Below are 72,089 nucleotides of genomic sequence, written 5' to 3' on the forward strand. Positions count from 1 at the left end.
TGATCTCTGGTAATCTGGTAAATCAAGGTTCACTTTCCTATTGTCTGATTACAGAATCAGTTGTAGCATGAACATCTAATTATCTCCATGGAACAGAGCACCATACTTGACCTTGTATAAGAACTGATGTAGTAGTCAGCCAAATAGACTCTTACTACCAATCCCCATTCCCCAAGTCAATCCCATGAATCAAGGTTTGTGGATATTCATTTGTGCACAACTCTCACAAGGTCATCTCACTGCTTTTCAGTCATGTAGTCTTGACTTTGATGTAGCCAATGCAACTTCCTCTATTGTTTTCTTTTTTACCACTGTCCTATTGGATGATCTTGTTTTGGTCACTGTTGACCCTATAATACATGAGTGTGCAAAGAAGTCCATTTCTAACTCAATAATGGAAAGGTGGCCATGGACATTTTACTGTTCCAAACAAGCCATGTTCAGTTTTATTTAAACTGCACTGTCATGTACTTTTGACATACTAACTGAGGCCTGTCAGGATTTTTTAGCAGTTTCCCTGATGATTCTACAGTCCAACTATGGGGGATTTTTTTGGGATGTCCAAGGAAAATTGCTAAAACCTTCCAGCTAAGCAACAGATATATACTTCAACACGACGGCAGCATTGAATTGCCTTCAGGAAGATGTTTCCCCATGATGCCCCCCCCCCCCCCAAGCATGTGCCACTTCCATGGGAGGAGATTGTTTCTATGGCGACCTATTTTTTCAGGTTATTATAATAAACAAGGAATAAGATAATTGCTTGTTCATGTCCTACAGTGGGACTAATAAAAAAAATATTTTTTGAAATTAAATAATTAAGAAATAAAAAATGCCCTAAATCCCCTATACATGTAAAAGATACTGGGCAATAAAGAGAAAATCATCAAACAAACCCCACAAATATGGTAATGCCACGTCTATAACAAACTGTACCATAAAACAATATCATTATTAAACCTGCATGATGAGTGCTCTAAAAAACACCAAATATATATGATTTTTACCTATCTGGACCTACAAAACTTCAATAAAAAGTGATTAAAAACACATGCACTCCAGAAATGTCCTTAACTAGCTCCATAGACAAAAAATTTAAGTGTTATTACCTCTTAAAAAGATGGTGATGCATAAACCATACATTTTTCCTAACATTATGATTTATTCTGCAAAATTTTTAAAATTTAAGAAAAAATTTAGAAATAGTATCATTGTTATCACACAAAGAAGAAAGCTAACATGTAAACATAAAAAAAGAAAGTTAAAAATAAATTACAGATGTGATGTTTTTCCTACCTCCCAACATAAAGAGGTGTCATCAATTTTTCTTCAATAGGGCATAGCCACCAAAAATAGTAATGAATGCATCTCATTCCGCAAATGTCTTCACATGGCTTCATTCTCTTCTGTGTCCAGCTACGTGCCCATACAACAAGTAAAATCTCTCTTTCTCATTGCAGAATGATGGACTTTGAATTATCTAGAAATTGACTTATAGTATTATGAGTCAGTGGGATTTTCCATGTGTCATTTATCTGTGGTTGTATGTACCCATTTTAACCCCTTAGTGAAGCGGCCTGAAAAGGCTCTAGCAACCGGGCATTTTTAGTAAATATTTGTAAGCGGCAGTTTAAGGGCCATAACTTTTTTTGGTGCTGATCAGGCCGGTACTGTATCTAATTAGACCCAATAGGTCTAAGTAACCCCTTTAGACTAGGCTGCCGAGTCTATGGAGCCTGCTGCAGTGACGGCGTTGCTCCTCCATGAATCACGCTCCTTCAGTGCAATGCTATGAGCATTGGAGAAGGGAGAAGTGGTTACAAACTGCAACTCCCTTCTCCCCAGGGTCTCTGGGTGTCTCTGACACCTGGAGACTGGGTCCTGCTCCCACGGCTAGCGCAGGAGCAGTAGAAAACTACAGCAACATCTAAAGTCGCTGCCGACTCTGAACCCATCCACTGACGTCTAAAGTCAGTGGGCGTACTGAGAAGAGTTAAAGGAAAAGGTGTTTTTATGCACCTATAAATTCAACCGTGCAATACAAAGCTGATGAAATTCCCTACAGTCTCCTTTCACTTACGAAATGCTCAGCAGCTTTTCCCCACTAATGAAATGGCCAACTGCTTTCACCCACTAATGAAATGTTCAGCAGGTTTCCCCATTAATGAAATTCTCAGCAGCCTCCCCCACTAATGAAGTGCTCAGCAGCCTCCCAACACTTTGTACTGCAGCAGACTCCTACACAGGGCAAATTGTGTCATTATATCATGATACTTTCAAGAAAAGAAAAAAGCATCATCTCAAATCAAAATGTTTAGGGTGCAGTCTCATGGAGCATTTATATTGTGTTTAGAAATGTGATTGTGATTAAAGCTTTAGTTTATGAAGTTTATTATATGTATTGTAAAGGTTTTCATGGTAATGTTGATATAGAACATATGGTATGGGTGCCAGAGGTGGCACTCAGAACCCTCTCTGTTGGCAGTTAGGCCATCAGCCCAGCATAGAGTTTACTAAACAGTACTCAGGGTTTTCTCCTGTAGTCACAAGCAGCCCAGATCGTGCAAACTGCAATTTTAAAGATGCTGTGTCAGGCTAAGCCCTCAGAGATGTAGAAATACCATATATGGACAGGTGATGATATTTCCCAGATGATGTGGTTCGCTTTCTACCAGATATCTACTCAGAGAGGATTCTCTTACAGGAATTCAGGTACATCTGGGCTTTCTGGGCTTTTTCACCACAGAAATTGGGCTGAAAAACTTGATTATATATGGTATCTAGTTTTTATAATACTTTATATTAGTAGTTTTTCTTTAACCCCTTCACGATTACCATACGGTTATATATGTTCTTATTTGCACATGTGCCATGCTGAAAGGAAGTTTATAATATGTACCATCCCTAAAGTTGTTTTAAAGATTAAAACGTTTATGTTATGCTTTCAATTTTTGATTGTAACTTTATGAGTGGATATTTCCACTTTTGTGATGCACCCATACACAATCCTGGAGCTGTTGTATCTCTCCTACATACACACACACAGGCTGCAGGGGGTGTGGCCACCAGCAAGCACATGTAGCAGCCATCACAGCATTACAAAGGCTGTCAGTCAAGCACTGGGGGTATGTCTGTGCCTCCCACTCATGAATAAGCTGGACAGCTTGAATATGCTAATGTCTCATTGGACATTTCACAGGTCATTTGCATACAGCTTTAGGACGACATTGCTTAGGTTTACAGGCATGTAGAGAGACAATGAAGGGATAGAGGCAATGCTTTCTAATGGTAGTTTATGGAAATGTATTTAGATTAGAGGGGTTATTTTGCATGACGGGTTCTCTTTAACTTTCACTTTGCAGAAGTACATGCACCCTCTGCATCTGTAGCTGAACCTGGGAAAGGGTGCTGGTATAATGCTGTATATATTCATAACCTATTTTAGTAAAGTTGTAAATGTAAATTTTAATCAGAAAAATTTCAAAAAAGCTTATGTAATGTGTAATTAATAAAACTATCCTATTAAGTTAAAGTCTCACATGTCATTAAAAAAACTAAGTAAAAATGAACAGTCTAAACTGTTCCTATACATATGGTCATTTGAAGAAGCCCATAACAGAACTGCAAAAATTGACCTGCACATTCAGGCACCAACAACCATTGGTCACAAAGGACTTAACAGCAGCAAAGGAAATTTTTGATAACTATGCATATCATTTGTTTTTGTAAGAACTATTGATTGGTTCCTCATTGTTAGTAGTGTCATTAGCATAGCTATATTTCAAACTATTTGCCTTGGCTGGTTAACAGCTAATGCAATTTTTGTCAACCTCATCTACCTATCCAGGGTTTATGGGCAATTGATTACTCCTAGTAAAGAACATGGCAGTGTTTTACTACCCATACTAGGTACAAATGGAACCCTACAAACAATCAACCAATAAAACAATAGTACCAATCAAAGTAATAAAAGCTATTTATGCAATCCTTATTGAAAAAAAAAAAAATCTTACATAACAATTCTTCAAATACCATCAGTATATCTCCAACCACCAAAAATAAAAATAAAAAGAATGATTTCATGCTGTCACTACAATTTTTTTTATATTTTTACCATCTAGATATTTGTGACTAATAGAACCTCTTCTTCCATCTCTTCATCCATATTGCAAGCAAGGTTCACTTATTGCCTTGCTGTATAATTCCTTTCTACATATAAACAAATAGTAGGTTTATTTGACTTCATGACAACCCATTTTAGAATATACATAGTCACTATATTTACCGTATTAACCCCTTTGTGCACTTGGACGTAATAGTACATCCCTACGGGAAGATACATCCCACACCAGGAAGTTCTATTACATCCCTCTTCTGGCACCGGCTCATGAGCAGAGTTAGCACCAAAAGCAGCGACTGTCAGCTGTAATGTACAGCTCTAACATTTGCGATACCAAAACCCCACATATTTGGTATTGCCACGTCCATAACAATCTATAAGATAAAACAGAAAAAAATGATCCGAAAAAAAGACAATTTTTAATTAATACCCTTTAAAAAATGCGCTAAAAAGTTGTTTAAAAAATGTTACATGCTCCAAAATAAGACCAATAAAAAGAACAATGCTTCTCACAAAAAATAACCAGATTTGTCAGCCAAAAAATATAAAAGTTATGGATCTGAAAAGACAGTGATGCTAAAATTAACAACATTTTATACCCGGCCGTGCGCCCATACAGCAGGTTACCACCACATATGGGGTAACATATGGGGTATGGGGTATGGGGTACAGTCATGAGAAATTGGGTATCAAACATGGTGGAGTCTTTTTTTTATTTAATCCATTGCAAATGTTTAATTTTTCACACAAAATGAATGTACTGTCCAAAAATATTACAATTTGTAGACTGCACCTTAAAAAATACCTAAAGGGTTAACAAACTCCTGAAAAGTGCATTTTTATAAGTTACTGTGTGTAGCTTCCAAAATAAGGTATGTTACTAGTCTTGATATTATTTAGGCCTCTCACAGTCATTTGAAAGTTGAGAAGGTCCCTTAAAATACAGGTTTTGGTGATTTTCCAAATTTAGAGAATTTAAAACTAAATAAAAAATCTTTCACAATTTTTGCCAAATTTCGTTTTTCTACACACAAAAGATATCATCCAAATTTTTTAAATACTTTGAAGTACAATGTGTCACAAGACAACAATCTCAAACCCCTGGATATCTTTTAGCGTTCCAAAGCTATAACCACTTATAGTGACAGTTATAGGCAGGTTTGAAAAATGGGGCCACGTCCTAGAGGCCAATATAGGCTGAGACCCGAAGGGGTTAAACCATAATATCATTTGTTTAGCTAGAAACACTTTTCCCACTGGTGTAAAATAATTAGATTATGTGAACCCTGAGCATAATTCATATATTACAATTTAAAGCTCTAAATAGTTATTTCTAAAGAAAATTTGAACAGTACGTGTTTATCCAGTTTCATGTGATATATTTTAAGTATATTCATGATAAAGCAATTAAAATGTGAAACCCTCTAGTGTTACAGGTAACCATTTTTTCTAATCTGACCTTACAGAGTGATATCCCTGTGGATAAATAGAATGTCACACTGATACCACACCATTGATATACTCAGCATTGCTATGGGGAACAAGCAGGGCTCAGCTATGTCTGTAGCTTCAGATTATGCTGAATATGGATCATAGTAAAAATTGTGATTTCTGTTCCTATAGAATAAAAGTAATTCCTTTCTGTGGGATGTGTGGCTTTGGAGAACTAAAGTTTGTACAGCAGATTATAAACCCAAATGTAGTTTATGAGGTGAAGAATGTAAAATGCCGGAATAAGCTTCTCAATGTTTTGTCACTTTGTATGACATATGGTGGTTTTTTTTTTTTAACAAATTGTAAGTACTTTTAATGTATAAATATAATGTACTGTTTTTCAATCATATAATAAATGGATTTGGTTTGAAATGACAGAAACTAATGCAGTTTTGTATCACATAGAAATCGATATAAAGGAATTGTGTCATGTCAGGATATGTTTGTGTATCCCCATACTGTAAGAATGTATACTGTATAAACACACACACACTATATTTTTTACTAAGATCTTCTTAAAAAATAAATGTGTTTTCTTTTCCAATTGTCCTTTTATACACATTGATCTATTATCCCGTCCTATGGAGCTAAAGGATCAATGCAGGACATGAGAATTTCATTAGAACTCTGTATTCTTTTTCAGTACTAAGTACCGAGGTAAATCACCGCAACGTATTCATTCCCTGCATGATAGCACCAATTGATCACTGGACATACATAAACCATGCTTAAAGATTGTATCATTTTACAGCCTCTAATGTATTATGAATCCCTATCCAAACTAAGTAAATTTTGAATAATAGTCCATTTTCAAAGTCTCAAAAAATATCACGGCTTATATTTGCACATAATTCAAGAGAAACATTTTAGCAGCTTAGTATTATTATTATTATTATTATTATTATTATTATTATTATTCAATTTACAATTCTTTAGTATACAAGTAGGAAGAAAAGTTTTCACATTTGATAAAAATATGCTTAATTTTTTTGATTTTTTTAAAATTCTTGTTATTGTACTGTTAGACTATATCTACATCTTTCTCTATATATATACATGTCTATCTATATGTCTGTCTAAAAGAGAACATTAGTTGACTTCTATCTAATTTTTATATATCCTAATTTTTATATATCTAACTTCAGTATAATATTTGTTTGTCTATCTATTTTGAAACTTATATCTGCCTATTTTTCATCTATCTATCTATCTATCTATCTATCTATCTATCTATCTATCTATCTATCTATCTATCTATCTATCTATCTATCCATCTATCCATTTACACTCTATCTACCATTCTACTGTATTTGTCTGTTCTATCATCTGCTATCCCTTGTTCTTTTTCTTTTTCCATAGAGATTCAGTTGCAGAATGTCTGCCGTTAGTAGTAGTATAGAAACTGGGTAAATCTGATTTTTTTTCTCCCCCTTGATTGGGGACTGCAAGCTGAGTGAGCTGATAACATCAACCATTTTAGTGTACTTGCTGTGTAAGAATAAAGAGGCAGTAATAGAAAGGGTGCTACCCTGGAGCAGGTTCAAGCTTGATATAGAAAGGGAGTCAAAGGCTCTCCTGAGAGCTGCTGTTTAGAGTTCACACTGCTTGCTGTGAAAAAAGCATCTTAAAATCCCATTCTGACAAAACTATAAGGAAAGTTCAGGCGTCAGGGCACTCACGGTAGGAAACTGATCAAATGTGTAGCATAATGAAATTTTCAGCAGAAATATCCTCCTTCTTATTTGAAAAGACAAATTATTAGCATTTTTAAACAATTTCAATATGTTTAATGACTCAAGTTTAAGCTCAAACTGTTCCGCTTACTGAATAAAGTGCTAGGTCTGTAAACAGGAATCTTAAGTTACCCCAAGAGTACACTCATTTTAAATTTTACTTGAAAGCGGGATGTACGTTTATTACAATTTCAAACAAAATGCTAATGCCATTAAACAAATGAGGTTTAGGCAAATTAACTGCATTTTAATATTCTAAAAGCCTATGATATAGGACATTGTGTTACGAAACATTGGCTCGAAGTATCAGTTGCAAGTGGGATTTTCATTGCTCTGAATCTCAGGAGAATATTTGTAATTAGTATCATTTGCCTAATACTTCAGGTTAATTAGAATATTTAATTGAATAGCTGTAATCTTCAGAGATGACTATATTATGATCAAATTAGCACCATCACAGCACACGCTGATCGCTGCTGCAGCCTGGCTCACTTCTGCTAGCTATTCAGCCCTCTGGAGCGTTCAGCAACATAAGAAAAAATCTGTTTCTTACACTTTTGAATTTTAATGATCCATTTGAACTCTGCCATCAACATTTAATTATTCTAAAAAAAAAAATCCCAACCATGGCTCCCATATGGCATGTTGGCAAATACACTTGCCCACATTCAATTCTGCACCTCTCCATTTTGTGAAAAGATTTAACATAAGCTTTTTTTTTTCTCTCCATGCAGGACTTTTTTTTTATAGTGTTTGCAAATACAGACCATATGAAGCTTCATGGAGTAGTTCCTAGGATACTTCTGAAGAGCTTTTAGGAAAAGATGAATAGATTCTCAGAATGTTCTGCTGGATTTCATGGAATATACTGCAGTTGTGCTTTTCTTTAATAAAAGGGTGTCTAAGCCTTCTTATAGTATCTCCATTGAGGTCTCACTATCAATAAGACCTATGAAGGAACCAGAGAGCCAAGTGTAATGACTTTACAGGGGAGGGGGTGAAATCAAGAGCATGCGTCTTACTCAATGTATTTAAGCCTACTGGAAGGATTGAAACTGCTAAGCCACTGTTTTTGTGATTGTATAGACTGTAATGAGAAGAGCAGTGCACATGTCTGGAGTGCTAACTCATTTTTCTTACTATTAGGCCTATTCATATTGGCGTGGATGTTCAGCTTCAGTCTGAGTTTTGTCTCTGTTGTCTCTGTTTCTTCCATTTTGTCTTAGTGATGCACCAGCTTTGTCTCCCTGTCTGCAAAAAAACATGAAGGTTTAACATTGCTTTGAAACATGTGGACCCATAGACTTCTATTGTCTTCTGTGATCTGCATCGGTGAAAAAAGTAGGATGTGTTTCATAATTTTTTCCACAGACTACGGGTCAGTGAAATTGCGAGCCCTTACTGTACGAAGTTGTAGCACATTCCGTTCTGTTTGGTACAACAAAGGTCAAGGCATCTATTTGTCCTTGTAATTGAGGGTTCAATAGGATTTTTGAATTTTATAAACCTTTTTGAAACCTCCAATAGTAACAAACGCAATTGTTACTGGCACCATTTGTACGTGTCAACTGTTTAAATGGTGCAGGCAAAGATAGAAGCAGAATTTAAATTACAGCGGCTGTGCAAATCAAATTCAAAATCCCTGTGCTGATGGCATGCTAATGCTAGCAAGCGTGGCCTTAGCAATTTAAAGGAAACCTACCACTTGTAGTGGCAGGTTTCTGATGGAAATACCGGGCACCAGCTCAGGGTGAGCTGTGCCGGAGATTATTTCCGTTAGTTTTTTAAACCGCGGTATCGCGGTTTAAAACACTTTTTAAACTTTATAGCCGGCACAGGCAGGTACGCGCTCGGCGCTTACCATGCGCGCGGCTCTCATTCACTTCCTATGTAGCCGCGCGCACGGTAAGCGCCGAGCGCGTACCTGCCTACGCCGGCTATAACGTTTAAAAAGCGTTTTAAACAGCGATACCGTGGTTTAAAACACTAACGGAAATAAGCTCCGGCACCAGCTCACCCTGAGCTGGTGCCCGGTATTTCCATCAGAAACCTGCCACTACAAGTGGTAGGTTTCCTTTAAAGGAAATCTACCATTAGTTGGTTGTAAAATGAAACTACACATACTTACCCGTAGCCATCCTGTCCACGGGTTATAGAAAGGAGCTACAGATTTCCAGGCACAATGTCCGTTGTTCTGTGCTGTTAATTATTCTCACTTCCTATGCTATATAAGGGAGAGGGAGGTGACGTGATGCGAGAGGCAAGAATAATTAACAGGCTAGAGCACTGGACATCACACCCGGTGCTCAGTAGCTGCTTTATATAACTCTTACAACACTAAAGAAGACCAGCATTGAGATTGTGAAAAAGAAAAGATAGATTTCCTTTAAATAAAGTGGCATTTAAAGAGTTAATGCCTGTGGCAACTTGGTTAACCACAGGGAGTTGAGCCAAACCTAGACATTCTAACAAAAATCAAGGCTGTGCCTGGGGGACCGGATACCATAAAGTTCAGTACAAACCCAAACTTTGCAGGTTGGGTCCACTCAACACGATTATTCACACCTTCATTCAGCATTTCTGCTCGACACCTCCCTCCCCAGACAGAGAGTCAGTGACTTTAATTCCCACAAATGTGCATTCATCTCCCACATTGTGCAGCCAACTGCTTAATCAGGTGATGAAATCCTGGCTGATGTCATCAGCTCTCTGGTTGGGGGTAGAGAAAAATGCAAGAAATGCCAGATGGAGGCATGAGTAGTTAGCAGGAGTCAGAAGGTGCTCCTGTGATATAGACACAACCTTACGTGCCTTATTTGCATAATTTTAAAATATGTTGTTTTCCCAAAAACTAATCCATTAGAAGCAAAAAAAAAAAATAATTCTGATTTTGGAGACACATGTCATGTCATTCCTTTAAATGTATAACGGAAGCATGAAAGTGATTGCATCTAAAAGTTACTTTGTGTGAATAAGTTGATTAAAGTTGTGAAATGCATCCAGTACACAATGAGGTTATTAATTCTGTATGAAACTACTGGCTGCACACAACAGAAATATGTTAATAACTCTTACAGGCTATTATTGTATTTTACCAATGGGCATAAAAATAAAAGTAATAAATCATCAAAATGGTTTTTTTCTACCTTCACCCCAACAAAATGTTTAAAAATCAATTAAGGGAACTTGTCATAAGAAATTAGCCTAATAAACTATTACCAGTGTGATGTTAACAGCTTCAAGATCACTTTTCTTTCATTGCCCAGCTTGGTGGCATTATCCAGAAAATCAACTGGATAAAAATCAAGTGAGATGTAAATTGGTTGTATCAAGTTAGGGAGGCGGGGAATTTAACATTGAAGTCAAGCATTCCCTGCCTCTGTATACCTCCACCCCTGTGATTGACATAATGCGCTGGACCTCAGGAGATCTGGTTAATAAAGTCCCTGGACTCAGGACCTCCAATTACAGACAAGGAGGTGTTCTAAGGCAGGTAGAGCTTAACTTCAGTGTCAAATTCTCCGCCTCCTTGACTTCATAGAACCAATTTACATCTCACTTCAAAATTGATTTTCTGGATGATGCTATCAAACCAGGCCATGAAAGAAACATCATCTAGAAGCTACTTGGCTGCTTGACAACATACTGGTAGGGGTTTACTATGCCAATTTATGATGACAGGTTCCCTTTAAAAAGTCAGATTTTTCTTCCAAATGCTATCACTTAAATAACCATTTTATCCCACAAAAATTTAATACTTCTCAGGCACCAGATAAACAAATAATTTCCTTTAAATTGTGTTTTTAGAGGTAAAGTAGTAAAAGAAGTAATAAAAGAACGGCTATGCATATTTTGTGTCTCTGCAACCCTCATCTTCCCCCGCTTTCTCAGCACTTGTGTTGTGAGAAACTTTTGTTCAGGGGTGTGAGAAGCTGTATCAGGCTATAAAAGTCTGTGAATTCAGATCACAAAGGGGCTAGGGTAGCTTCTAAGACTCAGTAGTATAATTAAAAAAAATTGATTTTAGAAGATAGGCCATGGATGACAAATATAAGAATGAAACCACAGTCACAGTGCCTAGATCTATACAGACGTGTTCCTTGTTTATCAGGCTTGATTTTGATGAAATATTTCCTTTAAAGGGGTTGGCCACTTTACTTCATGTTTTGCTAAAAGTGTGCATAAGTGTGGAGGGTAGGATATTTGCTGCTCATTAACATATTTTTATAAAGACATTTTCTACCCTTAATCCAGAGATCCATGATGATAATAAAGAATTTACCACCCCTAGAATAAACAACGAGCAGGTAAGTTTGGACATTTACCATCAGTAAACCTGATGGTAGACCTCCTTTAAAGGAAACCTACCACCCCGGATCTACCTATAAAGGTAGATCGGATGGTAGGTGCATCTATTGGACATGATGATAGCCCTTTTAAGGGCTAATCCTCATGTCCCCACAATCTTTTTAAAACTTTTATTTCCCTAATATGCAGATTTTCTAAAGAGGCTACTGGGGTGTGGAGTAGCCAGAGCTGAGGCTACACGGTGCGGCTACTCCACGCCCTGATAGCCTCTTTGATCCTCCTACCAGAAATCTTTGGTGCGCAGTAGCTACGGCTTCAGAGCAGTGACTGCACAACCGCGGGCCTTCTGTTCTGCGCATGCCCAGATGGCAGGTTCCGCGGACGAGGGCACACAGCTCCTCATAGCTGCTTACCAGCTCTGGTAGGAGGATCATAGAGGCTACATAGAGGCTATTCTCATGTCCAACAGATGTACCAACCACCTGATCTACCTTCATAGGTATGAAGTCTTTGTGAAATTGGTGACATTTGACATTTTGACATTTGACATGTGACATTTTGGTTACATGAAATTTTTTCACATGACAGAAAAAAATGTGTCGTCAGTACAACAGGTAACCACTGATGCCTTTTAGTATTTGAGGTACATTAAGGCCAAAGAAGCCAATAGATGGAGCTCTTGCGGAAGTCTACACTGAATATTATGACGGAATGTACAACTATGCCTTTTGATTAGCAATACAGGAAAAAAGAAAGTTTTTGAGATGGAGACAGTAGGATCTAAACATTTTGATAATTATATCGGAGGACATGGCAGAACCTTGTGGAACAGTGGAAGACATGGAGCCTTTTAAAGCCAAGTGATTGAACTATGTGGTAGGGATATCATTATCAAAATACCATTTCACATGTTAAGTTGTAGGAAGTATATTTCCTTTTTTATTTTATGGATGGATTGGAGATAGCTGATGTATGATCCCCAGTTTCCCCAGACGTTTTACCAAATGACATGCTTATAACACTAAAAATGTTGTACCTACCTAAGGAGTTTGGAGTTTCTGATGAAAGACTAATATATTGTTCCTAAGTTTCAGTTGTTTGTAATATTCCCTAGAACAGTTCAATCTAAGCTCCCAGACTACACATGGAAGAGAGTATTGTGCTAATTCATCCCTATCAAAAGGATTACTTGGCTTGTTTGTAGGCAAAGGTGTTTAACAATCCTATAAAATTGTTTGTCCAGGTAACTCAATAGAAGTACATCAGTCCCTTGAGGCACTTAATGTTATACAGTTGGTTGGAATTGCACTGCCAGATACTGTATGTCTCACACTTTGTCTATTCTGAATGACATCTGTAGCACTATATGTGGTGTCATGTAATTTTTCTTTAATTTCTTATGCAAATCAATACGTTTGGCCTTGTCCTCCAACTTTTTATAGGCACATCAATATGCACAAAGTCATACATTTGTGTGTCTTAACATATAAATTGGTATATTTGTTCTGGCTATATCTGTTCTTCCAATATCTTTGAAGTGTGTTATTTTTATCTTTCCACTCAAGGTACATGCAGCAGGAGCCTGGCCATGTTGAACCCTGGCATTTCCAATAAGATCAAGAGGGCAATTATGTTTGGCAAGTAGGATAAACTGTCAGTAAATCTGGAAGGGAAGGCTCATCAACCAGGGCAATTCTGAATGGTTTTGGTTCTGGTTTTGATTTACTTCATCTTTGTTATGACACACTAGTACCCTTAATGTGATGTGCTTTGGCTAGTATTACAATGGGTTTCCTACCAATAAAAGCAGCACTACTCTTTCTAAAACTGAGCCCACATTTGGATCTTAAAGGATCAGAACCAATCAGCAGAAGTTGTTTCTTTTTATTTGATCGTCTCTTAGTTTTGCCTTATAAATTGCATGAAATACCATGAATGAGTGTGGCGACAGGGGCATCACTGTTGGGGGTATTGCAGGTGGGGCTGGAGCTGTATCCAGGAGTCTTGGGGGGGCCATTAGTTGTTTTTTCCTTTCAAACAAACATCAGTACTGTAAACAATACATTATGATTGGTCTGTCTGCTACAAATTTTACATTGTGGCCAGTAAGCTTTGTATTACTGCTTTGGTTCTTACCTTAAAGGGAATATGTCTCCAGAAAATGACATATCTTTAGCCAAGTTTTTTAAGCCTATTGTAATGAATTTTTAATAATGTTGATGATGTGTCAATGATGTCACTATCTATAGTTAATAAAAATAATAATGGCGTTACTAATAGAGCTGCAACTTTACTTGTAGGGGATTTCTGTGTAGCAGTGACCTCATACAAAAGAAGAATGTAATACAAGATAACATCTAAATAGGAAACTGTATCATTTACTCCTCTACTAACAGTAGATGAAGTCACAGCTTTACTACACCTTCTATTTGCACAGAGCATGCCTAGAAAACTCTCCTTAGACCTCAATGAGTTGGCTCCTGTCCATTGCTCCCTATGGGAATTCCCCTAAGGGAATTGTAAATAAGATCACAAAATGCTGTAAGTAGAGCTCAGGGAAGATGGCTGCCCTAATAATCAAGCACAGAAAATAGAAGAAAAAAATCTACTATCAGAAAGTAAAAACAAATGAGAAAACAGTGATATATTTTATTATCTGACTTAAATTTCTCAAAAAAAATTGGTTCCTTTAAATGGAACATTATATCTTTTTTTGGTGGCAAATCTTTTATTAAGTATGTTGACTGGATAACAGAAGATTAAGACATTGATTAACATCCTTTCTTTAAGAAAGTCATTTGATTGGATTTTATTTGGGTGAAGATTGCCAGAAAAGTTTTTAAAATATAACTACGTATTTGTACTGAGCAGTGTATATAATTGATGTTGGAGTAAAACTTATATAGACATATTGTGTAAAAGCAAATTGTGCCATTTAAAGGATATATGAGGCAACAATAATGAAAAAAATCACATCCTTTATCTGCAAGTACCAGTTGTTTAAAGCTACATTACAAATGAATGACTTTGCAGACAATTAGATTTAATGTTTTATGTTTGATTTGGCATTCTGTCATTGAGTCCTGTGTTAGTTTGTATCTTATGTTATGTTATGTACATATTAAATATCATAATTCTAAAATCTGAATGTTATGATACCAGGACAATATTGCATGCAATACTGGACACCTATAAACAGTTGTTTTCACTAGGTCCAATAAAGCTTAATTCCTTGTTGGTTCCTTTACCATCTGTGCCATACAGATGTCCCTAAGCATGCTCAAAAACCTGTTACCCTTGTTTGCACCATAAGCCTCATTACTTCAATTAATATCTGAATAGTTAAGATCTCCCATAATTAAAACATGACCAAGCTGAGCCACATTGTCTGTCTTATAGTGGTTTGCTTTCTTGTTCTTATCGGTTCCAAATAATTAGTTAGCATTTGTACGATATATTGTGCAATATTGTGAGAGCTCAAAATTCTATTGAACCCATTATTTAAAAGGAAACATATTGCAGCATATTACACCATAAGGATTTATACCTCTGCAGTATTATTTTTTATATTCCGATGTCGACTTTGCCAGCGTGATATTTGTTGGCACTATGGCTTTCAGTGCTTTGAATTACCTGGTGGCTTCTAAGTTGTAAAAACTTCTGAGAAGATTTATCAAAAGTGTCTGAGAGAAAAGCTGTTGTAGTTGCTCATGACAACCAGTCATAGTTCAGCTTTAATTTTCCTACGCCTGTTTATGAAACAAAAACTGAGCTGTCTTGCTCTCAGACACTTCTGATAAATCTACCCCCTAAAGTTTTACACAAAAGTTTGAAACATAAGTCATAATGAAATTATAACCCAAGTGTTACCAACTGCTGTTTATCAACACCACAATATCCAAAATTTTGCATGCATTAATAAGTGTTGCCATGCCATGTTTCTCTAGTCCGCAACATTGCTAACCAATAAGTGCCATAAGGTTCCATAAACAACACACTAATTAGGCTCCATACTGTATATTGGGTGGCCCTGTGTAGGATCAAGTAGCTCAGTATCTCCCTCTTGACACTAGAGAGTTTCACTATAGCATAGGGGAATAGATAAGTGAAAGAAAAAGGGGGCCTGAAACTAAACCCCTTTCCCATCTGCCGCTGACTGCAGTTCTAGGCAGTAAGAGACAACAGGTTGACTTACAAGAGACATGGACAAGGCAATACAGACAGAAATGAATAGTCACCTAATATGGGTCAGAACCAATAGGACAATGTAGTACAAAATGACTAGGCAAAAGGATAGTCAAATAATAAGGCAGAATGAACAACCCTAGCTGAGTACAAGAGCATAAAATAACAAACAAAGAGCTATAATTCACAAAACCTTTTATGAACTACCAGGGCCTTGGTCTATATTGGCAGAAATGGGGTCAGATTTTGCCAATCACAGAATATTAACTGTTAGACAGTTGGGTATTGTAGGAATCAATCAAGACTGTCAGGAAAGGAATACACCAATGTTAAGACTTGTAAAAGACAGAATTTAACACATTACACTTATCAGTGCATCCTCAGTTGTACTTTAGAAATGGGAATGATACAGGCATGGATGTTTCAATATGCTGTAATATGACAATATAGTAACAATGATCATAAATGACCTTTTTAGGCCTGGTTTTTTGACATTTGCTCAGGTTTGCTGTTAGGAAAAGTTGTCTTTTATCAAATAACCTAAATACACAAATTCTTGAAAGCTATATTTACAGCTCAACTGTAAGCTCTACTCATATCATCAGAGAGTTTCAGTTAGGTAAGTTCTGTATATGTAAATCACATTTTTCCTTTAATTTACCTGTCTGACTAGAAACGTTTAAAAAGTTGGAATATCCTTTATTAAATCTCTCGTTAAAAAGTAGCAACTAATCGCTAAAAGTCAACAACTTTACTCAGGCATTGGCCAGTAGAGTGGACTAGTGTAATGGTCCTGAGTCGGGATAGTCTGTGTTACTGTCACTGCTGTTGTGTACTGCTATGCTTACGAGTTTGGGATGATATCAAAGATAAATAAAAATATAAAATATATCATCATAGTTTTATTACAGGATGGATAATTTATATTTTGCTTTTATAATAAAAGGAAACAGTAAACAATAGTATCTATTATACTATAACATACTATACTTTCTATGCATAGGTTTAACTGGTAAACATGTTTCTATAGGAAACAATTAACTAGTGGAATGCAAAGCTTTTTAATGCAGCATCTCTACTTCTTTTAGTTTATTTTCTTTCCCCTAAGTACCTGTATAAAAAGATAGCATCTGCAAATTGAGACAATAACTAATTGTCATTCTAAAGCACGGTTTAATTTCAGATGTATTCACCACACATGCAAAATTCTTCTACTATCAAAATATCTTCTTTAGTAATTGTGAAACAAATTTTAAACTGCTCTCTTTCAGAACCCTTCTTTAAGTATTCTCCATCTATTAAACAGATGGCAGCTTAGATTGTAAACATATTTGCTTCATATTGAATAGGTTGTTTCTGGCATAATACTAATTAACAAATGAAATGACTGACTTTCTGAATCACATTAGCAACAAAAAACACACAAAGAACCTAAAAGTTTTTTGGGTAGTTATTTACTTTGACAATTGCATACAGAAAAAAGCTGTTTTGGGATCATTGTACAGAGGAAATACAAACTGTAAAACTTACCACAGCATAGTATAATTTTTTTCTATAACTTTTACTTTTAATCATTATGCAACAGTTCCACAATTAAGTGCTTATTCAGACAAGCATTTTTCATGTCCTTATGCTATGAGGGATTTGCAGTGATGGCATACTGACCCATTAATTTTGATAGGCTTATTTAGACATCTGCTTTTTCATGGAACACATATCAGTGAGAAAATAAAACTCTGCATGCACTATTTTTTCATCCATTTGCAGTCCATTTTTTTCTATGACGAGGATGCGTAAATAGCATGAAGCTGTGTCCTCTGTAATGTGAGGATAGGAAAATGAAAATAAATGCTGTATCCTTAAGGGCCCAACAAGCCAGATCATTAAGGGGTTAATTATTAGAAAGGATGACAATTGTTTTGTTTGGAAACGAAGTTCAATGCTTCCATATTGCTACACCTTCTTGATCCCTGTGTTGTAACTGTATGTTATGGTGTAATTACGGGTGTACAGAGATGGCACACGTGACAGGTGTCTACTGTATTATACAGCATATACCTGCTGTTACTGGCAGCAATCCCAGCACTAAACATGCTACATCATCAGGGCGTGCTGTTTACTTGCAATGACAGCCAGGAGCTCGGAGGCTCACAGGCCTGTTGCTAGGCAATATCTAGTCCATAAGGCTATGATGTAGTAGATAAGCAGTATTGACATCATACTGTTTCATTGCTGTATATTGCATGAACAATCTAAAACACAAGGGTTCAAATATCCGAGAGGGCCTGTAATTACAGCAAATACATTTTAAGTAAAAAAAATAAATTAATTAAAAAAACCACTTTCCATAGAAAGCATAAATAAATACATAAACAGATAAAATTTGAATAAAGTAACCGTATATACTCAAGTATAAGCTGACCTTATTTTACCCCCAAAAATGGGAAAAATAAGATGAGAAATGCATAGGTCACAGCTTCCCCTCACTAATAAAATACACAGCAGCCTCCCCTCTAATGTAATGCCCATCAATAGCCACTCGCTATAAAAAAAAATTTAAACTTAGTACTTTCCTCTGGCACTCCCCACTGTTCGTCTTCCCTTTCGGCTTCCTGCTTAACAGCACTGGTTGAGATTGGTTCCTGTGCTCTGACCACGCATGCACTGTGCATCACAGTGTGTGCAGGCAGAGTGCATGGGCCCGTCTCTATGCTGGTACACAGGAACGCCAGTGCACGCCAGGTAATATCATGTTCTTCCTTTTGTCGCATTAGCTTTTACTCAGTTTGTATTACTTACATTTGTTTATCACTGGCCGTGGTTCAGCTTTTGTGATATCTGCTACTATATCAGTGTATCTTTAAGCCACATAAGGGTTTTATACCATCACTACTTGACCTTAAACTCTGTTGAGAACTGCTTACTATACTCATGGGTCTCTATTACTGTATATTATGTGTTTACATCATGTGTCTTAGAACTTATTACCTGGCGTGCCTTTTTGTATCTTTTCTGGGATGCTTCTCAGTCTTTTTTATACATTTTTATTGTTGTCCACTAATAAAGATTTACATTTTTGTGTAATTGTAGTGAAGCCTTGTTCTTTCCTCGTGTTTTCTGTTTTTTGGTATTTTGGTACACAGGAAGCGAAGAGGATAGGGGAGCTGGGGGTACGGCGGAGGTAAGTACTAAGTTTACTAAGTACTAAATTTATTTTATATTCTATAGAGCAGAAGCTGCTTAGGGCTTTTTTTAGCACAAAAACCGTTATAAAGAACTCGGCTTATACTCGAGTATGCTGTATTACAGTAATATAGTAATCCCTGCAATCCAAAAATGCCTGGTCTATCAACATATTTTATTCAATTATCTCACACATCATTTGTTGTAATAGTACAGGATATGGCCATAATGTATTGTTCTTCCTTCCTCTCACAATTACATTAAGAATCAGAATAGGGACTGGTGCCAACCATAAACCAGACAGGCCTGCATATCAGGGGGGACACAACCACAAAAGTTACATCAAAAGAGTTTTATGTCAGGAAAATCAGATAAGTTTACATGTCCTAAGGAGTATGTGTTCATTTTAAACCCTAGCTTGCATGAAAGATATATGCTAATCAGTATGCGTGGGAGCCTTTCCTGTGGATTTCCCTCTGAAAAAATATTTAAACACAAATTAATCTAAATAAATTGGACATAACCCATAGTTATGAGCCCCTGCTGACATGATAGATTTAGGAGGAAGTGTTCTGAATTCCCTACAAATGTTAGGATTGTATCTTTCTGTGAACTCCACTAAATTACAAAACGACCCTGATTTTAGTCATAGCACCTCCAAGTTTGGCATGGGGTGATAGAGAATGGGGTACCCAGCTGATTTAAGATGCGTGTCATTGTAACATTCCTCTGTGAAGAGTTATGAGTCATAATAACAACTCACTTACAAAATGTACTTCACTGAGAATCGGTAAAGTTTTCATTAGCATAGGGAGATTCCTCTCTTGGTGACGTCACGAGACGAAGAGCAGGAGGAAAATCCTCATGGTCATGTCATTTTAAGCCTTCATTATCATCTGGGCTATCTGAAATTCCCTGCCAATTCTCACAGTGGAAGTTACTTTTGAATATTCACTAGTCAGACTAATTGTTTGTACTTTTTTTTTTTTTTGATTGTTTATTTATGTATTATATGTATGTTCTTGTAGCCATTTTTCTATCTTTTATCTGACAAATGCAGATGTGTATTGAATCTTTAACAGTCCAATTGTGAGAAGGACAGAAAAAGTTTTTTGTCTACAGTTGCAATTATAAAATATTCCAGTTCTGACTTGAAGACAATTATTGTGATTGTTACTGTTTGTTGCTTGTTGATTTACCTTTTACCTATTTTATTTAATTTAGCTTACCTATTTAATTTTTTTGTCATCACTTCAAAGTAATTTATTTAAATTTACTTTGAAGCTTTGACAAAAAAAAATTCCTGATTATTTCTTACTCTAGTAACTTTTGTCTTCATTTATGATCACTTTTCTGTAGTTATGATGTCAGATAAGTGTATTGTTTTAGCTAAAGAGATAGTGTTGATGTCAGTGTTTATCTTTGCTACTAGGTGTGTTATATTAAACCCATATGTCACTGGTCTTTTTGTTCAACAGTCTTTGTTTATCATGTATGTTCCATTGTGGAGAAGTTATAGTAATGCATGGATTTATCCTTAGGCTTTTAAATTCTGATGATGTCACCTTAACCGTTGTCTTTATTTAGAAGTGATGTTCAATTGTTCTGATGTCACTATTGTGTTTATCTTAATTTGTATACTGTCTCCCAAAATGTCACAATAGACTGTGTTCTCAATTATAAGCTGTATTTCGCTGAGGCTGTGTTCTGCTGTGGTAATATCACAAAAGAGTTTGTAATTATTCCTAATGATGGAGTCACAACAGAATCTCCCTTTTCTGTTATGGTGTTCTTGTGTGATAACATCACAATAATCTTGAGTTATTAGATGTATTAATGTTTTAATAACACACATTCATATGATCGCAATAGACCATATAGGTTTCCTATGTCGTTATAATGTTTTTTTGACCTAGGCTTTGATTATATTGATGATGTCCTAATGTTGTTTGTATTTAGTGTAGTGATGCAATATGTGTTCTGTTACAATGTCAATGGTGTTTATCTTTATATATTAAGTTTACTATATTTACAATGACACAGTAGTCTGGTGTTATTAATGTCAAATGACCTATCACCCCAGAGACAGGGTATGTTACAATTACTGTATATACTCAAGTATAAGCCAGCCCGAGTATAAGCCGAGACCCCTAATTTTACCACCAAAAACTGGGAAAACCTATTGACTCGAGTATAAGCCAAGGGTGGTTAATGCATTGGTCACAGACACTCCCAGTATATAGCCAGCCAGCCCCCTATAGTATACAGCCTGCCCCCAGTAGTATACAGCCAGCCCAGCTTGCCTCCAGTAGTATACAGCCAACCCAGCTTTCCCCCAGTAGTATACAGTCAGTCCAGCCTGCCCCCAGTAGTATACAGCCTGCCAAGCTTGCTGCCAGTAGTATACAGCCAGTCCAGCTTGCCGCCAGTAGTATACAGTCAGCCCAGCTTGCCCCCAGCAGTATACAGCCTGGCCCCAGTAGTATACAGCCTGCCCCCAGTAGTATACAGCCTGCCCCCAGTAGTATACAGCTTGCCCCCAGTAGTATACAACCAGTCCGCAGTAGTATACAGCCAGTCCCCAGTAGTATACAGCCAGTCCCCAGTAGTATACAGCTTGCCCCCAGTAGTATACAGCCAGTCCTCAGTAGTATACAGCTTGCCCCCAGTAGTATACAGCCAGTCCCCAGTAGTCTACAGTTTGCCCCCAGTAGTATACAACCTGCCTCCAGTAGTATACAGCACAGCCCCCAGTAGTATACAGCACAGCCCCCAGTAGTATACAGCACAGCCCCCATTAGAATACAGACCAGCCCAGCATTAAAAAAAAAATAAACTTATATACTCACCCTCCGGTAGCCCTGATGTGCAGCGCTGCTCCCCCGGTGTCCGCGCAGCTCATCTTCAGGCTTCCACGCCCGTCTTCTTTCTTCTGCGGGGCGACACCATTGTTATCCCCCGGCTGGCAGGCACATAGTATGACGTGCTGCTGCTGACGTCATACTAGTTGCCGCCTGGGTGGAAAACATGCCGGTGCCCAGCATGATGTCACAGAAGAACATACAATTTAGATATAATTATATCAAACTAGTATACAACCGGAACATACAACATATACCATTGTGTTATAATTTATTTACTAAAAATTAAGTCTAGCATAAATAAATGAATAACTTGTAGAAAATCTTTTAACAACTTGAGAGATTATTTTCCATAAGACTTTATCAGTCTCTTATGCAGTTGTGGAGGAATTTTGGCCTATTCCAATTAAGGTCCTGTAATAGCATTTCAAATGGACTGAGGCCACTTCTTTGTAGATTTAATTGTTGGGACATTGTCTAGCTTTGTCCAAGCTTTAGCTGTTAGATTCTAGAATATATGAAATACAGAGGAGTTTGTGGTTGATATTTTGATTGCAGTGTTGGCATATTATTTTATGCTGTGTTTTGATATGCTGTGCACTTTCCAATTGTTGCACTGTGATTTATTAACATCTCCACTTTGTTTTTTTCTGTCTGAAAAGCAAGTTCTGTGGCTCAAAAGCAATTTTGAAAACTTTGAAAAAAGAGGACCTGTAACCCATAATTTCGGCACTAGGAGCTGCTTACTAAAGTAAGCATCTCCTAGTGCTTAAACAAATGCTGCAGCGTTAGAAGGATAGCGGTACCGGAAACCTCCGGTAATGCTATCCAACACTGCGGCAAAGCACAATGCAATCGTCAGACCGCTCGCAAAGCGGTCCAATGTATTCATGAGGGGGTGGGGTTGGGGCGTGTTTAGGGGCGGTGACTGCCGCATGACGCGCGGCAGTCACCGCCGGCCTATGGAGCGAGCTGGTCGGTCCAGGGAAGAGGCAGCGCCTCAGACTGCCCCCTCATGAATGACATGTCCTCTTTAAGCTATGCAGTCTGGTCCCCCAAGGTCTTTAGGGTCTTTTTTTTTACTGTACCTATACTGTGTGTAAGCAATTCATGTGTTAGAGAGGAAGACTTTACTGTGCATATGTACCCTAGAACCCATGATACCTATCCAAAAGGCTTCTATGTTAAACGTCTTTGACCCCTTAAAGAGGTTTTTCCACGAACACAAGTTCTTGCTGACTAACTTGTGTTACTTGCTGATTGGTGGAAAATGAAGGCTGGTTCCTGTTGGACCCCTCGTCGCTCCGACAGAGTAATGGATCAGATGGCTGCGTATGACCATTCTGCTCCATTAATCTCTTTGGAGCTGACGGGGATTGCAGAGATTGGCGCTCTGCAATTGCTAAGCATCTGTTATAGAAGTATATACTTTGCATAGAGATAAGCTGCCATTATATTGGCATCCATTTTCCATAGAGTTGAACAGCTGTATCTACCTAAGCTATCATTAGATGATGTAGCTTAGATATAGCTGTATCTAAGCTACCATTAAATACACATCCACTTCAAATAGATTAGAGGTGCATTATCTAATCTGTCTAATCTGCAAATATGAAAAAATATAACTAATATTATGTTTAAATGTTGGATAGAGGTGACTTTGCATCTATATTTTTAAGACCCTTACTGAAAGGTTAAAAAGGCTGCCACAGTGTTGGAACAAACTGTGACAATTAACCGTTTAGGTGTCAACCAAAACACTTAAACAAGGGCATAGCAGTGGTTGAGTTGATTTGTTGCCATAACAACTATGACCCTCTCAGGGGCTCCAGGTCCTGCCCCTTGCTGTTACATACTGTACATGAGCCTGCCACAGTTGCATTAAATTAAATAGATAAACCCTATCAGGCTCACAAAAATAGTAAAAAATAAACATTATAAATTTGTAAAAATACAAACTTAAAATCTATCATTATATAACAACAATCCTCCCACATGGAAAATGCCAAATGGAAAAACAAGCAAGCGTCTTAATCGCCACATTTTGCTATCCATAAAATTAGTGTTGAAATGGTCATACTACACAGTATCCAAAATGATATCAATAACATATCAGCGGACCCTACTAAAAAGACACTTATTCACCTCCATATATTGAATTTAATAGTAAATATGCGAGATTTCCAGTACATTCTCCAAATATTTGAATGATGCCACTAAGAAATACATTTATACAACAAATAATAAGCCCTTATAAGGCTATGTAAGTAGAAAATTCAAAAATGGTCAGGACTGTGGATAGTGGAAAAAAGAAACACAAAAATGTAAAACGGACTGGTCCTTTAATGCTTTAAATTTGTGAATAATAGTGAAATGATAGAGGGGTCACACTTGATAAGAATGAATTAATTAATTAGCACAAGATTATCCTGGCTGCTGCTATTCTCTATCTCTTTCTATTCTTATAAAATTAGTAATGGTGTACTTAATCTTTCACACACTTCTTGTATAGGAATCATATGTTATAGTAAAATAAAAAAGTACATTACTCAAATAAAATATGTAAAAAATTATATATATATATATATATATATATAAATATATATATATATATATATATGTGTGTGTGTGCGTGTGTGTGTAAATTAAATGCAGCATGTGGAATAAAGCCTTCTTGTATAAGTTGTACAGTATTCAAAGAGATGCATATATTTTCCACACCTACAGTATGCCAGCAACATTATGCACTCCAATAAATATTATAGACATCAGCTCAGCATCAGAGCAAAAAAAAGGAGCTAGCACTAAAACCACTGTTTGCATGACATCATTCCATAACAGATTACACTGTAATGTTGAGAATGTAATCATTAGCATTTAAACATGCATAAAATTTAATTAACCTACTTACCAGTTTGCTTAGAACTTTTGAAGGGCTACCTAGAGTCCTCTCTAAGCATTTTATTGCAGAGTTTTGGAAAGCTCACAAAAGAGAGAAGTTCTCTGGGATTTTTCTCCCTAAAGCTGATGAGCCATGACAGATGAGCAGATGACCCGAGTTAATTATTATTGAATTCGTTATTACTGCTTTGTTGTCACTCAGCTCAGCCAGGGTAAAATGATGACAGTAGGTATCTCATTAAAACAGCTGTTTCAATTATGTAGCGGCAAATATTTAAAAAGCGGGCCTTCCAAGTTTAAAGCTGTTAGCAAAGTTTGTGCTCACAGTGCCAAGATTCTTTGACCTGAACGGCATATACAGTGTACATTTAACTAATTCATCTCTCAAGAGGTCAAGGTGACAATAGAATATTTGATAAATAAACAAAATCTAGAAGCACATAAAAAGGTTGTCAAATCGTCATGTTAAGAGATGCTTTATGTAAACATAAAAAGACTACAAAAACATAACTATTAACATAATGATAAATACATTTTTTGGCTCAATAAATTCTTAATAAACGGCCTCAACTTTTATTGTTTTTCATTGCATTCACCTGTATATTTTATGGTATTTGTTGTATTCTATAAATAACCTGTTAATATTGCATCAAGGTAATAATTAATAAGTAAAAAAAAATACTTATCCTTGCTTAGATATTTTTTAAAAAACTTTAAACAGGACCTTTTACTGATTATTTAAATCAATAAATATGTGTTTGAATCACCTCCAGATTTCGAGAACATTTTAATCTGTCATTATTGTGGGTATTAATGGAGTAACAAATGGACCCTGCTCATTTTATTAACTATGATGCTTGAGGCGATAGATGACTGGGATCAGCATTTATTGTAATCCCAACCTTTATCTTTACATGTAAGTTGTAAATAATTCACCTTTGAAAACGTACCATTAATGTTCCATACTGCCTAATTAGTTGCATGTCCGTAATTGTGCAATTTTGGGTGGGTGAAAAACTGCCTCATGGCTTCCTCCTCCCTCCCCTTCAACCACTAATTGTATAAAATAGAAGGAACTTGGGGATAGATTGTACATAGCTTCAAAATACTGCTTTCCAACTTTTGTGTGATAACATGTCATGTGAGTAAGCTGGCCAATATCGATAGAAGACCATAGAAGAGTGGTATGTTTATGTAGTATGTCATCCGTCTCGTCAAACAATTGTGGGTGTGATTAGAGATGTGGGAGCAAAGATGAAGTGAAGTTTTTCACAGAACAGTATCACATTGCCCTTAAAAAAAGTTGTTTTTTAAGTCACAGGAAGAAAAAAATGTGAACATTTGAATTTATTATTTCTACAAACTTACATAACCAATAGTTTTCATTGTATATGGAGGAAGCCAAGAATACATTGTCACTAAACCAGTAGGATTGACAGTTGCGGCCATCCTTAACTTGACTTTTTCCCATTCATTTTAATGCTAATTTTGTGTGATATTATAGTACATCTTGTTATATAAATAGGTAAATCTTTAAATAATGGATACATATTCCATTGATTGTGCTGTTTGGGTGTTTGAGCTTATGAGTACAAATGAGAAAGATAATGCATTTATAAAATCATAACAAAAAATTGCATCCTCCATCTGCTCTCTTCATAATGACTGCTATTGGCAAAGAGCTGCCTTGGTCATATAACGTTTTCGGCATGCAAACATTGTTCAACATGCACACAAATATGACATGGAAAGAAACTAAGGATTTTCTAGCAAAAATAATTTAATTGAATATTTGAAAAAAAAAAATATATATATATATTTGTATATATATATATATATATTTCTGTTTAAAACACTAATTGTTATGGTACATGATTAAAGAGAAGATTAAACAAGTAGGACTTCCAAGATTAAAAAATTATTTATTGTAAAAATAATATTAAAAACCCATTAAACTCCCATTACATGGGAGATCAGAATAACAGTGTTAAACTTCAAAGCTGCAGGTTTATATGATGTACCGTATATACTTGTGTATAAGCCGAGTTTTTCAGCAAAAAAAATGTGCTGAAAAACCTCATTTCGGCTTATACACGAGTCAATAATAATAAAAAAAAAATTAATAATACTCACCTTCCGGCTCTCGGAACCTCGGCACGGGCTCCCGGTCCTCGGCGGCGGCTCCTGGTCCGCGGCGGCAGCTCCCAAACCTCTGCGGCGGCCCCACTTCTATCTTCTATCTTCACTTGCCGGCAGTCGCGTCTATGCGATCTGCTGGCGGGCGCACATTATGATGCAGCGGTGCCGCCGCTGATGACGTCATCAGCAGCGACACTGCCGCATCGCACTGTGCGCCCGCCGGCAGGTCGCATGGACGCGACTGCCGGCTAGTGAAGAAAGAAAAGAGAAGCCGCCGCCGAGGACCAGGAGCCGTCGCCGCCGAGGACCAGGAGCCGTCGCCGCCGAGGACCGGGTGCCACCGCCGAGGACCGGGAGCCGCCGAGGACCGGGAGCCGCCACTAAGCATCAAAGGTGAGTATCATCGGAGGGTGAGTATTAAGTATATTTTTTTTATTATTTGCTAGGCATACTGAGGGCAGGCTGTATAATACATGGGGCAGGCTGTATACTTTTTGGGGCAGGCTGTATACTTTTTGGGGCAGGCTGTATAATACATGGGGGCAGGCTGTATAATACATGGGGCCGGCTCTATAATACATGAGGGCAGGCTGTATATTTCTTGGGGCAGGCTGTATACTTCTTGGGGCAGGCTGTATACTTCTTGGGGCAGGCTGTATAATACATGGAGGCAGGCTGTATAATACATGGGGGCAGGCTGTATACTTCATGGGGGCAGGCTGATTGTATGCTACTTGGGACAGGCTGTATACTACAGGGGCTGGCTGGTTGTATACTACAGGGGGCTAGCTGGCTGTATACTACACCCTCGGCTTATACTCGAGTCAATAGGTTTTCCCAGTTTTTGGTGGTAAAATTAGGGGTCTCGGCTTATACTCGGGTTGGCTTATACTCGAGTTTATATGGTAATTATATTGACATTGTATTATAAGAAAAGCATTGGCTTATACAAAGACATTAAGTTTATTTTACCTATGTCTATGATTATTATTATTATTATTATTATTATATACAAAATATGAGCAATTTGCCAAGTATGATTTGATGATTTATGACTATATGACGTCTGCAACTTTCTGAAATAATGTATTTAATATATCTACATGGGGTATCAATCAGTATTACTTATTGGTGACTTTTTTGCCACATTTTATCACTGCACCAAGAAAGCATGCTGCTGCCAACCCGTATTGCATATGAATTGAGGACAGTTGAGCCTTTGGCCTCAGGGAAGTAGCGTGCAGTAAATAAAAGGGGGCAGCATGAGCAAAGCCTTTCTAATAAAGGTCTCATACACATTTTTAGCTTTTGTAAATTTGTGCTATTGCCCTAATCATCTATATACAAGGGCGGCATGGTGGCTTAGTGGTTAGCATTACAGCCATGCAGCGCTGGGGACCTGGATTCAAGTCCCAGGGTCAACATCTGCAAAGAGTTTGTATGTTTTCTCCGTGTTTTCGTGGGTTTCCTGGGTGGTTGATCAGATTGTGTGCTCGATTGGGTACAGGGACTGATTTGACAAGCTCTGTGTAGCACTGCATAATCTGTGTGTACTATATAAATAAAGGAATATTATTATTATATTTCTTTAAAAATCCTTGGCAGCCAGTTTCATCCGCGCTCTCTACATGAGCCTGCCATGCAATGTGCAGCACTGCCACAGAAAGAGCAGCACTTTGGTTCAGTTGGGCCAACATTTAGTTTCTGTCCTGCATATTCAAACAGTAAGTGTAGCTCTTTGACTTGCATGTGTAAAGTATGCAATACAGATGTTAATGCACTAAATGCTACTAAAACAATGGTTATGTAGCATGCTCAATGTCATCTGTCTGTTTATGGATTTAAATGTTTCTACATATCTATAAACATACAAACATAGTGTGGGAGGGTTCATTTAACTTTTCACCTTGGGTAGCAGAAAGACATGGCGCATCCCTACTGCAGACTTGAACTGTAAAGCACAATATATTGTGTCGGCACCATGCATTACCCATATGTCTGAAGCTGAGCTGGCGCTATACACAGCCTTAGTCTCCTGTAACTTTTTTTCATACTTAGGGTTCATTCACAGGGCCGTCTGAGGGGACGTACATGCTGCCGCAAATTTGATTTGATTTCATGATTTATTTTTAAACTTTTAAAATATTTTTAGACTCTCAAAGGTATAGCACTTAAACTCTAGGGAGTATGACCACTTATACTATGTATTGTGCTTATACTATATACTTGATCTGTAAAAGACTCCTTTACAGATTTTGCTAGGACAGCTCTGAAACCCTCAGTCAAGTTCCTGGCTGTTATAGCAACCACCCGACATGCACCAATTAAGTCAGTGATGTCACTAGCTGGATCTAAAATTGCGTCCCTTAAAGGGTGCCAGCACCGTTCGTAGGTGCCAGCTGTAGCTGTTAGATTCATAATGCAGCTTATGCACTCTGTGTATGTAGCGGGCACAGCCAGCGTGACCATTCCATGCATTTTTGATGGAAATGTGGCATACATATGTCACTTGTTAAGGTTTTAAAGGAAATCTACCATCAAAATCAAGCAGGATAAACCAGGAGCACTTACTTATAGATCCAGACGACATGATTGTGGAAAACTTCTGATATTTATTTTTCCCGACCTCCTGGTAAGGCCTCATGCTACTGGCACCCCTCCATGCTATAGCTTCACATGCCGTTATACTATGCAGGAGCATGTATCATCCTCCTCCTTCACCCAAACCACATCCCCCTCTGTGTGCTGTAATCTGACAAACTGGAAAGAGGGAAATGCTCCTGCACAGAGTAACAGCTATACTGCCAGAAGCCAGAGCATGGAGCGGCTCCGGTAATGCCCCCCCAGCACTTCTTCCTTATTAGCATAATTTTAAAAGATTAAAATTGATGATGGATAACATATAAAAGAAGATTACTGCAATCACATTGTCTGGATCTATGAGTAAGTGTCCCTGGTTTAAAAAGTCAAGAAATTAAATTAAGAAATTAAAAAATATAAATGGACACATCACATTGGGCACTAAAATAGCATATTCTGGAACAAAACTTGCTGCATATTACTAAATTTTTTTAATGCACCTCTGACATGAAAATGATCACTAACTCTTTTGAGAAACATCTTGAGGGTGTAGTTTATTAAATAGGTACACATTTCAAGGGTTACATTCTTAATTCATTTTCTGAGCCTTTGTAATTGCTTGCCTATGCAGTAACCCCACCTTACTTTTGGTTTGTTTGTGTTATTGTCAGGTGGCTACGATACTCACTAAGCAGGGTGAAACATGGCATGTAGGGACATGCTTCCACCTGACACCTTTTTGAGATGTTATCTCACATACCTCCCTTTGGACCACTAGGCTTATAACAGGGTCAGTGTTCATAGGGAAAAGTTCCAGTCAGGGTGGCAGCTTTCTAGGGCTACGGCTCCGAGGTTAGGTTACATAGGGAATACTAGCCAACTGTCTGATTAGGGAGTAATAGGGATAGTACTGTATCCATATCTACCCTCCTTTTTCTACGAAAGTTGCCCTGCACCCTGTGTCTCATCTCACGTTCTTATTTAGTGTTGTCATGATTGTCTGGTAATATAAATATTCCCTACGGTTACATGGGACCCATGTTTTTTTTAGACAGATAAATTGTCTAGGAGTGTCTTCTATTATTTTGCATTGACACAATACTTTTATCGACTTATTTTAAATGATTTACATTAAAAGCTATATTTTAGGAAAAGTTCCTCTGTGGAGCAGCACCATGCAAAAGAAAAGAACGGGTGCAGAAAATCTTCCAAATGGATTCAGACACAATCCACCGTTGTAGCACAATTAACGATGAAGCAGCACTCCGTATAGTGAAAAAATACTGGCTTTATTACACCGTGAAAAACTGCAACGCTTAACATTATCAATAAAGGCATTCTCAAGCATGCTTGAAAATGCCTTTATTGATAAGGTGAAACGTTGCAGTTTTTCACAGTGGAATAAAGCCAGTATTTTTTCACTATACGGAGTGCTACTTCATCGTTAAAAGCTTTATTTTATTCACCGTTTATAATATTCTTGTTAGGTAAGTTGACCAAAAATATGCTGGCTGACAGTGTTTACTCCTCTTGCTCTTCAGTTAACTCAGGGTTGGTTGTACTAGTCTTTAGCATCTTGTGGTGCTATTTTTGTTTTCTGAGTATTCTGACCTTTTCTCCCTTTTTGACTAGTCTTTGCCTTTCGTCTGAACCTCACCCCATCTTGATTGATCCTACCTTTGCTTGTGTCATCTGTTATGAGAACATACTCAGAGTAGGGACTGTTTCCTAGTTGACACCGGTGGTTGAGTGCATGGCCTAGAAAGTAGGTCAAGAAAAGGGTAATGAATAAGCTCCTCCTTCACATGCTATGACAGCTGATGTTTTTGCATGAGATTATGGTGAACAGAGCAGTGACAAATAAAGGGGGGAGGACTCAAGTTGAGAGATGTGGCTATGCAACGATGGTGGAGTAGAAGCCTTGTGGCAATCCAAATATGTAGACAAAAGCAGTTTGGGGTAGATTGGAAAATGAGTAAAGCTTTTTTTGGGAGCAATGACGCTTTATTTAGGAGTAAAAAGTGAGTGTGTAATGAACCCTAAATGTGTACAATTATTCTGGTGGAAGGAGGGTTGAATAGTGCTGACAAATTAACTTTAAATGAATTTCCGCAATTCTAAAAATACAAACAGAGCCACATCTGTGGCATACATTTTTTGGATTTTTCAGTTCATCCACATCCCATTCCATAGATTACAGAGCTAATCACAGTTATCATGTGGTCACGTGTGCCGTGTCTGTGAGAAAGAAGCCATGTTTTTTATGATCTATTACAAGTATGACCAAAAAACCTATGCTATGCGAATAGTACAATAGTATCTCTGTTAAGGGCCACCTATAATGTGCTAAAAAAAAAAAACCACATTCGATCCACTGTAAGAACTATGTTCTATTGTCCTCTTTCTTTCCATGGACCTGAAAAATACATGCTATTGTCTTCAAAGTTTACATAAAGGTCTTTTTAATACTCTTCAATTTAGAATAAGGGGTTATATAGGAAGTGATTGTGAAATCATTTCAGCACCTTTGTAGTATAATTTAGAATTATTTAAGTCTTGCTCACATTTGATAATAAATATTGAACTTGTTTTTGTAATTGTAAAAAAGAAAACAGCATCTAAAACATAGAAAATATGACCATTCTGGCATCTCTTTTAGAACAAATATGCTTTGACTGCCATATACATAGTGTGCTAGACTTAGAAGACACATGTACTGCGTATCATGATGCTTTATATTAATAGTGTATTAATTTCCTAAAAGAAATGCTAAGATTTATTCAAACTGAATACTTTTGGCAAAATATTACTTAAAAGTCAAGTTTCAACAACAATTAGCTGTAAATTATATAGGTCAAAATTATTTCAAATGCATGATTCACTCTGATCAAAGGGAAATAACGTGTATCAAACAGTAAGAGCTTTTTGGTTGATGTTGGTTTCCCCATAGGAGTTTATAATGGGGCCGCAGTAAAAGTGGATACAATTAAGCAAAGGAGGGTGCTATAGAATTTGACTAAAAAGAAATTAGCAGGATTCTTTTGGAAAATGAAAAGACAATAACATAGTACCTAAATTGCTAACATTGAGAAATGGTGTGGAGACTTTTAATTGCTCCCATAATTGGGATGAAAAATTATAATGAGCATTCAGCTCTCAAAGAAACCAGTGTTATTTCACAAATTTCTTGTAATAACATTTTGCAAGTGTAATAGCAGAAACCTAATGAACCCTCTGACAAATTCTGAGGAGACAAACTGCCAATGCACTGTATTTAATGTCTATTACCATTATTACTGTTTTCTGACTTGTTAATGTTTTGTGTTCTCAGTGTTATAAATGTACATATTTGTGACATGAATAAAATGTATTCTATGTGGATTAGTCGATGCAGTATAATACAATGTTTACACTTATAAAAAAACATTAGTAGTTTACATTGTATAACCAAGCGATGGTTGTACCTAATTTACCTAATTTGAAGAACTGGCCCTTAGAACCTACCTCTAATCTAGCTAAGTTTTTTTTTTTCAAAGAAGCAATTGACTTGCTTTTAGACCTTGTGCCTTGGAAAGTGGATTTCATTGGTATAGAATATTTACTGTGCTGAACACAGACAGCATGATCCAATATATAAAGAGAATGGAGCTCTTCAGGCAGTTAACAAAACAGTCAGCCAAGATTCTTTGTTTCCTTTCCTTTTTCGACTTTTTCTGATCCTGTATTTTCCCCAAGCAATTTTCCACAATAAGATGGTAACAGTTGTTTGTCTGATAAAGCACGTACTATTTAGAACACAGATGTTTGATAATTATTTATTTCTCTCGGAAGCCCACTAATTCAATCCCAAAGGTTTTTTTTTTTTCCTGAAATTAAATTTGGAATGTATGTTGTTGGTAAGTGACAGATATTTTCATTATTAATAGGATTCTGCAATCCACAACGCCATGACAAGAATCACTTTTGAGTCCAAAGCGATGTTTTATTTAACTAGGGAGATTATTAGCTAAAAAAGGATAATTATAAAACAGTTTACTAATATTATTTACAAATAAAGTTTTAATGAAATGATGCTACAAGCATAAAACATATTTATCATTTATTACTTTAATTTTTTCACTTTGTTTTGTTTTAATCATTAGCAAAACATATGGTTTTTATTTTGAAATGATTGTTTTGAAAGTGTACAATCCATTATGCAAAATTAGAGAAAGCATATTGCATCTACAGCTTGGCAGCAGAAGCCTTAATAATCACATTCATTGGTTCCAGGTGAAATACTGGTCATTGGTTACAGGTTAAATACTGCTTCTTAAAATAAACACGATTTAAAAGATATGTTTTTTGGTAACTACATCAGTTAACACAGTTAAAAAAAGCATGTCAAATTGATGAAAGATTCAGTAATTTTATTGATACTTATTGTAAATTCTTTGTAAAATGAAATAAAATGTATTGTAGGTAGTCTATCATTTTTAATTCGCCACTAAGTTATGACCATTTGATGGAAAGAGCTTTTCTTATAAAACAGTTGCCATCAATATGGGTAAGGTAATAAGGCCATTTTAAAAAATGTACATTATTTTTCATTATTATTCAGAGCAAACATCCGGGACAATTGACAATCTTTCAAGGAGTGAATGACAATGCAAATTCACCCCAAGGTTGGACCATGCAATGATCAGTTTAAATTGCAAAATAAACCTAAGAACTATGGGTCAGTTTTATAAAGAAAAATGTCCTAAGGTTAGACAGTGCAGAGTTAGACTAGACAGTCTTATTCTGCACCAGATTCATATAAGTGTCTGTTGCTGGATGATAAATCTGGTGCACACTGTCTAAAACTGTCTAGTCTGTTTGTCTAGTTGGCTTACTTTAAGCCAGAAAATTAGGACACAATTCGGTTGGGTCAGGAGTATTTCTTGCGCACGGACCTTTTTGGTGTGAGGCCACACCCCCTTTTCATAGGTCATCCCCTTTTGTCAAGCTAGTTGCAGTAGAGCCTGAAAACTGTCTAAAACCCTGTCTATTATCTTAGTGTTAAGCATCAGGATGAAATCCTCTCTCCTGCATAACGATTTAACCACGTGTGATTTTTCCATTTTTTATTTGGTGGCTGCAGCTTTTCTTTCCTACAATTTTGTGTCAAAATTGTAAAATAAACCACAAAGAAAAACATCTAAAAGAAATACATCTCCTATTAAACAAAGCTTAACATGTCAAATATGCACTTGACACAGTTACATCTTGTGACAAAAAGTCACAACTATGTTGCAGATATGATTGCAATGATGTATCATCCTTTGAGTCAATCGTGAACTAATTTGTACACCAAAGTATTATAGAATCAAATATCTGGCCATTTTTGCAACTGGGTGATACAAAAAAGAGACCATACCAACATACCATACCAACACATCTGCAACATCTGAAAAAGATTTGAACCTAATTGAAATGCTATAGTGGGACCTTCAAAGGGACACAGACTCAAAGAAATGCCCACAAATCTCAAAGAATTGAAGCAACATTATAATGAATAGTGGAACAAAAATCTTCCAAAATGATTTGAGAGACTAATAGTCATACTGTCAGCACCCGTCCAGCAAACGCGCAACCACAACCAGACTTGGCGCTAGCTGTCAGACTACATAAGTGATGGCGAACTCACCCTGCGACGTCCCTGCGGGCTAAGGCCCTGCCTAAAGCAGATAAACCGCCCTGATAAGGGCGAACCCACTATCAGGAACCTAACTGACGGTCCCTGAGTGACCCTACAACAGGACAGGGGACACTTACTTCGTCTGGCAGCTGCTGGATGGTGGAGCGGACAGGTAACGGAAATACAGGTATAGACCAGTGTACATACTGGTACACAGAATACAAACGCAGGACTGAACAGGAAACCGGAATACAGGAATAGACCAGTGTTCACACTGGTGCACAGAATACAGACACAGGACAGAACAGGAAACCGGAATACAGGAATAGACCAGTGTTCACACTGGTGCACAGAATACAAGACTTAGACAGGGACAGATATAAACAGGAATTCCGGCAGATATCCAGATACAGATAGGATATACACAGGTCAGGTCAAGATCAAACGGGTAATATACAGGTCAGGTCAAGCAGATATACAAAGGTCAGGTACAGATACAGGTACTAGGCAGGTAAAACTGAGCTCGCTACACAGATAGGACAAGACTAAAATTAACCAGCAAGCCTGATGGATACAGGTACAGGAGGGATATACACAGGTCAGACTCAAAATCAAGATCAAGCAAGATAAACACAGGTCAAACTCAAAATAACCAGCCAGGTAAGATGGGAATGGGCAGGTATATAAAGCCGATCCCGGACACGCCCCCAGCAGCACACTGGAGGAACTGTCCATCAGGCCAGTAACCCTTGCTGCGCAGGACAGAAATGCAAGGAGCAGGGTGTGGCTCAGTTAATCCAAACACAAGAATAAGCCACAGTTCACACACAAATAACGCCATGTATTCCGCCAACTGCGGATAGAGCGACGTTCAGGCACGGACATTACACATACCCAAAAAGGACCCCTGTGTTGCTACAAGCTATATATTTATTAGGTACATTTATTAGGTAAACTTTCTCAAACATGCTTTTCCCATTATAGCTTTATCTTTTTTTGGATAAATAAATACACAGACTATATATCAATGCAAAAGCAATCTTAAACAAAACCAGAGATTGGTTAAAATTAGAGCTTAACATGGTCGCCCAAATTTTGTAACAAAACTTTGACCAGAGCATGAACCTTATTGAAGTTGACGAGGACCCGGATTTTAACATGGGGGTTTTAAAGGCTCTGTGGCTGAAAAATGGTAGGAACAACAGGGCAGTTGCCCTGCTCTCAATGGGATATGGAAAGTACTTAACATAATAACATAAGATAAAAAAATAAATTAAAAAAAGTATTTAAAAAATGAATAAAAACATTTATGTGACATTGGATAAAGGTGCTCTGGGAGTTCAGGTCCAGTTATACACTGCAGTAAAAGAAGCAATGGGAAAACCACAAACCATTCCTCTAACTATGGTTCAAGTCACACTGGGTGTTCAGACCAAATTATTTACATAAAGAATTTAAATGGAAATGGAAAAACCAGATACAGTACCTGTCACAGTATTTAAAATTCAGCCCTTATGGAAAGTCAAAATTTCAAGTTAAAATACTGGGAAAACAGAAACTCAAAATTTCAATTTTACGTTCCGGACTGCAGAATTGAAATTTCAAGTTCAAGTTCTCAGAATGTGGAAAGTCAAAATTTCAAATTAAAGTTCTAGAATAGAGATGAGAGAGCACTTAAATGCTAGAGTGCTCGTTACTCCAGTCGAACTTTTCCCGATGCTCGAGTGCTTGTATTGAATAACGAACCTCATTGAAGTCAATGGGAGACTTGAGCATTTTTCAAGGGGACAAAGGCTCTCCAATAAAATGTGTAATTTATTGAGAAATAAGGAAGTCAGTCCTGTTTGTTAGTTTTTTTTATTCAATGGAATATTTGTGGAACTTCAAAAAAGGAGAATGACCCATGTTAAACATCTGCAATGTGAAGAACAGTGAAGAATACAATGAATACAGTGAACACAGTGAACACAGGATCATTTAAGTCAAGAACACAGTGAAGAACACATTGCAGATGTTTCCGTACATCTGCTAACTTATCAGAAGACATTAGTGCCGAACGGTGTTCTTCACAATAGTATGTGAAGAACAATATGTGTGAAGAATCTTCACACATGACTGCGAACTGCTTCATTGGCTGCCTTAGCACTGAATCAAGCAGCTTGGTGCTTTTTCCCCAAACACAAGCCAGGAAACTGAACAGAAGCTCTGTCTGCTCATCACAACTAAACACTAAAAGAAATCTGAATTTCATTGACAGTCTTGCTAAAAACATACCCGTTTACTAGATTAAACACCTCATTACTAGATATCTCTAACGTGTTTAAGCCATTCTAATCCACAAAACGTCAGACAGACTGTAAAATTAAATACAATTAATGTGATGAGGCTTAAGCTGTCTTTAAAGTTTGCAAGCCTAAGTTACAGTAACCCTGTAATAAGGGTTCAGTGTTTTTTACAAACATGTATTCACATGTGCAGTAACTATCTCATTAGGTATTTCTTATACTGCTATAACCAATTGAATAACTATATGACTACCATGCCAACATGTAAACACAGAGTGCATCTTGAGGGTTGATTGCATGGCCTGGGTTACAAAATACAACAATTATAAGTCAATTTTATAAGTACTGGATCATAAATTGGAAGTGAAAAGTATAGGCTACAAGAAAGTGAGAGTTTCCGAATAACTTATACCATCCTGGTTATGAGTGGACCACCCAGGTCATGAATTTAACTTGATACAGAGACTTTGCTTGAGCAGAGTTCCGATGTCAAGTAGACTGACTGACACATGATGACAAACTTTCTCAGACTGAAGGGAGTTTATGTTTATCCCTCCAGCCCATTTATAATGGTTGAGAGTACTTGAGACAGGGAGGTATCTTTTAACCCCTTCATGCTCCGTGGCGGATATATCCGCCACGGAGCGCAGTGACTTAGCGCTCAGTGGCGGATATATCCGCCACGGCGCTTATGCCGGCTCGGCTCTGGATCAGAGCCGAACCGGCATCGGGAAACACGGGATGCCGGCTGTAACTAGTAGCCGGCACCCCAGTGTAACACCCGCGATCGGAGTTGTCTCCGATCGCGGGTGCTTAACCCGTTAAATGCCGCGGTCAGCGCGACCGCGGCATCTAACAAGCATCTGGGGGATCTTTCCCCCACGATCGGTCCCCCCGAACCGTTTGCTATAGCAACTCTGGGGTCCGATCTGGACCCCAGAGTTACTTGCAAGAATTGCCGGTAAGATGGCGTCTGTGACGTCATCTTACTGGCACAGTGCCAGCCTATGCAAGTGTATAGGCTGACACTGATAATACTCTGCAATACATCAGTATTGCAGAATATTATCATGAACAAGCAATCAGATGATTGCTTGTTCATATCCCATGGTATAAAAGTGAAAAAGTAAAAAAAAAAGTTATTCAATAAAAAAATAAAGTCATAAATCACTAAAAATGCCCCAAAACATATAAAGAGACATATAACTCAAAAAAAAAGTCTAAATCATAACACAAACCCCACATATATAGTATCAGCGCGTCCGTAACAACCCGTAGAATAAAAGTAAATTATTATTGAACCCCCACGATAAACGCCGTAAAAAAAAACTGTTATAAACCCTCCAAAAATTATGATTTTTACCTTTTCAATCCCACAAAAAATGCTATAAAATGCGATCAAAAAACCATATGTACTCAGAAATGATACTGGTGCAAAGTACAACATGTCCCGCAAAAAACAAGCCATGAACCAGCTCCGTAGCCAAACAAAGTAACAATGTTATGCCACTTGGAAGATGGCAATACATAAATGATAGATTTTTCCCCACATTAGGGTTTTGTTTGACAAATTTAGTAAAACGTAAGAAAATATATTCATGTCTGGTATCCCCGTAATTGTATCGACCCATAGAATAAAGATAACATGATTATTAGTCTATACGGTGAACACCAAAAAAAAAAAAAGTAAAAAATCCAGTACAGAATTGATGCTTTTCTACTCCTGCCCTCAAAAAAAGTTCATAAATTTTCAACAATAGGTGATACCAACCCAAATGGTAACAATGGAAAAAGCATCTCATCCCGCAAAAAAAATGCCGTCACATGGCCCCCAATAACGTAAAAGAGAAAATTTTATAGCCTTCAAAAGGGGCCAATGAGGAAACTAAAATCCTGGCAGCTGCAGCGCCCTCCTTCCCTTCTGCACCTCGCTGTGCGCCCATAAAACAAGTCACAGCCACTTGTGGGGGGTCTCTGTACTCGGGAGAAATTGCAGAACAAATTGTATGGTGGGTTTTCTCTTTTTATATTTTGGAAATGTGTAAATTTTAGTGCTAAACGAACGTATAAGGGAACAATATGACCATTCTAAATTTCACCTCCATTTTGATTCAATTACTATGAAGATCTCAAGGGGTTAACAATCTTCGTAAAAGCTGTTTCTGATAGCTTGAGGGGTGCAGATTTGAAAATGGGTAGATTATAAAGGGGGTTTTGATGCTAAATATGTAAAATTTCATTCAAAACTGTATTTATCCCCAAAATAGTCAATTCTGAAAATCCGGAAAAGCGCTATTCTATTTGTAAGCCGCGTGACATCAAAATAAATTATCCAGACATTTCAGAAATTATGAAAATGTAAAGTAGACAAATGGGAAATGTTATTCAGCAACTTATTTAGGTGGTAAATCTATCTGCCTGAAAACGCAATGATTTAGAATTTCGAAAATGGCAAATTTTTCAAAAAATTTATCATATTTTCTTTTTTTTGTAAATAAGCGCAAAACTTATCTGCCAAAATTTACCACTAAAATGAAGTACAACATGTGGGGAAAAAACAATCTCAGAATCGTTTTGATAAGTAACAGTGTTCAAAAGTTATAACCATATAAAGCGAAGCAAGTCAGAATCCAAAAAATCGGGCTGAGCCTTAAGCTACAAAATGGCTGCGTCCTTAAGGGGTTAAGGAGTTAATTGAATCGCCCAAAGAGTAATATTTTTTCTGTCTCTTTCCAACCATTTTGGAAACATTCTAACAAGATAATGATAGTAGATTAAATTTGAATGGATTCAAATAAGTTTTCCAGGATGAGATAAGGAAAACCAAACCTAATCCGCATTTGGCTTCCTGAAGGTTATCCTTGATGTCAAGGGAGCTGCCTTAAACGGTAGCTAGAAGAGATGTGGTTTTCCTTACCCTATTCTGGAGAACTTATTTGCATATTTTCCCAGAATCCCCTAGTCAATGCTTATAAGTCTCCACAAGCCTACAAGGTGGCCTTAATTGGCAGTCTCCGTAAGAAAATATAACACTTTCTGATCCCAATGAATTTCAACATAATACTCAATGTAATGACAACTCTCAATTATTCTGAGATGAAGCTAAAACAGTTCTGTGAGACAATTTAATCTGTAATTTAGATAGATCTTTTACACCTTATCTTATGCATCTTAAGCATATGCACCCCTATCATTACCTGATTATAACATTTACTACTGTACCAATCCAATCTGGTGAAGCTCTCTGGATACTTTATTTTAAGGCTGCAATGAACAACTGTAATGTGTCTGTAATGAGGTTTTATTGATAATTCTTCTTCCCATTACAGCAAAAATTTTGAAAATCCAATTGTCACTGAGACAAAAAAAAATTGTCTGGAGCTGCAATTATAAAATATACAGTTCCGACTTACATACAAACTCAACTTAAGTACAAACCCCAGGAACCTATCTTGTACGTAACCAGTTGACTGCCTGTAAAGGTAAAAACTTTAATAAAATAATATGGATGTAATTTAATAGAGGTCCATATTAAACTCCCATCTGTTCAGACAAAGAATATGTACTTGACCTGCGTGTCCTCATGGCTGCGTCGAACACACCATGACATCAGCCACTTGCCGACATCATAGTGTGTGTGCCACCATCAGGAGGTGCAAGCACTGGCTATATGTAAGGAAGGGGGAGTAACTGGCTATATATGGGTGTAAAAGCACTGGCGATATGTACGGTGGTGGCCAGGCACTGGCTATAAACAGGGGGTGGGCACTAGCTATATACTGGGTGCAGACATTGACTATATACTAGGAGGCAGTGGCTGGCTATATACAAGGGGGCTGCTGGCTATATACTGGGGGAAGGGGGCTGCTGGCTATATACAAGAGAGCAGGCACTGGCAATAAATGGAGGTGCAGGCACTGGCTATATACTGGGAGCAGACATTGGCTATATACTGGGGCAGGCACTGTTTTTATACTGGGGGCAGGCACTGGACTAGGGGGCAGGGGCTGGGTATATACTTGGGGGCTACTGGCTATACAGTATAGTAGGAGGAATGTGACCAATGCATTTCCCACCATCGACTTATACTCAAGTAAATAGGTTTTCCCAGTTTTTTTTTTTTGTGTATTAGGTACCTTGGTACCTCAGCCTATATTTGGGTAGGCTTATATTCGAGTATATACATTTTATTCTAATATATACAACATTTAGCCTTCTCATTCTACATGAGTCATAACATTCACATGACTAAGGCTTTGTTACCTTCGATGGTAGAACGAAAAGTTTTAACTGCTTCAATCACTATTTTAGAGATAAAATAATACAATTAGTCCTATAAAAGCAATCAAGGCCCGTTGCCTCTTTAGCTTTACCGGTGCAACTATAGGAAATCATCCTAAAATTGATATACGTTTTATAAAAATACTGTTAAAATAACATATTGCCGGAATGGCAGCCAAAAGTCCAATCCGGAAAATTGATGCCCCTAGTAACTAGCCAAGGCTATAATTGGCCAGGGGTGGTCTTTCCTGACGTATTACTGTATATATCTTCCCATGGAAGCTTTGTAGGATGGAAAACATATTATAGCATCAACATTAATTAAATATATAGACCTCCAGAGTTACCCATCACTAGTACAGAAAATAATTATAAACCTAAAAGGTGGAGTCATCTTCCTCTTTCTTTTAAGGTGTGGTCAATTATTGTGGTTAATATCCTAAACTTTTTAAAAAATTACCATACCTGAAACTCTACCGTTACAGATATATAAGTAAACTATACCATACTTTTGGATCCTTGTATGATCCTTTGTCTGTGTCTACTAGTTACCAGAAATTGATGATCCTGAAAAAGACAACAGTATATGGAGCTTCATGCACCTGACATCATGATACTATGATGGTGGCGGCCTATTAGTTCAGCACTAGAGATGAGCGAACATACTCGTCCGAGCTTGATGCTCGTTCGAGCATTAGCGTACTCGAAACTGCTCGTTGCTCGGACGAATACTTCGCCCGCTCGAGAAAATGGCAGCTCCCGCCGTTTTGCTTTTTGGCGGCCAGAAACAGAGCCAATCACAAGCCAGGAGACTCTGCACTCCACCCAGCATGACGTGGTACCCTTACACGTCGATAGCAGTGGTTGGCTGGCCAGATCAGGTGACCCTGGGATAGACTAGCCGCTGCCCGCGCTGCTCGGATCATTCTGTGTCTGGATGCCGCTAGGGAGAGAGCTGCTGCTGGTTAGGGAAAGCGTTAGGGTGTTCTATTAGAATAGTGTTAGGCAGGAGTGATTCAACAAAACCCAACAGCCCTTCTTAGGGCTACAATAACGTTATACTTTTTTTTTTTTGTTTGCTTGTGGCTGGGCTTGCTGGCACTAGTAGTGCAGCTAGTACCATATTGTGAGGAATTTGCAGGGGGACTTGCTACCGTTATGTTTAGCTCTTAGTGACACACATATCCACCTCAAACACCAAAGTGGGAAAATTTATTAGGGGTTTGATTTCAATCAGGCACAGTCTGCCATTTACTTTTTATTTTACGTTTATTTTTTCATAACTCAGCGTCATCTCATCAGTGTGCTTTCATACTTGGCTAGAAAATAGCCATAGGAGAATCCAAACGGCTTACTTACGCCTACAGTAGCGTTAAATATATTTGATTTCTGGTTGATCTGCTGGTGGCTGTCCTTGCTGCAGTGCATCTACTAGCAAATTGTGAGCAATTTGTAGTGAGAGTTGCGACCGCTGTGTTTTGCGCTTAGTGACGCACATATCCATCGCAAAGACCGAAGTGGGAAAATTTATTAGGGGTTGGATTTCAATTAGGCACAGTCTGGCAGTTTCTTTTTATTTTACGTTTATTTTTTCATAACTCAGCGTCATCTCATCAGTGTGCTTTCATACTTGGCTAGAAAATAGCCATAGGAGAATCCAAACGGCTTACTTACGCCTACAGTAGCGTTATATATATTTGATTTCTGGTTGATCTGCTGGTGGCTGTCCTTGCTGCAGTGCATCTACTAGCAAATTGTGAGCAATTTGGAGTGAGACTTGCGACCGCTGTGTTTTGCGCTTAGTGACGCACATATCCATCGCAAAGACCGAAGTGGGAAAATTTATTAGGGGTTGGATTTCAATTAGGCACAGTCTGGCAGTTTCTTTTTATTTTACGTTTATTTTTTCATAACTCAGCGTCATCTCATCAGTGTGCTTTCATACTTGGCTAGAAAATAGCCATAGGAGAATCCAAACGGCTTACTTACGCCTACAGTAGCGTTATATATATTTGATTTCTGGTTGATCTGCTGGTGGCTGTCCTTGCTGCAGTGCATCTACTAGCAAATTGTGAGCAATTTGTAGTGAGACTTGCGACCGCTGTGTTTTGCGCTTAGTGACGCACATATCCATCGCAAAGACCAAAGTGGGAAAATTTATTAGGGATTGGATTTCAATTAGGCACAGTCTGCCATTTCCTTTTTTATTTTACGTTTATTTTTTTAATAACTCAGTGTCATCTCATCTGGCATAGCAGTGTGCTTTCATACTTGGCTAGAAAATAGTCATAGGAGAATCCAAACGGCTTACTTACGCCTACAGTAGCGTTATATATATTTGATTTCTGGTTGATCTGCTGGTGGCTGTCCTTGCTGCAGTGCATCTACTAGCAAATTGTGAGCAATTTGTAGTGAGACTTGCGACCGCTGTGTTTTGCGCTTAGTGACGCACATATCCATCGCAAAGACCGAAGTGGGAAAATTTATTAGGGGTTGGATTTCATTTAGGCACAGTCTGCCATTTCCTTTTTATTTTACGTTTATTTTTTCATAACTCAGCGTCATCTCATGTGGCATAGCAGTGTGCTTTCATACTTGGCTAGAAAATAGCCATAGCAATAGGATAGCATTGTTTGGTTTTAAAAACTAAAAAACACAAAAAAAAACTAAAAAACACAAAAAAACACAAAAAAAAGTAAAAAAAAAATTAAAGTTATAACTTTCATTTTCAAAATGTTTAACCCGAGGGCTAGGGGTAGAGGACGAGGGCGGGTACGTGGGCATCCAACTACTGCAGGAATCAGAGGCCGTGGTCCTGGGCGGGGTGAGACACCACCTGCTGATGAGGGAGCAGGGGAACGCCGCAGAGCTACACTCCCTAGGTTCATGTCTGAAGTTACTGGGACTCGTGGTAGAGCACTGTTGAGGCCAGAACAGTGCGAACAGGTGATGTCGTGGATTGCCGACAATGCTTCGAGCAATTTGTCCACCAGTCAGTCTTCCACGCAGTCCACCCATGTCACCGAAATCGGCACTCCTCCAGCTCCTGCACCTCAGCCTCCTCCCCCCCAGTCTGCCCCCTCCCAGGAAAATTTGGCATTTGAACCGGCATACTCTGAGGAACTGTTTTCTGGACCCTTCCCACAGTCACAAACCACTTGTCCGGTTGCTGCTGAGCAATTTTCCGATGCCCAGGTTTTCCACCAGTCGCAGTCTGTGGGTGATGATGACCTTCTTGACGTAGTGGAAGAAGTGTGTAAAGAGGTGTCCGACGATGAGGAGACACGGTTGTCAGACAGTGGGGAAGTTGTTGTCAGGGCAGGAAGTCCGAGGGGGGAGCAGACTGAGGGATCGGAGGATGATGAGGTGACAGACCCAAGCTGGGTTGATAGGCCGGGTGAACACAGTGCTTCTGAGACGGAGGAGAGTCCTCGACCAGAACAGGTTGGAAGAGGCAGTGGTGGGGCCAGACGGAGAGGCAGGGCCAGACCTGGTGCATCAGCGCCAAATGTGTCAACTAGTGAAGCTCCCGTGGCGAGGGCTCCTGCGGCGAGGGCTAGATTTTCAGAAGTCTGGAGGTTCTTTAAGGAAACACCGGATGACCGACGGACTGTGGTGTGCAACATTTGCCAAACCAGGATCAGCAGGGGTTCCACCACTAATAGCTTAACTACCACCAGTATGCGCAGGCATATGAATGCTAAACACCCCACTCAGTGGCACCAAGCCCGTTCACCTCCGGCCGTGCACACCACTGCTCCTTCCCCTGTGTCAGCTGATAGTCAGCCCCCTGCCCAGGACCCTGCCACAAAAACCCCATCGTCGCCTCCACGATCCTCCACAGCATCCACCAGCGTTCAGCTCTCCATACCCCAGACGCTGGAGCGAAAACGCAAATATAGTGCAACCCACCCGCACGCCCAAGCCCTTAATGTCCACATCTCCAGATTGCTCAGCCTGGAGATGCTGCCCTATAGGCTAGTAGAGACCGAGGCCTTTCGCAACCTCATGGCGGCGGCCGCCCCTCGGTATTCGGTCCCCAGCCGCCACTACTTTTCCCGATGTGCCGTCCCAGCCCTGCACCAGCACGTGTCAGACAACATCATCCGTGCCCTGACCAACGCCGTTTCTGACAAGGTCCACCTGACCACGGACACGTGGACGAGTGCTGCCGGGCAGGGCCACTATATATCGCTGACGGCACATTGGGTTAACTTGGTGGAGGCTGGGACCGAGTCTGACCCTGCGGCTGGTCATATACTGCCGACGCCGAGGATTGCGGGGCCTACCTCGGTCCAGGTGTTTCAGGCCTACTATGCCTCCTCCTCCTCCCACCCCTCCTCTATCTCCTCCTCCGAACTACCATCCGTGGGCATTGCGCCATCCCGCTGCTTGGCCTGTTGAAAAAATCTCTGATCAGCATGAAGTCGGAAGCTTTGCGCTCGTCACAAGAGACGGGGGAAGAAGATTCCCTTGTTGATAGCCAAAGCACCCTTAGGTCTGTTTCTCAGCGCATATCGGAGGAGGTGGAGGTGGAGGAGGATGAGGAGGAAGAGGAGGAGAATGTTGGCGAGACACAAGAGGGGACCATTGTTGAGTCCTTCACTGTTCAGCGTGTATGGGCAGAAGAAGAGGAGTTGGAGGAGTTGGAGGAGGAGGAAATGGACAGTCAGGCCAGTGAGGGGAGTGAATTCTTACGCGTTGGTACTCTGGCGCATATGGCAGATTTCATGCTAGGCTGCCTATCCCGTGACCCTCGCGTTCAAAGAATTTATTCCAGCACCGATTACAGGGTGTTCACTCTCCTGGACCCACGGTACAAGCAAAATCTTTCCACTCTCATCCCTGGAGAGGAAAGGAGTGTGAGAATGCATGAATACCAGCAGGCCCTGGTGCACAAGCTGAAACAGTATTTCCCTTCTGACAGCGCTAGCGGCAGAGTGCGTAGTTCTGCGGGACAAGTAGCGAGGGAGAGTAGGCGAGCAGGCAGCTTGTCCAGCACTGGCAAGGGTACGCTTTACAAGGCTTTTGCCAGCTTTATGTCACCCCAGCAAGACACTGTCACCTGTCCCCAGTCTCGGCAGAGTAGGGCTGATCTTTACAGAAAGATGGTGAGGGAGTACGTAGCTGACCATACCATCGTCCTAAATGATCACACAGCTCCCTACAACTACTGGGTTTGAAAGCTGGACATGTGGCACGAACTGGCGCTGTACGCCTTGGAGGTTCTTGCCTGCCCTGCCGCTAGCGTCTTGTCCGAGCGGGTTTTCAGTGCAGCTGGTGGCATCATCACCGATAAGCGTACACACCTGTCGACTGACAGCGCTGACAGGCTGACGCTTATTAAGATGAATAAAGCCTGGATTTCTCATAATTTCCAATCTCCACCAGGTGAAGGAAGCTCAACCTGAATAATTTATCCACTCCTCCTCCCCCTCATTTTCCTCCTTCTCCTCCTCTTTGTACAGTAAAGCAGAGGAAACTGGCTATTTTTTGACAGGGCCCACTGGCTCTAGCTATAGTACTTTATGCATTTAATTTTTCTGGAGGGCCACCGACCCGGTCCTCTGTTTTAAACAATTTTTGTGAGTGCCACATACAGGCACTCAATCTATTCCATTTTTCTGGAGGGCCACCTACCTGCTCCTCTGGTTTGAAAACTTTTTTGGACTGCCACATACAGGCACTCAATCTATTCCATTTTTCTGGAGGGCCACCTACCTGCTCCTCTGGTTTGAAAACTTTTTTGGACTGCCACATACAGGCACTCAATCTATTCCATTTTTCTGGAGGGCCACCTACCTGCTCCTCTGGTTTGAAAACTTTTTTGGACTGCCACATACAGGCACTCAATCTATTCCATTTTTCTGGAGGACCACCTACCTGCTCCTCTGGTTTGAAAACTTTTTTGGACTGCCACATACAGGCACTCAATCTATTCCATTTTTCTGGAGGGCCACCTACCTGCTCCTCTGGTTTGAAAACTTTTTTGGACTGCCACATACAGGCACTATCCAAATTAAATTGTCTCCATAGCAGCCTCCACACGTTGTCTCCATTGCTACCTCCAAAAGTCGTCCATATAGCTGCCTCCATACATCGTCCCTTTATCAAACGAGGTGTGTCAGGCCGAAATTTGGGTTGTTTTCATGGATTCCACATCAAAATTGTTAAGTTTGTCGCCACCCAGCTGTGTTATCCACAAAATATACTTGCAAACTTTTATCATTTACCAATATTATTTCAGCGCTTCTTGCGCTTCTGTTTACATTCCCCTCACCCGCCATATCCTAAACTTATAAGAACGCTACTACACTTGATCTTATACAAAAGGTTCTTAGAAGTGCTGTTTGGGGAGTAGCCTAGAGACACGGGCTTGGATTGGCGAAAGCTCGCCTGGCAGCGGAGCGCCAGCTCCATGCCAAGATCCAACTAACATAGTTTTAACTGCAGCACCTTTAATCTACTACTAGTTCACTGCCTCCATACATGGTCCCCTTATCAAACGAGCTGTGTCAGGCAGAATTTTGGGTTGTTTTCATGGCTTCCATGTTAACTTTGTCGCCACCCTGCTGTGTAATCCACAAAATATACTGGCAAACTTTTATCATGTACCGATATTATTTGAGCGCTTCTTGCTCACCTCCTTTGGTTCCTCTCTGCCACCCATTGGTTTGAAGCCTGAGTCCATTTAGGGTATGTCGCCATGCCACTCTCTAGCCTGCCGCTGCTGCCGCTGCCTCTGCATGAAGTCCCCTATAGTGTCAGGGTCAATTATTGGATGTTTTAGATGCTATCTAGCTTCATTCTGTCACTCTGTCATGGCCATGCTGTTGCCCATAATTTTGGCATAATGGTGCGATTAAGCAGCCTCAGAGGCATCCATGCATGCTGCCCCTGCTGTTTCCTGTCCATTTCCGTGGTGTTTCCATCCTTTTCTGAGGTTCCCAGGTGTTTGGCCAAGCTTCCCTGTGCAGAGCCTTGGTCCCCTTGAAAAATGCTCGAGTCTCCCATTGACTTCAATGGGGCTCGTTATTCGAGACGAGCACTCGAGCATCGGGAAAAGTTCGTCTCGAATAACGAGTACCCGAGCATTTTAGTGCTCGCTCATCTCTATTCAGCACCTATCCTGCAGCTTCCTAAATAATTGTGAATGAGTCAAAAATTCATAATCCTTTTTTGGATAGCAAGAAATAGAGGAGGTAATTGTTCACTTATATAACATGGTACTTAACCTATTGAGCTGAGTGATTCATTGGCAAGATTGAATATAACTTAATAAAGAATATGAGACTGCATCTACAAATAAGAGTGTTTGTGGGGGAGGGAGGTTAACAACTTCTAACTCATTAGATAATTACTTCAGAAATATGCTGTATTCTAGAAAATTAGTAAGAAAACAATTTAGATAATTCATTGTTTTTGTTTTGAAATAAGATGTAAATAAGATGAAATACAGTAACTCTATTTTGCTGCTTCTCCAAATTCACCAGAAACAGAAAAATGTTTGAAATATGTGCAATACCCTTCTACATATACAATCAACTGCCATTTGTTATGTAAAGTAAAAGTGGAGCCAATGGTGCATTATCCAAATTGGTGCATAAAACATGTAAAGAGGCACATAGAGTTCTTGGACAGTGGTGGTGGTGGTGGTGGGGGGGGGTAATAGTATTTAGTCAGCCACCAATGCAAGTTCTCCCACTTAAAAAGATGAGAGAGACATCATAGGTAGACCTCTACTATGAGAGGCAAAATGTCAAAATAAATCCACACCCACAAACAGTCACACTCCAAACTAAACTATCGTCAAAAGGCAAGCAGCTGGTGTGAAAAAATCAACTGTGGGAGCAATAATTAAAAATGGAAGACATATAAGACCATTGATAATCTCCCTAGAACTAAAACTTCTCACCCCATGGTGTCAAAATGATCCCAAGAATGGTGAGCAAAAATCTCTGAACCACACAAGGGATCTTGTGAATGACCTGCAGGAAGAGTGGATCAACATAACAAAGGCAACCACCAGTAACACCCTACCCCACCTGGACTACAGTGCCAGGCATGTCCCCCCTGCTTAAGGCTCTATGCACACTGACGTATGCTCACCTGGCTGTAGTGCACTGTAGAGGAGGACGGGATGAGCGCTGCTCATGGCTTTTCTTACAACCAATGATAGTGCAAGCTCTATCATTTTTTGCTGCCACGGATTGGTGAGCGCACATTACTGAGCCTGGGAGCCATGCCCGTCTATAGGGATGTATATATGTCCCTCAGACGGTCATGTGCATTGGGCCTAAGCCAGTACATATCCAAGCCCATCTGCTAAAGAGCATTTGGATGTCCCAGAAGAGTATTGGGAGAATGTCATGTGGTCATAAGTCATAAGTAGAAATGTTTGGTAGAAACACAGCTTGTCGTGTTTGAAGGAGAGCAAATGCTAAGTTGCATCCAAAGAACACCATACTTACTATAATGCCAGCTGGGTGGCAACATCATGCTTTGGGGCTGTTTCTCTGCGAAGGGACCAGAACAACTAATCTGTGTACATAAAAAATATAGTGCAAACCTCCTCTCTCAGCAAGGGCATTAAAGATAAAACATGGTTGGGTCTTTCAGCATGACTATGATCCCAAGCACCCTGTCAGGGCAATGAAGGGTGTACAGAAGTGAAAAAAAAGAGAACACACAGCTCAGGCAATGTGAGACCAATAGTCATAGGGTCACAAGGTAACAAGGTAACAATACATTGGTAACCTAAAATGGCATGGGTAGAGCTGCTGCAGGACACCTGAAGGACTACACAATCCCTTAGGGAAAGAATAAATACCCACAGAGGAAATATAAAAAATGGATATCAACTACACAGTGTCTCACGACACTGTCACCAACACCATAGTAACGACATCAACAACTTATCCCTTTTTTCTATCGAACAAATACCTTAAGAACATACGGATCGTCTCAACCAACTTATTAAGAGAGAGAGAACTTCTGGATTTTTATATTGAATTCAATGTGCCCATACAGACTCAATGAATTGCTGGAACGTGTCTAATCCCCTAAATACCACACCCCCATTAGCATTGCTGTCCATCTTTACTTCCACCCACATCCCCTCCATATCCCAGTTCCGTTTCATCTTCCGTTATTTATGTACCCCAGCTCAACATCAGTTTCACTATACCTACTCTGCTTAATGTCACTACTCAGCACAATATAATACTTTACTCTCAAGTCTGCCTTAGTCCCAATACATCCATGCTCAATATCATTGTCTGCCACCACAATTAGTGACTTATCTTTCAATGCCACTAATCAGCTGTCACTTTGCAGTTCTCTACTCCTAAGTTAGTTTTGGTCTAATTACATCTAATTCTAACACCACCGCTCACTAACACAATTCAGTTCCATACATACCGAACGTTCAGCCCGTTCCACAGACCATCTCCTTCAACGCGCATGCGCATGCGCAGTCGTACTCCGTCATTTAAACAGCAAAGCCGGTACGGACAACACATACACCGCCCGTGCCGGCCCACGTCTCAGACTCTGTAAGTACCGCTATTCCACTACAACTTTAACAACACGAGACACTCTACGTTTCTATTACTCAGCTCTCCCCCGCATTCGCTATACCTACAGATTCTTAGCAAGCCTGCACTAGTCCTCAGACTCCGAGGTAACTTACCCCACCTACCTGTAACCCCACACCATCCCATTGTTTGTGTCTACTAACACTATTATTAACATCTAGGTCTACCCGTTGTGGCTCCTACCTGTATCTATCCCCCAATACCACCTAAGTTCCCTCCTAGGACGGACTTTATAATGAAGAAGGACAGGGTAGGCTCACATTTACAGCTTTATACATTTACCGTTTAGAACAGGATATACATATTCTCCTTTTTAATTGCTATACTCTTTCCTCCAGTTTTTCGCCACTACAAAAATGTTTTTATTTGATGTTGTTTATTTCTCTCACCTTCTGTGCCATGTTCTGAAGATTCTTATTATTTATTGTTGCATATCCTTTTAAAATACTGTTGTACTATGAACTATATGAATTTAAAATTAAGTACATATAGTACAGTATATACTCATGTATAAGCCGAGTTTTTCAGCACAAAAAATGTGCTGAAAAACGTCCTCTCGGCTTATACATGAGTCTATTACAAAAAAAAATTACCCACTTAAAAAACAAAACTTAAATACTCACCCTCCGATGTCAGCTCGGCTCCCCGATGTCCCAGATGGGTAAGAGCGAGAGAAAAGTTTGGTTTTGCGGATGGGTGCGCTTGTAGCCAGGAATAAGTAACCAAAGTGAATTTTGGTAAAGGCTTGGTTCAGCTTTATTAAAAGTGATAAACAATATTTAGGTTCATAGGTGGTGACGTGTTTCGGGTTGACCCTTCATCAGACCAATATTGTATCAACCTGGCAGGAGATGTGCAACGGCTGCAACTTATTCCTGGCTACAAGCGCACCCATCCGCAAAACCAAACTTTTCTCTCGCTCTGACCCATATCCTTACAGTTCCACTGGACACCGGTCATTGGAGCGTTTGGGAGCTGCTGAAGTAGCCCTAAGGAGAAGGGTAATTAATACTCCCTCGATTGTTTTCTGCAACCTAATAAGTTGCTTTCAGGTGAGCACCTCTCATTACTTACCTGAAAACCTACTTCCGTAACGTTATCACACGAGGCGCCGTCCTCTCTCGTTGTCTTTTTTGTTTTCTCTTTCTTTTTCGATGTCCCAGATGTCAGCGCGTCCTGTCTTCTTTCTTCTCCGCAGCTCCTCTTCTCTCTTCTTTCTTCTGTCATAGACGCGGCCATGTTTTCTTCGTGGCCGCGCATAGTATGCGCAGCAGCGGCCGCGTCATAGTATGCGCATGCTAGAAGAAAACATGGCCGCGATCATGCCAGAAGAGAGAAGAGGAGCCGAGGAGAAGAAGGAAGACGGGGCGCGCTGACATCGGGGACATCGCGGAGCCGCGCTGACATCGGAGGGTGAGTATTTAAGTTTATTTTTTTAAGGGCCGTGGGGGCAGGCTGCCTGTATACTACTAGGGGCTGCTGTATACTACTAGGGGCTTGCTGTATACTAATAGGGGCTTGCTGTATACTAGTAGGGGCTGCTGTATACTACTAGGGGCTGCTGTATTCTACTAGGGGCTTGCTGTATACTACTTGGGGCTGCTGTATACTACTAGGGGCTGCTGTATACTACATGGGGGCAGCTGTATACTACTAGGGGCTGCTGTATACTACTAGGGGCTTGCTGTATACTACTAGGGGCTGCAGTATACTACTAGGGGCTTGCTGTATACTAATAGGGGCTTGCTGTATACTAGTAGGGGCTGCTGTATACTACTAGGGGCTGCTGTATTCTACTAGGGGCTTGCTGTATACTACTTGGGGCTGCTGTATACTACTAGGGGCTGCTGTATACTACATGGGGGCAGCTGTATACTACTAGGGGCTGCTGTATACTACTAGGGGCTTGCTGTATACTACTAGGGGCTGCAGTATACTACTAGGGGCTGCTAAATACTACATGGGGGCTGGTAGGCTGTATTCTTCTGGGGGATGGCAGGCTGTATACTAATGGGGGCTGACAGACATGTATACTAATGGGGGCTGACAGGCTGTATACTAATGGGGGCTGACAGGCTGTATACCTCCGGGGGCTGACAGGCTGTATACTACTGGGGGCTGGCAGGCTGTATACTACTGGGGGGGGTTTGACCAATGCATTTCCCACCCTTGGCTTATACTCAAGTCAGTAGTTTTTCCCAGTTTTTGGTGGTAAAATTAGGGGCCTCGGCTTATACTCGGGTCGGCTTATACTCGAGTATATACAGTATATAAAATATCTCTCAACAATTGTTACAATTGTTATAATTGTAAGGTATATAGACATTCATTTATTTATTACTTTTAATTATTCATTTATTTTTTTATCCACACATTTATGAAGATGTTTTTACTGTATATATATTTGGATCTTCTGCTGCCACAGATATTGTACTTTCGGACCTGACGAAGGAGGTAATTCACCTCCGAAACACGTTGTCCACCTCTATCAAAATAAACGCTATGTTGAACCTGAGCAGTGCGACATTAGCCTGATTATGTTTTACCCGATTACAAGGGCAATGAAGGAGCGGTTTTATAACAATCATTTTAAGGTCTGTAATTATACCGTAATTCATGACCCTGCTACCAAATAATTATTTTGCTGGCTTTCTGACTCCTGGTGCTTGACACCACAATAGTATCTGAGGACCCTAACACAAATTCCTAGGCAAGTAGTTGAAATGTATGAATTATGACAAGACTGGATTTATAGTATAGTTTTATACTACTCTGTAGCCATTTCCAAAACATGAGACATGACACATGGGAAACAGAGACAAAGAGGTGACACAATGGGGCTTATTTACTAAGGGTAGCGCTGCTCACTATCTTCATACCGTTTGCCAGTTTCAGGATTTGCACAGCGTTGACAGGTATTTAACAGATGTCTGCGCTGGGATTGTGTTGCATGCGATCGGATTGTGGCACAGCTGCATGCGGCAGAATGGGGGGGGAGGGTGTCGTCGGACGATCTGACTGATTCGGACTGAGGGCAGGATTTAAGATTCAAATTCTGTCACACGACAATGCACTTACATGCCCCAGGAAAAAGAAGGTGAACTCCGGCGGACCTGAATGGGGAAGCAACACATACATAATATTGCAGGCACAATCTTAGCAATTACAGTTTTTCTACCAGATTAACCACCAGCATGTCTGCTGTGAGTGCACCCTCCATCCCAGAGACTATTCTACTAGTGCATTTTACATTACCTTTTGATTAAATCCCTTTAACTATTTTTATAAAACCACATTTTGCTCAGAAGACATCAAACCATTTTTATGCAGTTATAAACCTCCCTCAGATATCATTGCAGTGATATTAAACCATCCACTCTACCATTCCGTTTAATGTTTGCTAGTAGTAATATAAGCTGGGACATTGCTAGTAGTAATATAAACTGGGATTTTGCTACCTTTCAGGCTAGTACTTGTCTGCTCCTTTAGGTAACTGTGTTAAAATATCCTATTCCAGCTGTAACACTTGTTTTACAAGAGCACTGTTTTTGTTTGACACAATATGGAACAACATTTGTCATTCGTTATCAGGGGTGATATATTTGTTAGCCTGCAGAGAAACATCTGCTGTGCTTTAATCTCCAGTGTGCAGGCCAATATTCATAGGATACAGCTGCATAAAATCAGAGTATTAGATGGGGCTGTCCACTTTGACATGAAGACTAGTTGGCAGGCTGATAGAAACAGCTTTTTATTATCTACCTTTTTACATATCAATCCATAGTGAATATGCATGTGAAGGTATACCGTATTGCTTGTCTGTCATGCCTACCTAGAAATACAAGATCAATGACAGCAACAATTAGCATTGCAGATCTATATAGAGTTCAGAGGCTGTTTATCATTATGTGAGATACATATGAGTTGTACAGTCGTAAAGATCATATAATGTTTATCAATAAGAAACAAGTGAAATGACAGACTGACAATAGTTTCTGTGCTTTGGATCGAAGCTTCAGGTGTAGATGATAGAATTCCAATTTTGGCATAAATATAAAAAATGTCCTGTTTGCTCATGTGTCTCCACTTTGATTCTGTGGCCCATGGCGGTTTCTTTCTCTGGGAGCTATATGAAATTAATTTTGGCATGTCCCAGTAAATGTGTTACATGGCCCATAGTCACTCCTTGTGACACTATAGGTTGCCCATGTACACAACACAGCCTGGGATTTTGGAACACGGATGCAGTATAATTAGTGAGTTACTAATTTGGAGACACTTGCAGTCATATAGCCATTCTAATGAAATGTGTCTGAATACATGGTCATGGTCACATGCCTATCCACTGGTCCCGGACCCCTCCCCTTCCTGTCTGTATTTGAAGCAATGATGTTTCTCATGCTCAGCAGCAGATTGTGTGGTGTCTAATGAACAGCAGGCTACTTTTTCGCAAAGATCTTGTTGTATGCGAACACAGTAAGTAATTACACAAATACAGATGTAGCAAATTTAATACTGATAAAGTGATCAGGTGTTAGAGCTAATCATGTAGTACAGAAAAGTCAACACTATAGTTCATAAAGGTTTACTATCTTTGCAGAAATCAACTGTTCCATTTTAATACAAGAAGCACACGTTCATCTCAGTGGGTAATCCAGTCATTCATTTGAAAGACACCCCAAAGCCATAAGAAAAGGTGGATATGACTTAGGCATGCGGGGACCTATAATGCTGTCATTTTTATGTAGTAGTATTCATTTAATATGGGTGGGTTCTATTTCAAGAGGGCAGAGTATAAAGGGTTTAGGGGGGTACTGTGAAAGGGGTGGGACACAGCAGTATATATCACTTCCTGTTGTTGCTCTCTCTTCCTCTTTCTCTCACCAGAGGACCATGGAGAAACATGTCTGTGGCCTGGGGGAGTAAAATAGTGGGTTTACATAACACTGTTGTGACCCCATACACCTCACACATAATGTACTAGTGTAGAATACACTTCTACATCATTTAGGGGGCTGGACTAAAGGGAGCACATTTTGCTTGTGCTAATTAAGAAGCCCTGTACAGACTAAGAGTATTCAATCCCATAAAATGTATAGGGAAAGGGCTCAGCACATGGTCAGAGGCTGCTGGAGTAACTGCTGCTCATACGTGGTGCGGTAGGGGTCCTTGGATTTGGAAAAAAATTATGATGTGGAGATTCACATGGTCCCACACATATATTTACATGGCTCATTTTAGCCTCTTGCTGTGTGGTGTCCTGGGGCAGTAATGGCGGATTATAATTGCTTTAAGGAATTAGAAGTGTTGCCCCTGAACTGATGGCTTATGATTATAGGTGAAAAGGAGGCTGAGGTGAACAGGTCCTTGTAGGTGATAGTAGTTTAAATATTTGTGTGGAGTTCCCTTCTAGCTAACATTCTAAATATACAGGTGGTCCCCTACTTAAGAACATCAGACTTACAGGCGACCTTTAGTTACAAACGGACCTCTGGTAATTGGTAATTTACTGTACTTTAGCCCTAGGCTACAATAAACTGCTATAACAAGTATTAAAAGTGTCTGTAACGAAACTTTACTATTAGAGATGAGCGAGTATACTCAAGCTTGATGCTCGTTGCTCGGATGGGTATTTCCCCTGCTCGAGATCGAGCATACAATTAAGAAAAGACAGTGAAGAACAGTGAACAATTAAAACAGTGAACACAGGATCATTTAAGTGAAGAACACAGTGAAAGAACACAGTGAAGAACACATTGCAGATGTTCCGAACATCTGCTAACTTAGCCGAAGACATGAGCGCCAAACGGTGGAGGAGCGGAGCGGGGGCTGGAGCGAAACGGAGTGGGCATTCAGGAGCGGAGGCTGGATCAGGCATGCAGGAGCGGAGGCTGAAGTGGAGCGGAGCAGGGGCTGGAGCGGGCATGGAGGAGCGGAGCGGGGCTGGAGCGGGCATGGAGGAGCGGAGCGGGGGCTGGAGCAAAACGGAGCGGGCATGGAGGAGAGGAGCGGGGGCTGAAGGGGAGGCTGGAGCGGAGCGGGCGGGAGCAGGACCGACAGTCCGACCCAGTGAAGAACACATTGCAGATTTTCCAAACATCTGCTAACTTATCGGAAGACACGCTCGCCGAACGGTGTTCTTCACAATAGTATGTAAAGAACAATATGTGTGAAGAACACATTGCAGATGTGTGGAAACATCTGCAATGTATTCTTCACACATATTGTTCTTTACATAATATTGTGAATAATGCCGTTCGGTGCGCGTGCTTTCCGATAAGTTAGCAGATGTTCGGAACAAATGATTAATAAATTTTATATATAAATAATATATAATTTTTATTCGTACAGAGCTAAAATATTTCATAGTGCTTTACAAATCATCGGGGATATTTATAAATGGTATGCAGATCTTAAATACATTATCACATGCGGTTAACATATGAATACTAGTTCTGAGAATGTCTTACTGTGCCTGTGTACATAGGAACAGGTAGAAATAGGCAGTATGTTTTCAGACCAACAGGCTGGTTATGTACCATTATTAATAAATTTTATGTTACAGTATTGCTCATTTATAATAATGGCCAGTCATCTGTGGTGGTACATTTGAAATGGGGCCACTTAGGTTTTGCTATTTGGTACCTTATATATTGCCTTAAATGTGAGAGGCTTATGGCCCCTTGGTGTTAACGGGTAACTATTATGGGTATGGTCCCCTGGTGTGGAAGGGATAGCCATCACGGGTATAGCCTCTTGGTGTGGAGGGGAAGCCATTACGGGTATGGCCCCTTGGTATGGATGGGGTAGCCATCACTGGTATGACCCCCTGGTGTGGAGGGGTAGCCATCACAGGTATGGCCCCCTGGTGTGGAGGGGTAGCCATCATGGTTATGGCCCCCTGGTGTGGAGTGGTAGTCATCCTGGGAATGGCCTCTTGGTGTGGAGGGGTAGCCATCACGGGTATGGCTTCTTGATATGGATGGGGTAGCCATCATGTGTATGACCCCCTGGTGTGGAGGACTAGCCATCATGTTTATAGCCCCCTGGTGTGGAGGACTAGCCATCTCGGGCATGGCCCCCTGGTGTAAAGGGGTAGCCATTACAGGTATGGCCCCCGGGTGTGGAGGGGTAGCCATCATGGTTATGGCCCCCTGGTGTGGAGTGGCAGCCATCCCAGGTATGGCCTCTTGGTGTGGAGGGGTAGCCATCATGGGTATGGCCTCTTGATATGGATATGGATATGGGTAGCCATCATGTGTACGACCCCCCTGGTGTGGAGGACTAGTCATCATGTTTATAGCCCCCTGGTGTGGAGGGGTAGCCATCATGTTTATAGCCCCCTGGTGTGGAGGGGTAGCCATCACGGGTAGGGGTAGAGGTAGCCAGGTAGCCCCCTGGTGTGTAGGGGTAGCCATCACAGGTATGCCCCCTGGAGTGGAGGGGTAGCCATCACAAGAATGGCCCCTGTAATGGAGGGGTAGCCATCATGGGTATGGCCACCTTGAGTGGAGGGGTAGCCATCACGGGTGTGGCCCCCTGCATTGGAAGGGTAGCCATCATGGGTATGGACCCCTGGTATGGAGTAGTAGCCATCACGGGTATGGCCCCCTAGAGTGGAGGGGTAGCCATCGTGGGTATGGCCCCCTGGAGTGGAGGGGTAGCCATCACGGGTGTGGCCCCCTGCAGTGGAAGGGTAGCCATCATGGGTATGGCCCCCTGGTATGGAGTAGTAGCCATCATGGGTATGACCCCCTAGAGTGGAGGGGTAGTCATCGTGGGTATGGCCCCCTGGAGTGGAGGGGTAGCCATCTTGGGTATGGCCCCTTAGAGTGGAGGGTTAGTGATCACAGGTATGGCCCCTGAAGTGGAGGGCTAGCCATCATGTGTATGGCTTCCTGGAGTGCAGGGGTAGCCATCACAAGTATGGCCCCCTGCAGTGGAGGGGTAGCCATCATAGTTATGGCCCTCTGGTATGGAGGGGTAGCCATCATGGGTATGGCCCCCTGGAGTGGAGAGGTAGCCTTCACTGGTATAGCCCCCTACTGTGAAGGGGTAGCCATCACGGGTGTGGCCCCCTGGAGTGCAGAGGTAGCCATCATGTGTATGGCCCCCTGTAGTGGAGAGGTAGCCATCATGGGTATGGCCCCTGCAGAGGAAGGGTAGCCATCATAGTTATGGCCCTCTGGTATGGAGGGGTAGCCATCATGGGTATGGCCTCCTGGAGTGGAGAGGTAGCCTTCACTGGTAACTTTAATGGTAGGCTGATTAGACTTGTGAGGCCCATTGGGAAGAGGGACCGATATTTTCTGAAAGCAGACACTTGCCCCATTTTCAAAATAGCATCAAAGAGTTTATAGACATAGGCGCCTTCATGCAACTTTGATTCGAAATGAAACATTTTACAAAAAAATACTTAAAATTTGACTTTGATGGCAAAAATGTGCTCCAAACAGAAACTATTTACCTTCACATCTCCTAAATGTAATAGATAGATATGTGTAGAGTTCACAAATGTCCCATATTCATATGTTCACATAAATAAATCAACATAATATCACTAAAACTGTAATAACTAGATATCTTCTTTTCAGCTAGAAAATTCACACAAATCTATCATTGTATGTTCCTTACACAATGGTCACCCAAATAAATAACTATATATCCATAACCCAAGCTTATGAGATAATAAAGTCACTTTTAGATGTGCGCCATTGTATTAGCTGCACAATAACAGAACCCTCCGCGCTTCATAAGAATGAGAGTGAGAACGTCATAACATAGGTGTAATTAATGGAGGATGGTGGGAAACAAAAACTTTATTCCAGAACATGTGTGTGTTTTTGGTGTTACATATAGCTTTATGGACATGCTCTGGGTTTGAATGTTCATTGTATCAGTCAATTTTCCCAACAACAAAAAACTATCACAAAATAAAAGGGAATAAGAGAGAAAGTGTGTTCTTAGATAGTTTTGTATAGAGAAGGGTTAAAAACATGAATATTAGTTGATATTATCCCTTCTCAAAATGTAGTAACATATAAAGTGAATATTTCCATTATCTGTGAGGTTCAGCAGCTCCCGTGTGCAGCAAATGCGGCATGATGGCTAAGAATCTGGAGGGGGTTGCATTTCAGAGAGCTGTATCTCTGGCTCAGTGACACATAGAACCTCACTTCTTTTATCCTATGAAAGAAGAGAGTCTCCTCTTTTATATGAATCTAAATTTGTGTTTCTACGTTTTAGGAAAATGGAGATAATAACTGTTAAACTGTTTTATATATAAAAATGGCACCTGATATTCTCACTTTAAACCTGAATATCTCTGGATCCATGGCACCTAGAAACAAAATTCAAGATTCATTTGAAAGAAGAGATTCTCCCCTTTCATAGCGCCGACCCTGATCATGTGTATGGCCTCCTGTAGTGGAGGGGTAGCCACCATGGGTATGGCCCCCTGGAGTGGAGAGGTAGCTATCATGGGTATGGCCCCTGCAGTGGAAGGGTAGCCATCATGGGTATGGCCCCCTGGTATGGAGGGGTAGCCATCACGGGTATGGCCCCCTAGAGTGGAGGAGTAGCCATCATGGGTATGGCCCCCTGGAGTGGAGGGGTAGCCATCATGGCTATGGCCCCTTAGAGTGGAGCGTTAGTGATCACAGGTATGGCCCCTGAAGTGGAGGTCTAGCCATCATGTGTATGGCCCCCTGGAGTGCAGGGGTAGCCATCATAGTTATGGCCCTCTGGTATGGAGGGATAGCCATCATGGGTATGGCCCCCTTGAGTGGAGAGGTAGCCATCATGTGTATGGCCCCCTGGAGTGGAGGGTTAGCCATTACAGGTATGGCCCCCTGCAGTGGAGGGGTAGCCATCACAGTTACGGTCCCCTGTTATGGAGGGGTAGCCATCACAATTATAGCCCCCTTCAGTGGAGGGGTAGCCATCATAGTTATGGCCCCCTGGTATGGAGGGGTAGCCATCATGGTTATGTCCCCCTGGAGTGGAGGGGTAGCCATCACACTTATGGACCCCTGCTGTGAAGGGGTAGCCATCACAGGTATGGCCCCCTAGAGTGGAGAAGTAGCCATAATGGGTATGACCCCCTGGAGTGAATGGGTAAACATCATGGGTATGGTTCCATGCTGTGAAGGGGTAGCCATCAAGGGTATGGCCCCCTGGAGTGGAAGTGTAGCCACCATGGGTATGGCCCCTGGTTTCTACAAACCCTGTCGATACATCCTTGGGGGTTGCATGTCATATGCTTGCAAACTATATTGTGTCCGCTGAGCCAGGTGACTTGTAGCTAGAACAATGGTGCTTTTTTTAGGTGTTCTTGGAAGCTGATGCAGACACAATAAATAATAACAGTCGGAGGAGGGGGCAGCACCACGTATTGTGGTTGGGAACACGCAGGAGGTTGATTCAGGTAGCACCAGATCAACGTCAGGAACAAAGAAGGAGGTCAGGACATGCAGCAGAGTCAAAGTCAGGAACGGAACCAGGGTCACAACGGGAAATCAGCAGACAGGCACTAGGCAACGAAACAAGCTTTCTCTTGGGCATATAGCACAAAAATCTGTCAGGGCGCCAATCAGCGGTGTGCTGGCCCTTTAAATGTACGAGCATGGGCGGGGATGAGCGCTGGGAATTCGGTACCGGAGAAGGAGTGTGGAGAGGTGAGTGAACCCGGGGTGAGGGGCAGCACAGAGAGGGGCACCCGTGATAGACTGCAACGAGAGATTGGGAAACACACAAATGCCCACCCCCTCCTCACATCTATGCTTTTCACCTGGCTCCCCCTTTAACTGTTTTAGTTTTGTGATTTAAATAAAGCTTTGGCCTACCTGACACCATAAACTGTTTTGTGTTTATTTTACTGGAGACAGTGTTTCCTCTTGAGTTGTTATGACGAAATGAGGGTCCATCCCATATCGAAAAGTCATGGCCGCATTGCCCTCTGTACTGTGGAAGTGCATCTTTTGCTGGATTTTTTGTGTGGCTGTGCAGCTTCCTATTAAGAGGGGTGATTAGCACTCACTGAGCTCCCTCCTGCAGCTGGCCGTATGCTACAACATAGTAGGGTCCAGGTACCTGGCCATACCTGTTCACAGAGATGTAGAGGACTTGTTAATTCAAGAACAAATTGTACGATTTAGTGGCACTGCTGAAATTTTGCTAGCTTGGAAAATAATTCACATGCAGCGAAAATAGGCAAAAAAGCAATTGTGATATTTTTTCAAGTATTTCGTTTTTTTTACATTTCTCCAAGTGTGGTCCAAATAAAAACAGCTCTTTATTCATTAGTCAGTATGAGCCCTCTCCATACAAGTTAACCGCACCAGGACATACAGTTTGTACAGGGCTACAACTGTCAAGAGGTAAAATGATCTTCTCATCTCAGGCGGCAAAGGGCAAAGCCCTTTGGGAGGCAACAAAATGTTTGACTCTAATGTGGCTGATTCGGGCACCCATTGCTTACCAGGGCACCCACCTGAAATATCAATCACATCTGTGTCCGTAAGACAGATGTGATTGATATACATAGCGATATACATAGCAGCGCAGTGCCCAGCAATCTTCTTCCTGTACTTGTGCCGGGTCCGGTCTCTGCTTCTGGCTTGATCTATGTGAAGAAGCCGCAACCTGACAGTAGACCCGGAAAGAGATTAGAGTGCCTGCCCCGCGTGGAGGACAACAGCAGCGACAGGGATCACAGACTGGATCAACACAGACTGGATCCAGGTAAGGAGTTTTTTTTTTTTTTAACTGGCCAGATATTTATTGAGAAGGGTGCATAGGCTGAGAGGGAATGGACAGATTGGGGCAGATTTACTTACCCGGTCCTGTTGCGATCCAGCGGCGCATTCTCCGACGAGGATTTAGGTCTTCCGGCGATTCACTAAGTCGTGCGCCCAATGTCCACCAGGTGTCGCTGCACGACGAGGTCTGCCGAGGTGCGCCGGAGTTCAACAACCTATTCCTGGTGCATGTGAGTAATTGATTTTGCAACACAATTCGTTTTTTAAATCCCGCGTTTTTCCCGAATCCGTCGGGTTTCACGACATCCACGTCCCCCGATTTCTGTCGCAAGAAAGCCGACACGATTGCGCCGGAATCCGAGCGCGTGCGCCAAAATCCCAGCGGAATTTGGCTCAAAGCAGAAAAAGTCAGGAAACCCAACGAAAATGCGGCCGAGGAGCCCTTAGTAAATGAGCCCCAATGTTTATAGCTAAGCTGGGGACTGATATTTATTAACCCCTTCATGCTCTGCGCTGTACAAAGGAAAAACTGCTTGCAGTAATGAAAGCTACTAAATAGTGAAAAGTCACACAATTGATTTCTGCAAAGTTTGTTAAAATCTATTGTTTAAGGTGTGCTTTTCTATACAGTAATCCCAAACAAGTCCTGGCTCTCGATGTCACGCGCCTGTGCACAAAAACGGCCTACTATAAAACTGATGTGTTTACACCGCGACACAGGTTCATTACAATGACTTTCACAGCTACTATAATAACCAGTGATTTTTATTGTACAGGCAGTTCCCACATACAAGATAGGTTCTTTAAGTTTGTTCTTAAGTTGAATTTGTATGAAAGTCGGAACTGTGTATTTTATAATTGTAACCCCAGCCAAACTTTTCTTAGGTCTCTGTGACAATTGGACTTTACAAATGTCGGGTTGTCATAAGAAACAGAATTAACAATAAAGCTTAACTGCAGACACATTTGATAACTGTCACAGCTCATCATTATAGCCTGGGACTTAATACAATAAATTGCCAAACTCCAGAGTTCCGCTTGTAACGCGGGGTTGTCTGTAAGTCGGGTGTTCTTCACTCCCCTGTAAATGTAATCATATGTAATATTTGGATACTTTAACTGTCCCAAAACCATTAGAGCAGTGGTGGAAAAACTGATGTATTAAAAATGTTACAATTACAATGATCACACACATCATTAAAAGTTTTTCATGGTTTTTAAAGATTGTTCACCTATCCTTTGTATGCAGTAGGTGAGCAATTTAAGATGAGTCTTGGTCCAAAACCTGGCACTCCTTTCGATCACCCATCATTTGTAACTCATTTGCAGCTCAGTTTCATTCAAGTTAAGATGACCATTGGCTTGATTGAGATTGCTTCAACGTTCATTTGAGCATTGTTGGCTCTTCAATAGAAAGATCCTAGACAATGCCTTGTATCTTTTTAAGATACAATGTCAGGAAATTTACCTCCTTTTTGACTTTGGGTTTTATCTGTACAGTGGGTGGAGATTCACATCTTTGAGAAAATAATCTATACCATAATTGCATTTGCAAGATACTATAAAACTGGCATCTGTAGTTATCTGCAACCAGGTAAGCCACTCCAAATCTGCTTCAGGGTATTCCATAGCTATTTCAATCATAAGCATATAGAGAATGTGATTTTAATAAATTCCATCTAATGCTGCACTAAGAAGCCAAGTGCAAAGGTTTCAAACCCTCAGCTGGTTTTGTAATTGGTTGAGATAGATTTTAACCTTTGTGATACAAAACAATGTGAAGGTTGAACGCTGCTCTAGGACTACATAAATGTCTGCCGTTCTCTTTATTTATCGATACCATTTGTATACCTTCAGCAGAATTTTCACGCAGTGTGGCCAAAATGCTCTTGAGGGAACCTGTCAGCAGACTGACCTAATAAACATGCCGAGTATGTTGTCAAGCATTTTAACACCTTCCAGCCCATGTTTCCTTAATGGCATTATCCAGAAGAACAACTTTAAAGTCAGATGTAAATTGGTTGTATAAAGTCATGAAGGGTGAGAGTTTAGTACTGAAGTCAAGCTCTCCTTTACTCAGAATGAGCTCTCTTCTTCATAATCGGCACTCCAGGAGTCTGATGAATGAATTCAATCATAGCAGAGGAAATGTTGAGAGGCAAGAAGAGATTAACTTCACTACCAATCCCTCCACTCTGTGAGGGCTCTTTCACATTGGCTTTGTTTTACAAGTCTGTGGATCAGTGATTTCCATGGATGCCTCACCAAGCCATTGATTTCTATGGGTATTTTCACATTGGCTTGTATTTTCACTGATCCGTTGTCCATGGAAAAAAAATCTGAAACATGTCCTATTTTTTTCACGGATGCGGATCCCAGAAGGCAATAATTCTGTGGGTCAATTTTTTTTTTCACTGATGAGGCTTAAAAACCAGGTGGGATGTTTTCAAAACAATGTTAAACCTTCTTTTTTGTGTTGCAGACACAGAGGCAAAACTGGTGCATCAACGTAGAAAAAACGCAACGGATGCGCAACTGGAGCTTAGCATCAACACTAATGTGAAAGAGCCCTGATATTATACAATTATGCATTTTTCATCTCAATGCAAAGTTGATTTTCTGGAACATGCCATACACTGGGCTACATATATTTCTGTTGACAGGTCTCCTGCAAGGATAGATGAATAAAATGTTCTATAAGTCTAGAAGTTTCACTATGATTGGTTGATTTTACATAACAGATAATCAAATGTGTCATAGTCTATTTCAGATCAATTGGAATATGTATTTACCTTGTATTTCTCATCTAATAGGTCTTTGAGGCATCAGTGTCATAATATAGGTTACCCTTTCAGCAATACTTGTACAGATCAAGAGGATAGATAGATAGATAGATAGATACTTTATCAAAAACAGGCAGCACTCCAAAGTAGTGGTAAAACGATGGGGGTGTCTTTATTCCATGTGCAACGTTTCAGCTCTCACAGAGCCTTTATCAAGCATGCTTGATAAAGGCTCTGTGAGAGCTGAAACGTTGCACATGGAATAAAGACACCCCCATCGTTTTACCACTACTTTGGAGTGCTGCCTGTTTTTGATAAAGTATATTTGAAGACGCTCCAGCCAGAGGGTCAAGGACTTTGCACCCAACCAGGTTGCTGTGCTGCTCTGAACTTTCCATTGTTTAGATAGATAGATAGATAGATAGATAGATGTTTTCTATGTGTCTTTTAGCAAAAACCATTTAAATTGATACTTTACCCTGTCACATTTCACTTTATTAAGAATAAACTTACATCTGTTTAGACATCTGTGGTAAAGCTGCTTCACTATTAACGATACATCTCAGTCTTAAGAATCGACTATTTTCAGAACTTTTTGAAGAATCCATTGTCTAAGAAGATAATGGCTTAGTGTAGGAAAGAAACAAAAACACATTTTGGCCAATAATATGTCAATGATGCTTGTATTTTTTTGTGTATTAAATACTAATTACTTCTTTTATTGTTTTAAGAGATTAAACGTTAATAGGAGAAACTAAATAAACAGAACGCTTTTCTGCACAAACTATATAAGCTAGTAATTAATTTGTGGCCTCCTCTGAGCTAATTAACTCATATAAAGAAATGAAGTTAATGAACCATAATTCTAGTCATACAAGTGTAGATACAAGCAGTTTGACTTAATGAATTAATACGATATTTTGGTTCTTATAGGTTTTTCAATTGAATTCTCAGTCTGTAGGCATCATGATGGTTATATGCCGTTTAGAACAAAATCATAAATGTTCTTGTTGTTTGATCATGCATGGAAATGGTTAACAAAGGTGGTCCTTACTGTAAGGTAATGGTATGCAACTAAGAGGTTATCAGACACATTCTACTTTCTATTAAAACCCTCTAGCTAGAACAAGACAGGGTAATCTATTCTCTTTATACATTAGTTTCAATGAACCATTCTACATGTAATAGGAACCACAAATATTATCATATTTAACCCTTTAATGCTATTTTGCACTTTCCTAACACAGCCCATTTTTTTCTAATCTGGCATGTGACAATTTATGTGGTTATAACTTTATAACCCTTTGACATATCCAGGTGATTTTGAGAATGCTTTCTCGTGATATATTGTACTTCGTGTTAGTTGAAAGATTTGGGTGGTATGCATTGCCGTTTTCTATTAAAATAATGTAATTTTGCCAACATTTCTAAAAAAAATATTTATTTTTAAGATAAAAAAAAAAGTCATACCACCAAAATAACTTGATAACTAAGATTTCCCGAATGTTTGCTTTATTTTGGCATGGTTTCTATATGCATCCTTTCATTTTCTGTAGGATGTTAGGAGGCTAAGTTCCATTAATTACCCATTATGGAAACTAAACTTCTCAACATATGCAAAACTAAGTTTGTTAACCCCTTAAGTGATTCACATTTAAGTGATTTAAGTTGAAATAAAATGGAGTGGTGATTTTGAAATTGTCATTTGTAAATTAATGTGTTTTTAAAAAATGTAACATTCACAAAGAATAAAATGCCAAAATTCACCATAACTTTTTATGCTCAATTCCTCTTAAGTATGCCGAATCCCCAAATGAGGTGGCAGCTTGCTGTGTGGGCACACGGCAGGGCATCGAAGGGAAGGAGCACCATTCATAGCAGATTTTCTTTGCCTTATTATACAAGCTATAACAATTTTTATTTTTTTGGTAGTGTGGACTCCTTCTGGGTAGAAGAAAAGAAAATCATAGATTATTGTTTTTCTTTTCTTAGCAATTTTTTTTTGGCCGTTCACCATATTGTGAAAATAATCTTTATACTATGGCTCACTATAATTATGGCGATACCTACTTATTATAATTTTTTTTTTGCCAAATTTTACTAAATAAAAGCAAATATAGAGAAAATCTAATTTGTTTTAAGTTATAACTTCTGTATTTTTCTGTTGACAGTTGTTTTTTCAGTTGTATTATTTTTGATCACATACATTTTTTTAAATCACTTTTTAGAATATTTTTTTGAAGGGATTAATGAAAAGTCACCTTTTTCAGATTCTGTGTGGAGGATTCGGGTCTTCCGGCGATTCACTAAGGTAGTTCCCCTAATGTCCACTAGGTGTCGCTGCTGCACTGAAGTTCGTCGGAGTTCACTGAAGTTCACCAAGCCAAGCCGGGTGCAGGTAAGCGCGTGTTAAGCGACACTTTTTTTTTAAAAAATGTGGGGTTTTTCCAAATCCGTCAGTTTTTCGTACGGCCACGCCCCCCCATTTCCATCATGTGCACTCCGGCGCCAATGCACCACAATCCGATTGCGCGTGCCAAAACCCCGGGGCAATTCAGGGAAAATCGTCGCAAAACTGAAAAATTCGGGTAACCCCCCCGGAAAAATGCAATTTGGGCCCTTAGTAAATGACCCCCATTGTATTTTTGTGTGTTTTTTTAATAGTTTATAAGGTAGTTCCTATGGAAGGGAGGTGTTTCAGGGAATTTAAGCATTGTTTATTTTCATTTATAGTAAATATATATTTTTTTCACCTTTTTACATTTTTTAAATTTGGACTTGAACAAGTAATGCTCTGATCGCTTGTTCAAGTCCAAATCACTGCAATATACTAATGTATTACAGTGCAGTGTAACTAATTGAGCATGCTGACGCATGCATAGTTAATTACAGCCAAGCCGAATGCACGGCCTGAAGTCTCTGAGCATTGGGCAGCCTCAGGTTACACATCAGAACTCAGGGCTAGCAGAGGAAGGATCAGATCATCTGGTAAGTGGCCAGGTGTGAAGAAAATGCCTGAATTCCCCTTGGATACTGTGGTCATGCTTTAGAGTTATCTTTGATTGTGGGTGTTACAGAAGGGTATTGGCTGCAATATATAGCTGTCACCCAGAGCTTCTGCCACTGACAATGCTTTTGCCAAAAGCATGATGTAATAGCACCGCCCATTTAGTGCTATTAACTAATGAGTTGAAACAGATGATAATGGAAATTCACCCTGAAATACCGTTGTGTGCATAAAAGAGGAAAACGCATATAATTACCTTGAACTACATTTGTTACAAAAGACTTCTACTGCAGCTCATCTGAAGGGGTTGTTATAATTTCGTCAATTTATTAGATTTCTAGTTTTCCAAATATTTAGTGACTCCTTATCACTAAGTAGTACAAATGTTTATTTTCTCTCCCACTTATGCATGAATTTGTGTAAATGCATGCACGTACACATACCTGTATATTCCTTTATACAAACAGTTGACAATTACGTAACATATCATTAATTTCAATGCAACACAACACAAACACTGTGGGGCTTATTTACTAAGGGTCACGCGGCTGCATTTCTGTTGCGTTTTCCGACGTTTTCGGGGATCATGCTGCTGGGACAGGGATTTAGAAGGGGATTGTGTCATACGCGATCGGATTTTGACACATCAGCGCCGGCTTTCATGTGACAGAAATCTGTGGGCATGCCGTCAGATAATACGAAGGATTCGGACAGAGCGCGGGATTTAACTTAAAAATTGTGTTGCAAGCCATGCACTTACATGCACTGGGAGGAAGATTGTTAACTCCAGCGGACCTGAGCGGGGAGCGACACATGCAGGATATCGGGCGCACGATCTTCTTGAATTGGGGCACATTGCTTTGTTGTCGGACAATGCACTTTCAGGATCTCCTCCGGACTGGGTAAGTAAATGTGCCCCATATACTTGCTGTTTTAATATATAGTATAATCATGAATAATGGTATGGGATCAGGGCCTAAAACTAGACCCAGTATATAGAACTGATATAACCTTTGTGAGTGTGTGAACTAGAGATAAAAAGTTTGGGGCCACTCAAATTTTGTATTTTTCCTGAAAACTCATATTTTTATTTTTGAAATGAGTCACTAAATGAATAGAAAATGTAGGGTCTGAAATATTATTTTTAATTTTAAATAATAATTTTCTCCTTCAAGCTTTGCTTTCATCAAAGAATGCTCCCTGTGCTGCAATTACAGCATTGCAGACCTTTGTCATTGTAGCTGTTAATTTGCTGTGACTCTTGATGGGCACTTTTTGTGTACCATATGGTAAAGCTGCTCCCACAACAGCTCAATGGGGTTAGAATCTTCCCTAAATGGTTTATGCATAATTACGAGGTGCGCTCTGGGTCATTGTCCTGTTGTATGATGAAATTGGCTCCAATCAAGTGCTGTCCACAGGGTATGGCACAGCGATGCAAAATGGTCTTCATTATTTAAAATCCCTTTGACCTTGTTCAAATCTCCCACTTTACCAGCACCAAAGTTACTGCAGACCATCACATTACCTCGACAATGCTTGACAGATCATGTTAGGCATCTTCAAGCATCTTTTCAGTTGTTCTGCTTCTCACAAATGTTCTTCTGTGTGAACCAAACACCTCAAACTTAGATTCATCTATCCATAACACTATTCCTTTTATTAGACAGACTCAGATATGGCTTTTTGTGTGCCACTCTGCCCTGAAAGCCAGCATCCTGGAGTCACCTCCTCACTGTAGAAAGTTGGCACTGGCGTTTGGCAGGTATTATTTAATGAAGCTGGCAGTTTAGGACCCTTGAGGAGTCGGTTTCCAAAACTAGAGACTTTAATGTACTTGTCTTGTTGCTTAGTCTTCTTTGGTTAAAGCCTGTTGCTCTCTGCTGAAGGGAGTAGTACACACCATTGTAGGGAATCTTCAGTTTCTTAGCAATTTTTCCCATGGAATGGCATTGATTTCTAAGAACAAGAATAGACTGTCGAGTTTCACATGAAAGTTCTTTTTTTTCTGAGTTTTTTAGAACAAACAAATATGATGCTCCAGATTCTCAACCAGCTCAAAGAAAGGTCAGTTTTATAGCTTCTCTAATCAGCCAAAATGTTTTCAGTTGTGCAAGTATGCTTGAACAAGGATTTTCTAAACATCCATTAGCCTTCTTACACAGTTAGCAAATACAATGTACCATAAAACCACTGTAATGGTGGATATTGCAAATTGGCCTATATACATATGTTTCCAGCTAGAATACTCATTTAGCACATTAACAGTGTATAGAGTTCATTTAAGATGTATTTAATGTTAACTTCATTGAAAGAAAATATGATTTTCTTTCAAAAATAAGAAAATGCTTAAGTGACCCCAAAATTTTAAGTAGTAGTATATATATCTCTCCATCCCGACTCTGTCGCATCATGTTCCACAGCAGTATAAAGTCCTGCCCTTTTTCATGGCACATGCCTTGAGAAGGGGGCTACTGTTGACTTTAAAGAGGTACAAACACACTTCATTAGAGACTTACATTGCCACTCTACATTTAGCCAGCAGACAAAGAACAGTACAGTAGATGCAGCAGGAGAGAAACTGCTATATTGAACAGCTAGGCATTTCACTTTTTTAAAATTTTATGTGCAAAAAAAATCTCAACCATTGTGTTATTTTTTGTCTACAACAAAAAATCAAAACAACTTAAAATTTTTCAAGATTATAATTTATAAACCATCAAAAATAAAATGTTTCCAATATAAATGCTAGGAGTCTGATTTCAGAATTACAGATGATATATTTAATTGGCTGAGTGAGACATATGGGTTCGTTATTGATAGGAAACACAATAAAGCCTGTTTACTTCACAATTTCCATAAAATGGTTAAATGGTTGAGTATTGGGGCTTAGATGCATACCTTAACAATTCCAATAAAAGCAAGAGTTAAACCATCATACCGTCAGGTATTAGGAAACAGCTAAATTAGGATCTCTCTTAATTACTGCTTACAGAAACAGATGCTGAGGTTGCAGAAGGAATTCTCAACAAGCCAGCATTAGAGTAAATTATTTACGGTACCAAGTATCACTTGCAATTGAAGTTAATAAATAGCTTTGGTATAGTATTTTCTAGCAATAAAGTAGTTAAAAAATAAACAGATTGGTAAATTAATTTAATGTATGTGCATTGCAAGCTAAAAATAAGACAGAACAAGGGTAAAGTGTAGGCCAT

This window comes from Engystomops pustulosus, chromosome 5 (assembly GCF_040894005.1).
Source record: "Engystomops pustulosus chromosome 5, aEngPut4.maternal, whole genome shotgun sequence".
In the NCBI taxonomy this organism is placed as follows: domain Eukaryota; kingdom Metazoa; phylum Chordata; class Amphibia; order Anura; family Leptodactylidae; genus Engystomops; species Engystomops pustulosus.